At 45.1% G+C, this 72089-nt stretch overlaps 1 protein-coding gene across 1 annotated transcript; it reads left to right on the top strand.

Annotated features, from left to right (window-relative positions):
• The first annotated feature begins 15784 nt into the window (after positions 1–15784).
• On the top strand, positions 15785–61546 carry LOC145339477 (NACHT, LRR and PYD domains-containing protein 3-like). Its single transcript, XM_080183945.1, has 4 exons — positions 15785–15789; positions 21126–21234; positions 59359–59769; positions 60872–61546. Exons 1-4 carry the CDS (start codon positions 15785–15787, stop codon positions 61544–61546), a joined length of 1200 nt encoding a protein of 399 aa, XP_080040071.1.
• The last annotated feature ends 10543 nt before the right edge of the window (positions 61547–72089 follow it).

Raw genomic sequence — 72089 nt, 5'->3', positions numbered from 1 at the left:
CCGCCATTTCTTCTGGTTCCACACAAACCTTTCCCCCCTCACCTTTTATCGGTCCTATCCCTTCTCTTCTTATCCTTTTACCTATCACATATTTATAGAAGGCCTTGGGATTCTCCTTAATCTTACCCGCCAAGGTCTTCTCATGACCCCTTCTGGCTCTCCTAATTTCCCTTTTAAGTTCCCTCCTACAGTCCTTATACTCCTCAAGATCTTTAACCTCTCCTAATTCCCTGAACCTCTTGTACACCTTCCTTTTCCTCCTGACTAGGTTCAACACAGCCTTTGTGCACCACAGTTCCCACGACCTACCAAAACCCCCTTGTCTCATCGGAATGTTGTCATTCAGAGCTCCAGACACACATTCCTTGAATATCTGCCACCTTCCTTCGGTACTTTTCCCTAAGAACGCCTCCTTCCAGTTTATTTGTCCAAGTAACTTCCTGACTTCTTCCTATCTCCCCTTACTCCAGACAAACACCTTCCTAGCCTGCCTGATCCTATCTCGTTCCAACGCAATTGTGAAGGAGATAGAATTATGGTCACCATTTCCAAGATGCTCTCCTACCGAAAGATCCATCACCTGCCCTGGTTCATTCGCCAGTACCAGGTCAAGTACAGCCTCTCCCCTCGTAGGCTTATCCACATACTGTGTCAGGAAACCTTCCTGAACACACCTAACAAACTCCTCCCCATCTATACCCCTTACCCTAGGGATATTCCAGTCGATGTTTGGGAAATTGAAGTCTCCCATCACGACAACTCTGTTGTTAAAACATCTCCCCAGAATCTGTTTCCCTATTTGCACTTCAACTTCCCTGTCACTATTGGGCGGCCTATAGATTACACCCAGCAAAGTTTTCGACCCTTTGCTGTTTGTAACTTCCGCCCACAGAGACTCTGTAGACAATCCCTCCACAACATCCTCTTTCTCTGCAGCCATGACACTATCCCTGATCAACAGTGCCACTCCACCACCCCTTCTGCCACCCTCCCTGTCCTTCCTGAAGCATCTGAAACCTGGCACCTGAAGTACCCAGTCCTGTCCCTGAGACATCCAAGTCTCCGTAATGGCCACCACATCACAATCCCAAGCAGCAATCCACGCCCTAAGCTCATCTACCTTATTCACTACACTCCTTGCATTAAAATATATACACTTCAGCCCCTCAGTCTGGGCATTTCCCATCTCCACCCCCTGTCTAACCTCCCCCCATACTGCCTGTGGTCCTCCCCTACCTGGGAGCTAACCTCCTCCGTCCCAGTTTCCCCATCACAGTTCCCTCCCCCCATCCTTTCTAGTTTAAAGTCCCCCCGGTAGCCTTAGCCAGTCTTCCCACCAAGGTATTAGTCCCCCTGGTATTTAAGTGCCACCCGTCCTTACTATACAGGTCCCACCTACCCCTAAAGAGGTCCCAATGATCTAGGAACTGAAATCCCTGCCCTCTACACCAGTCCCTCAGCCACGCATTCACCCTCCACCTCATTCCATTTCTTCCCTCATTCTCCCGTGGCACAGGCAGCAATCCTGAGATTACTACCTTTGCTTTTCTCTTCCTCAGCTGCCTACCCAGTTCCCTATAGTCCTTTTTCACGAGTGCCTCCCTCTTCTTACCTACATCAGTAGTACCTATATGTACTACTACCTCCGGTTCCTCACCCTCCCCTTTCAGGATGTCTGGGACCCGCCCAGAGACATCCCGGATCCCAGCCCCAGGGAGACAAACCACCATCCGCGACTCCCGTCTACGTCCACAAAAATGCCTGTCCGCGCCCCTCACTGTGGAGTCCCCTATTAATACTACCTTTCTGCTTCCCTTTTTGATTTTTTGGCTCACTGGCTCAGCTCCAGAGACCTGGCCACCGCTTCCTCCCTCAGATGAGCTGTCCCCCCCCAGTAGTACTCAGGCCGGAGTACTTATTTTGAAGGGGGACATCCACCGGAGTGCTCCCCATCACCCGTGTTTTCCCCTTCCTAATGGTAACCCAAGTGCCCTCATCCCGTTGCCCTGGTGTGACTACCTGCTGGTAGCTCCTTTCTATAACCTCCTCACTCTCCCTAACTAGCCGAAGGTCCTCGAGCTGCATTTGCAGCTCCTTAACCTGGTTTCGTAGGGCCTGCAACTCCACACACCGAGCACAGGTGTGGATGTCTGGCAGGCCAGGAGCCTCCAAGACCTCCCACATGTTGCACTGGCAACAACATACAGGTCTCACACCCATACTTACCCCTTTTAGCAACCCAAAGGAAAAAGGAAAAAAAAACTTACAACTTACCTTATCTCTTGGCCCTGTGAGCCAAAGCCCTTACAGCACACAGATCCTCTCTCTCTCTCTTTTTTTTAGGTTAGAGGAGGGGGGAGGGCTGGGATACTCTACCTGTGTAGAGTATCGGGAATCCCCTCCGGTCTAATTTATAGTAGGGTGAAAAAAAAATGTGACCCGAGTGCCCTCGCAACTACTTCCGGGGTCAAACCGGGGTCAAACTTAAAACAATCAAAAAAAAACCCACTAAACTCACTAAACAAAGTTAGTTTTTAAAAGAAAGAAAAAGTCGCTGAACTCACCCACAAGCTCTCCACTCGCAAATCGCAGCCTCTCTTCAATGCTCCCACGGAACAGTGAGGCTGGACCCCCGAGGTGAGTAAACTTTTAAAGGTGAAAAAAAAACGTGACCCGAGTGCCCTCGCAACTACTTCTACTACTACAGTGGGAAGTTTTTTTTCCCCAGCTCAGAGGCGACGATCACGAGGGGTCACGGGCTGAAGGCGAGAGGGGCGAGGTATAACTCAGATGTCAGAGGGACGTTGTTTACACAGAGGGTGGTGGGGGCCTGGAATGCGCTGCCAAGTAGGGTGGTGGAGGCAGACATGCGAGGGTTGTTTAAGACTCACCTGGATAGGCACATGAGCAGACTGGAAATGGAGGGATACAAAATGTTCTAGTTGAAGATCAAGATCCTCAGGACGTTCCTGGGAATGAATAGATTCCTATCAGTCATCAAACAGATTTGAAGACTCACCTGTCTCTTATGTTGGAGCTATTGGGGAACTTCCATTACTGTCTGTGTAGCCTGTTGTATGTCCATTTATGTTTATTGATGTCTCTTTTTTTTACATCCCCGGGTGATTTGGTCCGCCTTGTTGTCCAACAAGGGGCATACACGCGGTGGGTTGTGCGAGGGCTGCTCTTGGATGTTGCTTCAAGAGTTGCCTAGTGCTTCATGTCCGTTAGTGTACGTTTAAACTGGACCAATTGACATGCAACACGACAGCTCAGTGACTATCACTGATTGCTGTACAGTTACAGGGACATGGGTCGGATCTCCGGCTTGGGCCGGTGTCTGTGAGAGTTTGCACATTCTCCCCATGCTTGCGTGGGTTTTCTCCGGGTGCTCCGGTTTCCTCCCACACCCGGAAAATGTGCTTTTTAAGCTGGTTTGTGTCAATAAATTGTCCCTGAATTGGGTCTCCCTTCATCTGGCGCACATATAATTCCCTAAATTTCCACCCCCCTTTATTGTGGAGTCCACTAGAGGGAGACAAAAACATTGACGAGCGACGACAGACTTGAACAAGGCGCTCACTGAGTGTTAAAATGGGTGGCGCGGGCTTGTAGGGCTGAAGGGCCTGTTTCCTGTGCTGTTCTTTGTTCTTTTGAACTAATCGTGGGCCAGCTCAGAGTAGCTGAATGATCAACTCCCCTCTGACCCTTGGCTAAGTTTAACACTGCTGCTCCAGTCGGGAGCCGCAGACTTGATGAAAATGAATTGAACCACTCTTTTCAGTTGTGGTTACTGGCTCCTGGCCTTCTCTTTGTCCACTCTAACAAACGGGGACAGCTGGGAATTAAACTCGTGTCATTGCCTGGAGAACAATTATGCTCATTATTATATTATCATCATTGCATTTAGGGACTCCCATGGTGTAGGTGCACCCACAGTGCTGTGAGAAAGAGAATCCCAGGACATGTGACCCAGTCACTGTGAAGGAACGATGATATATTTCCAAGTCAGGATGATGTGTATTTTGAAGGAAACTTCCAGGTGGAGATGTCTCCATTTATCTGCTGGCCTTGTCCTTCTAGGGATAGAAATCACAATATTGGGAGGTGCTGTGTAACGGGTCATTGGGAATTGTTACACTGCATCTTGTAGATGGTACACACTGCTAGCTCTGTATCTCTGTGGTGGATGGAATGAATGTTGATGGTGCTGGGTGATGTACCAGTCAACAAGCAGAGTTATCCTGGATGGTGGTGAGCTTCCTGAATCTTGAGCTGCTCTCATGCAGACAAGTGGACATAGAACATAGAACATTACAGCGCAGAACAGGCCCTTCAGCCCACGATGTTGCGCCGACCAGTTACAAAAACAATGACCCACTAGCCTATACCAATCCCTTTTCGTCCATAAACCTATCCAGAGATCTCTTAAACGCCCCCAAACTAGACGCATTTACAACTGCAGCAGGCAGGGCATTCCAATCCCTCACCACCCGCTGGGTAAAGAACCTACCCCTGACATCCGTCCTGTAGCTACCCCCCCTTAATTTAAAGCCATGCCCCCTCGTGCTAGCTTTCTCCATCCGAGGAAAAAGGCTATCACTATCCACCCTATCTAAACCTCTAATCATCTTATATGTTTCAATAAGATCCCCTCTTAGCCGCCTTCTTTCCAACGAAAACAACCCTAGATCCCTCAGTCTCTCCTCATAGGACCTCCCCACCATACCAGGCAACATCCTAGTAAACCTCCTCTGCACCCTCTCCAACGCCTCCACATCCTTCTTGTAATGCGGGGACCAGAACTGCACACAGTACTCCAAGTGCGGCCGCACTAGAGTAGTGTACAGTTGCAACATTACACTGCGACTCCTAAATTCAATCCCCCTACCAATAAACGCCAAGACACCGTACGCCTTCTTGACAACCTTATCTACTTGATTCCCAACTTTCAGGGATCTATGTACACACACACCTAGATCCCTCTGTTCATCCACACTATTCAAAGTCCTCCCGTTAGCCCTATACTCGACACATCTGTTGCTCCTACCAAAGTGAATTACCTCACACTTCTCCGCATTAAATTCCATCCGCCACCTCTCGGCCCAGCTCTGCAACCTATCTAAGTCTCCCTGCAGACTATGACACCCTTCCTCACAATCTACCACACCTCCAACTTTGGTGTCATCAGCAAATTTACTAATCCACCCAACTATACCCTCATCCAGATCATTAATAAAAATTACAAACAACAGTGGCCCCAAAACAGATCCCTGAGGCACACCACTCGTAACTGCACTCCATGATGAATATTTACCATCCACCACCACCCTCTGTCTCCTATCTGATAGCCAATTCCTGATCCAACTTCCTAGATTACCCACAATCCCATACATCTGCATTTTCTGCAGAAGCCTACCATGGTGAACCTTATCGAACGCCTTACTAAAATCCATGTATACCACGTCAACTGCCTTACCCCCATCCACCTCTTTGGTCACCTTCTCAAAAAACTCAATAAGGTTAGTAAGGCACGACCTACCTGCTACAAAACCATGCTGACTATTTCTAATCAATTCATTACACTCCAAATAACTATAAATCCTATCCCTAATAATTTTTTCTAAAACCTTGCCCACAACAGAAGTAAGACTCACCGGTCTATAATTCCCGGCAAAGTCTCTGTTCCCCTTCTTAAACAATGGGACAACATTCGCTATCCTCCAATCCTCCGGGACTACACCAGAGACCAATGACGACCTGAAGATCTGAGCCAGAGGCTCTGCAATCACCTCTCTAGCCTCCCAGAGAATCCTAGGGTAGATCCCATCCGGACCAGGGGACTTATCTATTTTCAGCCCCTCAAGAATTTCCAGCACATCTTCTTTATCAACCGTAATACTGTCTATTTTACACCCCTGCAACCCAATGTCCTCCTCAGCTATATTCATGTCCCCCTGCGTGAACACCGAAGAGAAATATTGGTTCAATACTTCTCCAATCTCCTCCGGTTCCACACACAACTTCCCCCTGCTGTCTGTAACTGGCCCTAATCTTGCCCTGACCAACCTTCTGTTCTTGACATACTTATAGAACGCCTTAGGATTCTCCTTAATCCTATCAGCCAAAGTCTTCTCATGTCCTCTTTTAGCCCTTCTCAACTCACTCTTCAACTCCCTCCTAGCCAATCTAAAGCTTTCTAGTGCACTATCTGAGCCCTCCAATCTCATCCGAACATAAGCCTCCTTTTTCTTTTTAACCATCGACTCAACTCTTTTAGTGCACCACGGTTCCCTAGATCTACCAAATCCACCATGCCTGACAGGGACATACCTATCAAGGACTCGCAGTAGCTGCTCCTTGAAAAAACTCCACATTTCAGACGTTCCCAGTCCCTGTAATCCCCTAATCCAATCCATGCGTCCTAATTCACTCCTGATAGCCTCATAATCGCCCTTACCCCAGCTAAAATTGCTGACCCGAGGTTCATGCCTATCTCTTCCCATCACTAAGGTGAACGTAACCGAATTGTGGTCACTATCACCAAAATGCACACCAACTTCCAAGTCTAGCACCTGGTCTGGCTCATTTCCCAGCACCAAATCCAATATAGCCTCACCTCTAGTTGGCCTGTCTACATACTGAGACAAAAAACCTTCCTGCACGCTTTGTACAAACACTGACCCCTCTAGCGAGCTAGAACTATAGCAACTCCAATCAATATTCGTAAAGTTAAAGTCCCCCATAACAATTACCCTATTACTTTCACTCCTAACCAGGATTGTCTCCGCAATCCTTTCCTCAACCTCTCTAGAACTTTTAGGAGGTCTATAAAAGACTCCCAACAGGGTGACCTCTCCTCTCCTATTTCTAATCTCCGCCCATACTACCTCAACTGACAAGTCCTCATCAAACTTTCTCTCCGACACTGTGATACAGTCCTTGACTAGCAATGCTACCCCACCCCCCCTTCTACCTTCTTCTCTACTCCGACTAAAGCATTTGTACCCCGGAACCTGCAACATCCATTCCTGACCCTGCTCTATCCATGTCTCAGAAATGGCCACAACATCAAAGTCCCAGGTACTGATCCACGCTGCAAGTTCATCCACTTTATTGCGAATACTCCTCGCATTAAAGTACACGCATTTCAAACCCTGCTCCGCCCCACCCCCACTATGCCGTGCCCTGCATTCCCCAACTATGCCCCCCTCACTTTCACCCCCTTTCCTCACTATCCCTCCCCCCCTCCGAATCAGTTTAAACCTTCCTGCATCGCTTTTGCAAATTTACCCCCCAGGATATTGATTCCCCTCTGGTTCAGGTGTAGACCATCCCTCTTATAGAGGTCCCACCTTCCCCAGAATGAGCCCCAATTGCTCAAGTACCTGAACCCCTCCTTCCTGCACCATCCCCTCAGCCACGAGTTCAAACTTTCCCTCTCCCTATTCCTCTCTAAACTATCCCGTGGCACAGGCAAGAGTCCAGATATAACTACTCTTTCTGACTTCGCCTTGAGTTTCCACCCCAACTCCATAAATCTTTGCTTAATATCCCCTTCCCTTAATCTCCCTATGTCATGTGTCCCCACATGAACTATAACTTGGGGTTGATCTCCCTCTCCCCTAAGAGTCCTGAATACTCTGTCCGATACATCCTGGACCCCAGCCCCTGGTAGGCAACACACCAGCCCAGAGTCCCTACCCTTACCTCCAACTCTCCTATCCGTCCCCATAACTGTGGAGTCCCCAATCACGAGGCCCAATCTCTTACCCCTAACCACCTGAGGCTTGCCAATAGGCTCACCCCCAGAGACCTGCTCCCTTTGGCTATCCCCAGTTGATTTCTCCTCAACTGTAGCCTCCAGGACCGAGAACCTATTTTGGAGGGGAACAGCCCCAGGGGATTGTCCCCCCAACTGCTTTTTGCCCCTCTTCCTGGCAGTGACCCAAGACTTATTCCTAGGAGTGACTATCTCCTTATAACTCCTTTCTATGTCCGCCTCCACTTCCCGAATTATACGGAGCTCCTCTAATTCCCCTTCCAGCTCCTTTACACGCTCCTCCAGAAACTGCAATCTAACACATGGATGGTTTTCAATCAAATTCCTCTCTTCACCCACTCCAGCAAACTGAGATAGCTGGGAATTAAACCCCTATCAACTCTTTGGAGAGCAACTATGCTCATTATTATATCACCGGCATTGCACTTAGGGACTCCTCTGGTGTAGGTGCACCCACTGTGCTGTGGAAAAGTGTGTCCCAGGATTTTGACCCAGTCACTGTGAAGGAACGGTGATATGTTTCCAAGTCAGGATGGTGTGTATCTTGGAAGGGAACTTCCAGGTGGTGATGTTTCCATTCACCTGCTGCCCTTGTCCTTCCAGGGATAGAAATCCCCAGTTTGGAAGGTGCTGTGTAACGGGCCATGGTGAGTTGTTACACTGCATCTTGTAGATGCTCCAACAACCACAACTATCTTCCTCTGTGCTGGTGTTACTCCAACCAGCAAAGCTTTTTTTTCTCTTATTTCCATTGATTTCAGTTTTTCTCTGGCTCCTTTTTGCTACATATGGTCATATTCTTTGGCCTTGTGGATCCAGAACTGGCTTGCCTGCAGAAGGCAGAGAGTGGTTGTGGATGGGGCTTTTTCTGAATGGAGGTCAGTCACCAGCGGAGTGCCTCAAGGATCTGTTCTGGGACCCTTGTTGTTTGTCATTTTCATAAATGACCTGGATGAGGAAGTGGAGGGATGGGTAAGTAAGTTCGCTGATGACACGAAGGTCGGTGGTGTTGTGGATGATCTGGAAGGATGGCAAAAGTTGCAGCAGGACATAGATAGGATGCAGGACTGGGCGGAGAAGTGGCAGATGGACTTCAACGCGGATAAATGTGTTGTCGTCCATTTTGGCAGAACCAACGGGATGAACGAGTACACTATTAAGGGCAGAAGTCTGAGTAGTGTTGAGGAGCAGAAGGATCTTGGGGTCCGGGTCCACAGGACTCTTAAATCAGCCTCGCAGGTGGAGGAGGTGGTCAAGAAGGCGTATGGTGTACTGGCCTTCATTAATCGAGGGATTGAGTTTAGGAGTCGGAAGGTAATGCTGGAACTTTATAAGACCCTTGTCAGGCCTCATTTGGAGTATTGTGCGCAGTTCTGGTCGCCTCACTATAGGAAAGATGTAGAAGCTATTGAAAGGGTGCAGAGGAGATTTACAAGGATGTTCCCTGGACTGGGAGGCATGCCTTATGAAGTTAGGTTGAGGGAGCTGGGACTCTTTTCCCTGGAGAGACGAAGGTTGAGAGGCGACCTGATAGAAGTTTACAAAATGTTGAGAGGAATAGATAGGGTGGACTCTCAGAGGCTATTTCCCCAGTTTGAAATGGTCGCTACGAGAGGACACAGATTTAAGGTGCGGGAAGGGAGGTTCAGAAGTGATGTTAGGGGTAAGTTTTTCACTCAGAGGGTGGTGAGTGAATGGAATCGGCTGCCGTCAGTGGTGGTGGAGGCGAACTCGCTGGGGTCTTTTAAAAGACTTCTGGATGAGTATATGGGGTTTAATGAGATTGAGGGTTATAGATAGGTCTGTAGGTTGGTAGGTGATGTGGTCGGCGCAACTTGTGGGCCGAAGGGCCTGTTTGTGCTGTAGTGTTCTATGTTCTATGTTCTATGTTCTATGTTCTATATTCTGCCTTGATGTCAAGAGCAGACACTCTCATCTCACATCCTGTATTCATCTGTTGTCCATGTTTGCATCAAGGCTGTAATGCGGTAGAGGACTGAGTGACCCTGAGTAAGCACAAGCTCAGAGTCAGCGAGCAGGTCATTGCTACAAAGAACAACACAGCACAGGAAACAGGCCCTTCGGCCCATGAGCCCACGCCGCCCATTTTAACACTCAGTGAGTGCCTCATTCCAATCCTTCTTCTACCCATGACGTCTGTCTACATCTCAGGGACTCCACAATAAAGGGGCACACATTTAGGGAATTATATGTGCGCCAGATTAAGGGAAATCCAATTCAGGGACAATTTATTAAAACCAATCAGCCTAAAAGCACGTTTTGGGAGGTGTGGGAGGAAACCGGAGCACCGGGAGAAAACCCACGCAAGCACGGGGAGAATTTGCAAACTCCCACAGACACTGACCCAAGCCGGAGATCCGACCTGGATCCCGGTAACTGCACAACAAACAGTGATAGTCACTGAGCTGTCATGTTGCCCATCAGTTGGTCCAGTTTAAGCTACACTAACGATGTGAAGCACTAGGCAACTCTCGAAGCAACATCCAAGAGCAGCCCTCGCACAACCCACCGCGTGTATGCCCCTTGTTGGACAACAAGGCGGACCGAATCACCTGTGGATATATAAAAAAAGACATCAATAAACATACAACAGCCTAAACAGACATCCAGGAAGATCCCCAGAAGCTCAAACGTAAGAAACAGGTGAGCCATAAAATTTGTTGGAAGGCAATTCCCAGGAACACCCTGAGGATCTCGATCTTCAACTGGAACATTCTTCTGTATCCCTCCATCTCCAGTCTGCGCATGTGCCTATCTAGGTAAGTCTTAAACAACCCTAGCATGTCTGCCTCCACCACCCTACTTGGCAGTGCATTCCAGGCCCCCACAACCCTCTGTGTGAAAAACCACCCTCTAACATCTGAGTTATACCTCGCCCCTCTCACTCTAAGCCCGTGACCCCTCGCGATTTTCGCCCCTATCCTGGGAAAAACCTTCCCACTCTTCACTCTATCTATACCCTTCATAATCTTATACACCTCTGTGAGGTCTCCCCTCATTCTCCATCTTTCCAGGGAGAACAACCCCAATTTGCCCAACCTCTGCTCATAGCTAAGACCCTCCATACCAGGCAGCATCCTGGTAAATCTCCTCTGCACTCTCTCCAAGGCCTCCATGTCCTTCCAGTAATACGGCAACCAGAACTGGACGCAGTACTCCAAATGCGGTCTAACCAACGTTCTGTACAACTGCAGCATTAGACGCCAGCTCTTATATTCTATACCCATTCCTATAAAGGTAAGCATGCCATATGCTGTCTTCACCACCTTCTCCACCTGTGCTGCCACCTTCAAGGACTTGTGGACTTGCACACCGAGGTCCCTCTTGTTTCTATACTCTTAATGGTCCTACCATTTATTGTATAACTCCCCCCTACATTATTTCTTCCAAAATGCATCACCTCACATTTATCTGGATTAAAATCCATCTGCCATTTCTCTGCCCAGTTTACCAGCGTATCTATATCCTGCTGTATTGCCTGACACTGCTCCTCACTGTCAGCAAGTCCAGCCATCTTTGTGTCATCTGCAAACTTGCTGATCACACCAGTTACTCCCTCTTCCAAATCATTTATATATATTACAAATAGCAGAGGTCCCAGTACTGAGCCCTGCGGAACCCCACGGACCTCCAGCTAGTAAAAAACCCTCCCACTGCTACCCTCTGTCTCCTGTGGCCAAGCCAGTTCTCAATCCATCTAGCCCCCTGTCCTCAACCTTTTTCACCAACCTACCATGAGGGACTTTGTCAAACGCTTTACTGAAATCCATATAGACAACATCCACGGCCCTTCCTTCATCAATCGTTTTTGTCACCCCCTCAAAAAATTCTACCGGTTTTGTAAGGCACGATCTCCCCTTTACAAAGCCATGTTGCCTGTCACTAATTAGAGTACTATGTTCTAAATGAGTATGTATCCAATCTCTAAGAATCCTCTCCATCAACTTCCCTACCCCTGACGTTAAGCTCACTAGCCTATAATTTCCTGGCTTTTCCCTACTACCCTTTTTAAACAACGGTACCACATTCGCTATCCTCCAATCCTCTGGGACCTCACCTGTGTCCAAAGAAGAGACAAAGATTTCCATCAGAGGCCCATCAATTTCATCTCTCACCTCCCCTGAGCAGTCTAGGATAAATGCCATCAGATCCCGGAGATTTATCAGTTTTAATGTTCCCGAAAAACCCTAACACTTAAGAACATAAGAACATAAGAACATAAGAAATAGGAGCAGGAGTAGGCCATCCAGTCCTTCGAGCCTGCCCCGCCATTCAATAAGATCATGGCTGATCTGTCGTGGCTCAGTTCCACTTTCCCGCCCTCTCCCCATAACCCTTAATCCCCTCTCTTATCAAGAACACATCAACCCGCTTCTTAAAAATATTTAGCAAGGCAGCCTCCACCACTTCAACGGGCAGAGAATTCCAGAGATTCACCACCCTTTGAGTGAAGAAGTTCCTCCTCAACTCCGTTCTAAACCGCCCCATTTATCTTGAGGCTGTGCCCCCTAGTCCTACTGTCTTTTTTGAGCGGGAAGAGTCTCTCCACCTCTATCCTATCCATCCCATTCATCATCTTATACGTCTCAATGAGATCTCCCCTCATTCTTCTAAACTCTAACGAGTACAAGCCTAGTTTATTCAGCCTCTCCTCATAGCTCAACCCCCTCAACTCCGGTATCAGCCTCGTAAACCTCCTCTGCACTCCCTCCAGGGCCAAAATATCCTTGCGCAGGTGCGGCGCCCAAAACTGCACACAGTACTCCCTTGTAATGGAGATTTCCTCCAACGGATCGACAACTCCCTTCAGGACACTTCCAGACAACAAGTCCCTTTCCTTTGTGAATACTGACGCAAAGTATTTATTCAGGATCTCCCCCATTCCCTCGGGGTCGAAATATAGTTCCCCTCCTCTGTCCCTGAGAGGACCGATTTTTTTCTCTAACAACTCTTTTGTTCCTAATGTACGAATAAAATGCCTTTGGATTGACCTTAATCCTGTCTGCCAAGACCATTTCATGCCCCCTTTTCGCTCTTCTAATCTCCTTCTCCCCCTTTATTCCTCCAAAGCTCTCTCTGTCCTCAGTTGCCTGGACCTAACATACTAATTAATTGTCACTTGTTAGTCTTGTTAGCCTTTCTGTGCTGATGATCGAGAGTAGACTGATGGGATGGTAAATGGACAGATTGGATTTGTTCTCTCCTTGTTGTTTACTGTCATATCTGGGCAATTTCCCACCATTTTGGGTAAATATCAGTTGTTGTAGCTCAACTGGAACAGCTTGGCTAGGAACAGAGCAACTTCTGGAGCAGTAATCTTCAGTACTGGAATATTGTCAGGATCTGTGGTCTTTACAGTATCCATTACCTTTAGATATTTCTAGACACCGTGTGGAGTGAATCGAATTAGCTGATGACATATCTGTGAAGCTGAGGACCTCTGGATGGTTCAGTCACTGAAGTTAGTTACTAATGTTTGGGCCATATCTTTTGCACTGATGTGTGAGTCTCCTCCGTCTATGAGGATGGGATATTTGTGGATCCTCCTCCTTCTGTTATTTCATCGTCCACGACCATTCACAGTTAAATGTGGCAGGACTGCAGAGCTTCGATCTGAGCCAAGGAAACCAGAATTTCCTGAATGAGGAAAATCTCCAGTCAAACTGTCAGTGATATGAAACAAGATTTTCGGATAATCCTTTTCCTATGTGAGGATCTCCTGGGAAGAGGGAACTCCCAGGAATTCCCAGAGATAGAACACTAGCCATTCCTGCAGTAAATATAGAGCCTGTTTACTGTGGAATGTAACGGGAGACACCCCTCCCCTATAAACTAATCAAACAGAAATATATCAACTTTCTAATGGGAGAATAATCTTTCCTTGTTGTATAAAATCTAGGGGATGGATCTTAAAGAAACAGTTAGCACAGTTTCACACTTTAACTCACCCTGAGATATTATACAGGTGATATAATGTCAATAGTTAAGAAGTACAGAGAATCCTGAGAGATCCACCCTCACAGCTTTACCATTTAACTCTCAGTAAAATCTACAATTCTTATAAAATCCTGGGTTTATGTAACAGCAGAAATGATTGGAATTTCTGGAAACGTAGCAGGGTCAGTGAGATTCAGAAAGGTAATTCTGATGATCAGGAAATGAGACCAGAATGTGGGACATGTTTAAAATTACTTTCTTGTTCACAGGATGTGGGCATCTCCTCCTCTAGGGGCCATTAGCAGTGGGAAATAAATGCTGGTCTAGCCAGCGACACCCATATCCCATGGACAATTCAACAAAATATTGTTCCTTTTGTGGTACTGCCTGCCAGATCGCGGTGTCAGGCTCCTGGCATAAACCACTTCTGCAATCTCCCCCCACAATCTCCCCCGTGGCAGATGCACCCCTTGTGCTGGGGCCCTGCCTGGGGAAGAGAGGATGACACCTCTCCCTCACGGTATCGGGCAGCTACACATGGTCGGCCTCAGAAAATCTAACAGCCGGTTTTGGTGCAGACATTGTTGTGGTGTGACTGACTGTGTGTCCATCCCTGCAGCTTGTATAGAGCTCTGGTTTATGAGGGGGGTGCAGGCGCAGTGAGTGGGGCCACTCAAGGGCAGGTTGGCATCAAATCCTTGTGGAAGATTTTGAAGGCTGTGTTCAGGTGAGTGTCATTCATCCATCGGGCAGCCATTCAATAGGCTGCTGTGTTCAGGGGGGATTTAATACTAAAGATTCAATTCGAGAGAGGGAATGATCACATGTCAGGACAACACTAGTTCACTGCAGGGCAGCAGTGTGGATAATATGTTTGCAAATGTACAGGGCACTGGTGAGGCCGCAGCTGGAGTACTGTGTGCAGTTTTGGTCACCGTACTTACGCAAGGATATTTTGGCCTTGGAGGGAGTGCAGAGGAGGTTTACTAGGCTGATGCCGGAGTTGAGGGGGTTGAGCTATGAGGAGAGGCTGATTAAACTAGGCTTAAAGAGGTGGATGGGGGTAAGGCAGTTGACGTGGTATACATGGATTTGGAGAGGGTGCAGAGGAGGTTTACTAGGATGTTGCCTGGTATGGTGGGGAGGTCCTATGAGGAGAGACTGAGGGATCTAGGGTTGTTTTCGTTGGAAAGAAGGCGGCTAAGAGGGGATCTTATTGAAACATATAAGATGATTAGAGGTTTAGATAGGGTGGATAGTGATAGCCTTTTTCCTCGGATGGAGAAAGCTAGCACGAGGGGGCATGGCTTTAAATTAAGGGGGGGTAGCTACAGGACGGATGTCAGGGGTAGGTTCTTTACCCAGAGGGTGGTGAGGGATTGGAATGTCCTGCCTGCTGCAGTTGTAAATGCGTCTAGTTTGGGGGCGTTTAAGAGATCTCTGGATAGGTTTATGGACGAAAAGGGATTGGTATAGGCTAGTGGGTCATTGTTTTTGTAACTGGTCGGCGCAACATCGTGGGCCGAAGGGCCTGTTCTGCGCTGTAATGTTCTATGTTCTATGTTCTATGTTCTATGTTCTATGTACTCGTTAGAGTTTAGAAGGATGAGGGGAGATCTCATTGAGACGTATAAGATGATGAATGGGATGGATAGGATAGAGGTGGAGAGACTCTTCCCGCTCAGAAAGGACAGTAGGACTAGGGGGCACAGCCTCAAGATAAAGGGGGGGGCGGTTTAGAACGGAGTTGAGGAGGAACTTCTTCACTCAAAGGGTGGTGAATCTCTGGAATTCTCTGCCCGTTGAAGTGGTGGAGGCTGCCTCGTTAAATATTTCTAAGACGCGGGTTGATGGGTTTTTGATAAGCGAGGGGATTAAGGGTTATGGGGAGAGGGCGGGAATGTGGAACTGAGCCACGACAGATCAGCCATGATCTTATTGAATGGCGGGACAGGCTCGAGGGGCTAAATGGCCTACTCCTGCTCCTATTTCTTATGTTCTTATGTTCAATGGATGGAGGACTTGCATGTCTGCATTGGGGGCATGAGGTAAGTGGGCAGCCATGTCTGTCCGTGTGTGTTGCGGGGGGATGTTAGGGGTTAGCGATGCGGTTAGTGACGTGGTGGGCGGCTGTTGTAGGGGCCAGCCATGAGGTCAGCGGTGTGGGTAGGGTTGCGAATTGTTGTAGTAGCTAGAGATGAGGCTAGAGATGTGGGGACAGGTTGTGGGTGCCATCAATGAGGCCAGCAATGATGTGTGTGTGTAGGGGGGTGGGGGGGAGTTCGGTGTTGTGGGAGCCAGCGATGTGACTGGGGTGTGTGTGGGGGGGTGGGAGGGTGGCTGGTCGTTGTGGGGGCCAGCGATGAACCCACGGATATGTGTGGGGGGTTTGACGGCAGTGATCTGGATCCTGGGAAGTGTTTTCCACAATCTCTGAGTGATTTGTACATTGACCAACAAAACGGCCCTGGCTCGATCTCATTGTACTAAATGAACGATGGAATCGGGGTTTCTGATCATTTCATTGGCTGGTTATCAAGGAACCTTTGGAGTTTGAACTCTGCTAACACAAGTGCTTGTTTCTAAAGGCAGTGTGAAAATCCCAGGAACCAAGCAGACATGGAGAAATCACACCTGGAAGAAATGACTAATTCCAGCTCACAACAAAACCCTGGCCAGGTTTTAATTTCTAACAAAAACCAACCTTAAGTAAAGTGACAAGCGTGGGTGGTGTGGGGGCAGAGGGGTTCACATTGGGTGGCGTGGGGGCAGAGGGGTTCACATTGGGTGGTGTGGGGGCAGAGGGGTTCACATTGGGTGGCGTGGGGGCAGAGGGGTTCACATTGGGTGGTGTGGGGGCAGAGGGGTTCACATTGGGTGGTGTGGGGGCAGAGGGGTTCACATTGGGTGGCGTGGGGGCAGAGGGGTTCACATTGGGTGGTGTGGGGGCAGAGGGGTTCGCATTGGGTGGTGTGGGGGCAGAGGGGTTCATAGAACATAGAACATAGAACATAGAACATTACAGCGCGGAACAGGCCCTTCGGCCCACAATGTTGCGCCGACCAGTCTTATTTTTAAAAAAAAACATTGACCCACTAATCTAAACCAATCCCTTTTCGTCCATAAACCTATCCACCAATCTCTTAAACGCCCCCAAACTAGGCGCATTTACAACTGCAGCAGGCAGGGCATTCCAGTCCCTCACCACCCTCTGGGTAAAGAACCTGCCCCTGACATCCGTCCTATAACTACCCCCCCTTAATTTAAAGCCATGCCCCCTCGTGCTAGATTTCTCCATCCGAGGAAACAGGCTATCACCATCCACCCTATCTAAACCTCTAATCATCTTATATGTTTCTATAAGATCCCCTCTTAGCCGCCTTCTTTCCAGTGAAAACAACCCCAAATCCCTCAGTCTCTCCTCATAGGACCTCCCCTGCATACCAGGCAACATCCTGGTAAACCTCCTCTGCACCCTCTCCAAAGCCTCCACATCCTTCCTGTAATGTGGGGACCAGAACTGCACACAGTACTCCAAGTGCGGCCGCACCAGAGTTGTGTACAGTTGCAACATGACGCTGCGACTCCTAAATTCAATCCCCCTACCAATAAACGCCAAGACACCATACGCCTTCTTAACAACCTTATCTACTTGATTCCCAACTTTCAGGGATCTATGTACACATACACCTAGATCCCTCTGCTCCTTCACTCTATTCAAAGTCCTCCCGTTAGCCCTATACTCAACACATCTGTTATTCCTACCGAAATGGATTACCTCACACTTCTCCGCATTAAACTCCATCCGCCACCTCGCGGCCCAGCTCTGCAACCTGTCCAAGTCACCCTGCAAACTTCAACACCCTTCCTCACAATCTACCACACCTCCGACTTTGGTGTCATCAGCAAACTTACTAATCCACCCAACTATACCCTCATCCAGATCATTAATAAAGATTACAAACAGCAGTGGCCCCAAAACAGATCCCTGAGGCACACCACTCGTAACCGAACTCCATGATGAATAATTACCATCAACCACCACCCTCTGTCTCCTATCTGCTAACCAATTCCTGATCCAAGTACCTAAATTACCATCAATCCCATACATCTGCATTTTCTGCAGAAGCATACCATGGTGAACCTTATCAAACGCCTTACTAAAATCCATATATACCACATCTACTGCCTTACCCCTATCCACCTCTTTGGTCACCTTCTCAAAGAACTCAATAAGGTTAGTAAGGCACGACCTTCCCGCTACAAAGCATGCTGACTATCTCTAATCAATTCATTACTCTCCAAATAACTATAAATCCTATCCCTAATAATTCTTTCTAAAACCTTGCCCACTACAGAAGTAAGACTCACTGGTCTGTAATTCCCAGGGAAGTCTCTGCTCCCCTTCTTAAACAATGGGACAACATTCGCTGTCCTCCAATCTTCCGGTACTATACCAGAGACCAACGACGACCTGAAGATCAGAGCCAGTGGCTCTGCAATCACCTCTCTTGCCTCCCATAGAATCCTAGGGTAAATCCCGTCTGGACCAGGGGACTTATCTATTTTCAACCCATCTAGAATATCCAACACATCCTCTGTATCAACTACAATACTTTCTATTTTACACCCCTTCACCCCAGTGACCTCCTCAGCTACATTCATATCGTCCTGCGTGAACACCGAAGAGAAATAATGGTTCAATGCCTCTCCAATCTCTTCCGGTTCCACACACAACTTCCCCCTACTGTCTGTAACTGGCCCTAATCTTGCCCTAACCAACCTTCTGTTCTTGACATACCTATAGCACGCCTTAGGATTCTCCTTAATCCTATCAGCCAAAGTCATCTCATGCCCTCTTCTAGCCCTTCTTAACTCCCTCTTCAACTCCCTCCTAACCAATCTAAAGCTTTCTACTGCACTACCCGAGCCCTCAAGCCTCATCCGAACATAAGCCTCCTTCTTCTTCCTAACCAACAAATCAACTTTTTTTGTGCACCACGGTTCCCTAGCCCTACCAATTCCTCCTTGCCTGACAGGGACATACCTATCACAGACCCGCAGTAGCTGCTCCTTGAAAAAACTCCACATTTCAGACGTTCCTAGTCCCTGTAATCTCCTAGTCCAATCAATGTTCACATTGGGTGGTGTGGGGGCAGAGGGGTTCACATTGGGTGGCGTGGGGGCAGAGGGGTTCACATTGTCGCCTCACAGTCCTTGAGACACAGGCTCGATTCCCGGTTGGGTCACTGCCTGTGTGGATTTTGCACCGTGTCTGTGTGGGTTTCCGCTGGGTTAGATGTGTGGGTTAGGTGCCCTGGCCATGTAAAATTAGCCTCTTGCGTCCCAGGATGCGCCGGTTAGAGGGATTATGGGGGTAAATGTGTGAGTTGCGGTAATAGGGTCTCAGTGGGAATATTGTCAGTGCAGATTCATTGTGCCAAATGGTCTCTTTCTGCATCGTGGGGATTCAATGATTCGATGATAGGGAGTGCTCGGTTTACACATTGCAAGTGTAATGCTTATGCAACTACAGAAAGTTAACATTGTGCCTTTATTCACTGCAGATGTTAAAACACAGTAAGAAGTCTCACAACGCAAGGTTAAAGTCCAACAAGTTTACTTGACATTAAACCCACAAGCTTTTGGGGTTTCCCCTTCATCAGGTGAGTGGAGAGTTCTGGTCTCAAACAGGGCATATAAAGCCACACACAATTTACAGAACACTGATTAGAATGTGAGTCTTTACAGATAATCAATTGTTAAAGGTGCAGACAATGTGAGTGGAGATAGCATTAAGCATAGGTATTTTGTCCAGACAGTACAGTAAGTGAGGTTTTGCAAACCCAGGCAAGTCACAGGGGTTACAGTTAGTGCGACATGAACCCAAGATCCCTGTTGAGACCGTCCTCATGTGTGTGGAACTTGGCTATCAGTTTCTGATCAGCGACTCTGCGCAGTTGTATGTTGTGAAGGCTGCCTTGGAGAACACTTACCCGAAGATCAGAGGCCGAATGCCCGTGACCACTGAAGTGTTCGCCAACAGGAAGGGAGCAGTATTGTCTGGAGATTGTCGCGTGGTGTTCATTCATCTGTTGTCATAGTGTCTGCATGGTCTCCCCAGTGTACCATACCTCGGAACATTCTTTCCACATCATGATGTTAAAACATGCAGGTATGCAAAACAGGGCTATGGGCAGAGAATGGGGCAGTGGGATTAGTTTGTTGATTTATACGTAGCAATAGGGATTGAGCAGGACAGGCTCATGTATTTGGGGATTCATACAGGGCTATGGAGAGAGAGTGGGATTCATTTTGGGATTGCTCAAATGGCTATGGGGAGGGTACAGGCAGTGACGTTACTTTTGGGATTGATCCAGGGCTATGACAGTGCCGGTTAGTGGTAATAATTTGGGATTGATATGGGGATTGTGGAGAAAATGGGACTTTGGAATTTCATTGCAGGTTGATACTGGGCTACTGAGAGACAGTGGGGAAGAGGGATTAGTGTGGGAACGAATACAGAGAGATCAGAATCAAGCAGGACAATGTGATTAGTTTGGGAATTGATGCAGAGCTATGGGAGAAAGTGGGGCAGTGCAGACTCAAGGCAGACAGTCATTCGAGGCTGGAATTGAATCCCTGTCCCAGATGCTGTGAGGCAGTAGGACTAACCATTGTAACACCCTCCCATTGCTTCACTGCCGACTTGAAGTTTGCAAGCAAAAATGAGATCAATTGTTTTTGTTATCTCAGGACTCTCGTCTGTTCATGGCTTTTTCATTGTTGTGATGATCAGTGTCACTGGGTATGTCACTGCTTTCTTGACCTGTTCTCTGAACTTGGACTGAGTTACACCATAAATGAATGTGTTTGTGCAGCAATTTAAGTACAGCAGCATAGATCCAACGGTTGTACACACGTATTCGGGAAATGTCATGTATATATACCCTTTAAATTTAGTATAAAATACATCAACAACATTGACAGTCCACAGGATTATGAAGGCACCAGATATGGTGAAGATAAGAATTATAGACTTCCTTCTGCTCTCCATTTCTGGGTCATTCTCCTTCTTGCTCTGTCCCCTCAGTCTCTTACATACTTGGCTGGCCACTAAAATGTATCTGATTGCCAGAGCATTGATTAACAGAATTAGAATGAATGGGGTAACTGGGATGACAATCTTTTCCAAGGAGAAATATGCCTTCCACCCAGGATGAGTAAAGAACCCTGGTGTTGGTTTAGTGAACCATGGTACATTATCAATGATCTCCCGAGGTACATACGTAAAGTACCAAGGCATGCATTTTAGACAAGACAGAATGCAGACTGTTGCAAGAACCACAAGCGAAGTCCTCTTCGTGCAATATTGTTCCTTTAGCTTTGGGAGACAGATGGCCACAAACCGATCAAATGAGAAGGCTGCAGTGAACCAGACAGAACAATCCGTGGCTATCTCCGACAGAACTTTCTTACCAGCCCTGACAGGGGTGATGTCAAGGAAAGACACTGGGAAATGAAATTGATTGACTTGGCCAAGTATGACGTCAATGATAACGTAAAGTAGATCTGCAACTGCCATTGCCACGAGGTAACGAATGGTGATGGCGGAAAGGCCTCACTTTCCCCCAGATAGGATCACAATTGTCACTAAATTAACTGCAAGAGACAAAGGAAAATGATACAGAAAATTAATGATTATTTATTCTCTGTGGCTTTATCAGGCAGTAAATATTTTATGAGCAAAGGCTGTGATGTTAGCCATTAAATTTACAGCAAAGTCACCCCAGTACCTAAGAAGGGATGGAGAAATAAATTAATCTAATGGATCCTGTGAGTAAGAAGTTTTCGGAAGGCCAGTATTTGAAACTGTTATAAAGCTTATTATACTCGATAACCATATAATTACAAAATGTAACATATATGGGCAAAGGCAACACGGATTATTGAAAGAGGAATTATGTATGACAAACACATTACTCTTTGAGGGCTTTCCTTCGGGAAAGGGGAAGTGGATAATCTGAGACCATCATTCAGATACCACATGAAATAAGTGCCGCTGATCTAACAGGTAATATTTTGGATTTCAATATATATTCTATCCCCCTCGCTATAAAGGCCAGCATCCCATTTGCCTTCCTGGTCACCTGCTGCACCTGCAGACTGGGTTTTTGTGACTCCGTTTAATTCCATTATTTTTCCAAAATTGTACATTCCAGCCCTTCTGTTTACATGACAGAAATGTGTTCCACTATCGTTTTTATTCACAAAAACTCTTCCAGAAGACAAAGAATTTCTCAAGATGTTTTATTCTATGCTTCTGTTGAAAAGAACATTTCCAAATGTATTGTGGTCGAACTTTGTGAGTAGGCACAGAGTTATTGCCCTCGATGCATTTTCCAGCTTTATCTGAGAACATCTTTGTGCTCTTGTTTTCACATTGATATCTCAGTCACTCCGAGTCGTACGCCTCCGTGTTATATTTGACTCCGTTTTTCACAATTAGAATCTGAACAGGAAGATTGCTGTCCTTCATTCCTCACTGTTATTCACAATAAATATCCAGATGTGCGGTGGACGAAAGTTCCGGAATATAAAAATAATCTGTTGTTCAGAAAAAAACTGCTCCAGCTGTATCGTGGAACTGTACTTTTCTTTCCAATACACTCTGCTTTTTATGATAAGAAATGGCATTGCTCTTTGTAAGATCATCCCTGTATTCTTTTCTACAAAATCGTCCAAGACGACTGCAGAATAAATCAGTGTCACTTCTGGTTCGCAAAAAAAAAAGCTACCCTCTGACTGAGACACGGTAGCAGTAGTGTGTGTCATCTACAAATTGTACTGCAGGAACTCACCACGTTTCCTTCGGAAGGAAAGGTTTACCAGGATGTTGCCTGGTATGGAGGGTCTTAGCTCTGAGGTGAGATTGAGTAAATTAGGTGTGTTCTTCCTGGAAAGATTGAGGGGCGACCTAATAGAAGCTTATAAAAGGACATCGATAGGGCGGAACAGTTGGAAGTTCTTTCCCAGGTCGGAAATAACAAACACAAAGGGCCAGAATTTCAAGGGAAGGGGGGCAAGCTTCATTACAGATATGTGGGGGACGTTTTCTACACAGAGGGTGGTGGGGGCCTGGAATGCACTACCAAGCAAGGTGGTTGAGGCGGACACGTCAGGATCATTTCAGCCTTATCCCAATAGCCACGTGAACAAACTGGGAATAGTGGGATACAGAAGGATCGTCTAGTTCGGAACATATGATCGGTGCAGCCTTGGAGGGTCGAAGGCTCTGTTCCTGTGCTGTATTGTTCTTTGAAGGAAGTTCCAAAGCCACCCCCCCACCACCACCTTCCCCACCCCACGCACCCCCATCGCACCACCACCTATAAGGACCGGAGAGGATAAATACCCGGGAATACTAGAACCTGGAACTTTTTCACTCAGAGGGTGGCGAGTGAATGGAATCGGCTGCCGTCGGTGGTGGTAGAGGTGAACTCGCTGGGGTTTTTTAAGAGACTTCTGGATGAGTACATGAGATTTAATGGGATTGAGAGTTACAGATAGGCCTGGAAGGTATGGATATGATAGGCACAACTTGTGGGCCGAAGGGTCTGTTTGTGCTGTAGTGTTCTATGTTCTGTTATGTTGCAGCCGTATGAGGTGCTGGTGAGGCCACACCTGAACTACTGTGTACAGTTTTGGTCTCCTGACTTGAGGAAGGATATACTGGCGCTGGAGGGACACAGATAACATTCAGTAAGTTGATTCCGGAGTTGAGAGGGTTGGCTTATGAGGAGAGACTGAGTAGACTGGGGCTATACTCACTGGAATTCAGAAGAATGAGGGGAGATTTTATAGAAACATATACGATTATGAAGGGAATCGATAAGATCGAAACAGGACAGTTGTTTCCACTGGAGGGTAAAACTAGAACCGTGGGGCATGACTATAAAATAAGAGAAGCTGATTTCGGACTGAGTTGAGGAGGAACTTCTTCACACAAAGGATTGTGAACCTGTGGAATTCCCAGCCCAGTGAAAAAGTTGAGACTAACGTATTGAATGATTTTAAGGCAATTTAGATTAATTTGTAAAGGAAATCACTGGTTATGGTGAGCAGGTGGGTAAGTGGAGCTGAGTCCACAGAAAGTTCAGGCATGATCTTATTGAATGGCGGAGCAGGTTCGAGGGGCCAGATCGCCTACTCCTGCTCCTAATTCTTATGTTCTTATATCCTTATATTTATGAAATGGATGTCAAGTCGCTTGTCATGCTTCTCTCAGCAAATACCCAGTCATTCAAATATATCGCCTGAGGCTCAGTCAGGTCGTTCAATATTGGTGATCCCGTTCATTCTACATGATCGACATTGCTAACCCCTTTCCAGAGTAATTTTTGATATTTGTCCGAGTTTCTGTGCTTTTCCCTGTTGTGGAGATTATTGAGTCATTAGATGAGGGATGACAGGAGGTGATGAGCTGCTGAGGTTACAGAGATTTTGGTTGCCCTGATGCAATGAGACATGATGGAGACTGGCTACTGGGATGTCCTCCGGCTAGAACTTTCTGACTGCATGAAGATGTACTACTACAGCTTATAAATCTGTTTTGAGAGTGGGACATGACCTACACAATGATATTAATGGACAATTATGGGACACTTGTGGAAAAGCCTGATACCGTGACTGATGCCACGTTGGACGAAATGGATGATTGGCATTTGTGGCCTTCCCTCCCACCCAGTCAATGTGATGACACAACACCTTCAAATAAGAAATAAGAGACAGACAAGAAGCAGTGATTAATGCAAATTTATTTCATGGCAGGACTGAGACAGCTGGTGTGAGGGAGTCTGCCTGATCAGAGAAATCATGAGTCACAATGTCCTGTAGCCTCGGACAGCCTCACAGCTCGGTGCATCTTGTAATTGGATGTCATTGATGTACGCAGCAATGGTGGCCCCAGGGGCAAAGGTCGGGTTTCTCAATCATTCCCGATCCGCAGTGACCTTTGAAGCAAAAACCACCAACGGAGGTGCATCCGAAGTCATCACCTGTAATCAAGCAAGGAGCATTGATTTGGTCAATAATTCTAGGGGTGGAGTGAAGGTGGCGATCTTTGAAACATCCCCACATTATACCTGTCAATATCACACTCAAGGTGAAGTACTGAGGAACACAGTGTGACATAAAATTACATTTCTGACTCACGTCCTTATCCAGATTCACCTTAAATGTATTCATAAAGTCATCTGAAAGCCTCCTCTTGGGTAGGAGATTGAATATTCTCACCACTCTCTGGTCAAAGACATTCCTCCTAATTCCTTCACGGCACTGTGATTCCGATAGCACCTAGATTTTAACTCTAGACCACAAGTGGAAAACTTTCACAACTTCCAGTCCACAAGAATTTTCCACATCTTAGTCACAAAACAAACAATTAGTGTTGAAACCGAATACAATTCACCACGGGGATTTTTGATGAGAATTGTCACATTAATTCACTCATTCCCGACCTTGGCAAATACCAGGGCAGGTGGCCAGAAGCCTCCTGCTTTATCACATAACTTCAGAACAAATCAAACGGGGACAGGCTGAAGAGGTTTTAGGGAAATAATTCATTGGTCTTTTTCACTGGGGTTTTAACGCCACGGCAAATGATGCTTTGGTTCGTATGAGCTGGACTCTAATGGCCCGAATTGGAGGAGTTGAGAGAACTTGGCGAACAGACTGAATAAGATTGCAGAGATAGTGAATTGGCGAGGCCATGGTTAATTTGAAAACAAGCATGAGACTTTGAATGCTAAATAATTAAATGGACTCGAACCAAGGTAGCTCGGTGGATAAGGAGTCCCTGCGTGAACAGGACTTGGTGAGAGTAAAGACATTTCCGCAGCTATTTGGAAGGTGTATCTTTACAGAGCCAGGTGTGCATTGGGATTGTGGTGTATACAGATAACCAAGGGCTGGGTTTGGATTGCAGCGGTTGATGAGATAAGACAATAATATTATCGAGTGATGCTGTACAGCTTGTAGTAGGCAGTACCAGAGGTATGCGATTATATTTGCATGTTGGAATGGAATAACACACCTATGCTACGGAGAGTTTGCTCCAGCACTTACCTCCAGTTTTAGCCCAATCGCCTCTCTTATCCAGGATGTTGCTGTGGGCCAGTGACATGACACCAAGCATCAAGAGCAGTGTTTTCATCATCTTCGGTTCAGTTTGTCACCTTACTTTGCAAGTGGACTGGAGTTATATCACTTCAGAAAGCATTATCTAGTTAATGATCATACACCCCCTCTGCGGATTGGCTAGAACTTGGGCGTATTATATTGTCAGCTCAGTAACTGACAGCGATAATAAGTCCAATCATTGACTCAATATTTCTCCAAGGAAAGCCTTTGATTAATAACCAAAGCAAAACCTGAGGGAATAGAACTGATTTATAGAAACAAAGTGCTTTGATTAAATTGACTCCTTTCAGCAGGACAAGAGGTCATTGGAGAACAGTATTTCCAAATTTTCATGAAAAACACAATCCAAATGTATCCAAACATCCTCCACCCACGGCGCACACTCCCCACGCAGCTCCCCAATGGCCTGACACAGTTTCATTGTCTATTTGTTGATGCTTTTCATATTTTGATTTTTTTTAATAATGAATGTGTTTCCACCACCCTTTAAGAGAACGCAGTGTAGATCATTGATGCATCAAAAATAAATTATCTACAACTTTGATATGGCCCTGATCTCCCAACAGCAACCTTTGAAATATTCCAGCTCCATCCATTGATGAAGAGTTTGGAACAATTCCTTTGCGCCCTGAGGCCAATGGCTCAGAAAACGGCACACAAAACTAACAAAGCTCATCAGGACTTGCTGTTGGCAAGATATTTCGGCACACACTTTGTCTGTCACATTACCTGTGCTATGATATTGACTCCAAATCAAGGGTATTTCATTGGATGTAGGGACCTTCCAATCATCGATTTGATGGTAACAGCACGATAGTAATACAAATCTTTACCATTTCTACATTGGATCTAAAGCCCATTGAACATCATGGAATCACAGAATGACTGATCAGATATCTGTTGCAGCGTTAATGGAGTCCATTCTGCCTTTTGCAACTATAGCCGTGAAAATTGGATTTTTGGCTCAGTGTTTTTGGCTTGTGTGTTTTTTTTTCTCTGTATTCCTGAATAGTGTTTTTATTCAAATAATTTCCTCTTGCAGTGCCCTCTTGCCCCGACACATTTTTCCCGCTCTAACTACGCAATGTGTGGGTGCTCCAAATAGATTACTGCCATATGGAAAGGCAGGGGATGAACAATTCTTCAAAGACATATAGCAACGGCTCATCAAAATTGGCCTTGTAAGGGGCTTTCACGTCCTAAGAACTTGTAATAATGAGATGTGGAAGGTGCCTGAATATTGGGTCACAGTTTTGGGGATCAGACTGCATTCCACGTGAATACAACAATTCCATTCTTGCCATCTGTGTTGCAACATGTTTTGCTGGTTTTGAGCTGTTGTATATTTACCTGCATCACGGAACTGGCCGGCCACCAGTTGCCATCCTGTCTGATGGCCGTGAACATGGTATGAGGATCTGAGAGTGATGGATCAGATCCAGCCTCATATTGACTGAATATGAAGACAATTCATAGGCCAACATTCAACAAGGTTGTGTAAAAAAATGACCTGAATACAATCAGCCAGATTGTTCCCCCTTAACCATATTTCACTTGGCTATGATAAATCTACCAAACGCTGCATTAAAAATACCAATTCCTCTAGAATTGATTCTTGTTTGCAGAACACCTATTATAAAGATTCAGAGATATTTGTTTGTTTATAGTACAGACATCTGTAATTATTCATCTATTTCCTTCCGTCGCTGGGATAGAAATCATCCTACACTGTGGAGATATCATTCCATAATCCCATTATTTCCTGCATTTGTGTATCATTACTTTTTCCAGATCTTCAATGGGTATTTTATGTTAATTTGATCTGTTTCACTGGTGAGACACACATCTGTAGCTTGTCGCTAGTTTTCTGTGAAAGGCTCACTGGGCTGTTTCCGAGAAGAATTAAATGTCAAAAAAAAAACTTTGTTTAGTGTCTGGAGTGATATAGAGGCCAGTTCAGGGAGACTATAACTGCACTGTATCCTCTGCTCCTGGTTTTATATTTCCCATGAATGGTTTTCCCATTCAACAGAATAGTATCATTGTAATGTCACTGTGCCGATAATCCAGAGACATCAGTAAATGGTCTGGAGATGTGGGTGTAAATCTAAACGCCACATTCGAACAATCTCAATATAATTCACTCATTCTTTCTGTAATGAAAAGATGGGTCCAGAAATGGTGACTCGAAACTGGGAGATTGTCATCAGAGCTCATTGTAATTGCAATGCCCGATAAAAAAAAGGACATTTGCTGTGCTTATCTTATGATTCAGTTATTCTGCAACAGAAGGTGGGTATTCGAGACGTGGGGGCAATGCCAGCTCTCTGTAGAATCATCCGCTCAGCCTCATTCCTCCTGCTGTGTGCCTGCCGCTCTGGGAGAATTTTAGCTTTGTCAAGTGAAGACCCCATGCCCTTTTTTAAAGTCTTTGATCATCTCACCTTCCAGCATCATTTACAGGGGCACTCATACTTGACAGAGGGTCACTTCTAAATGACAGGGGGCACTCCTGAATGACGGGGCACTCCTAGTTGACATTGGCATCCTAGTTGAGGTGTGGGCACTCGTAACAGTAATAGTCCCTGCTGCAAATCCAAATGGGGGGCACCCCAATCGAGATAGAAGGCTCCATTATTAGTGATAGGGAATTCTCCAAATCGACAATCCATATTGAGGAAAGGGACACTCCTAATTGAGACAGCCACCACACCTAATGGGGGCACTCCAAATCCAGAACTGGGGCACTCCAATTTGAGATGGGGGCACTCTAAATCGAGATGGAGGGGACTCCCAATCTGGATAGGGGTACACCAAGTCCAGATAAGGTACATTCCAAATCAAGATAGGGCACTTCACACGGGTACTCCAAACTGAGGTAGGGTACAGGAGACCCCCCTACTCAATTAGGAGTGCACCCTGTCATTTAGGAGTGTCCCTGTCCATCAGGAGTGCTTGTGGCAATTTTTAGTGCCCCCTGTCAATTAAGAGCGCCCCCTGTCTCGATTTGCAAATGCATTTTGATAATGTATTTCAGACAAGTAAATAAAGTTCTACTATCACCTAACCAGGTAGAGAAAGTCACCAGGAAAGATCCGGTTATGAGGCTTGTGGAGCTTGTCCTGAGAGGGAGGACGGGTAGACAGCACCCAGAGTTATGGTGATAAGTGTACAGAAGCTGGGTGTTGACAGTGTTGTTGGATGTTTATTCTGGGCTATGGGAGCCCCATTCCCCTATAATTAAGAGGAAAGGTGCTGGAACGGGAGCACCAAGAGCACCCGGAGATGCTGCCAATGGAAGAAATAACAAGAAACTGCTTGAGGTGCTACCCAAATGGAAGAGAAAGTGGGATGATGCGAATGTTGCCTTTGGGGGCAGAGGGCACTGCCCTTAGGGACAGAGGGTGCTACCCTTAGGAACAGAGGGCACTGCCCTTGGGGACAGAGGGTGCTGCCCTTGCCACCTCTTCCAGGCTGGGATTATCCAATCTACAGCGAGAAACTGCTTCATCACCATGTGCCCTAGTGAACCCAGACTGGCTGTCAATCATTCTGCTGGAGTGGGTTCCTCTTGGCTGTGGTTGTTGCATAAGGTTAAATCTCACGGGATCCAGGGTGATGTAGTTAAATGGATAAAAAACTGACTTGATGACAGAAGCCAGAGAGTGGTTGTGGAGGGTTGTTTTTCAAACTGGAGGTCTGTGACCAGTGGTGTGCCTCAGGGATTCATGCTGGGCCCACTGTGATTTGCCATTTACATTAATGATTTGGATGAGAACATAGGATGCATGGTTAGTAAGTTTGCAGATAACACAAAGATTGGTGGCATAGTGGACAGTGAAGGAAGTTATCTCGGATTGGAACGGGATCTAGATCAACAGGGCCAGTGGGATGACAAATGACAGATGGAGTCTAATTTAGACAGATGCCAGTAGATACATTTTGGTAGACTGAACCAGGGCAGGACTTATTCAGTTAATGGTAGGGCACTGGGGAGAGTTACAGAACAAAGAGATCCCGGGGTACAGGTTCATAACTCCTTGAAAGTGGAGTCACAGGTGGACAGAGTGGTGAAGAAGGCATTCAGCATGTTTGGTTTCATTGATCAGAACATTGAATACTGGGGTTGGGACGTCTTGTTGAAGTTATACAATATTTTGGTAAGGCCACACTTGGTCACCCTATTATAGAGAGGATATTATTAAACTAGAACGCGTGTCCTTTGTTTGAACAGAGGGGAGTACGGTAGGATGAGAGAAGAATTGGCGAATGTGGACTGGGGGAGCGTGTTGGAAGGTAGGTCTGCTGAGGAGCAGTGGAGGATCTTTAAGGAGATCTTTCTTGGTGCTCAGCAGAAATTTATTCCGATGGTTAAAAAGGACCGTAGGAGGAGAGGTAATAAGCCGTGGATAACGAAGGAGGTGAAGGAAAGTGTTAAATTAAAAGTGGAGGCGTTTAGAAGAGCTAAGAGTAGTGGGCGAGAAGAGGATTGGGAGAGGTTTAAATGTCAACAAAGATTGACAAAGAAGTTGATAAGGAAGGGTAGGATAAACTATGAAGCTGGGCTTGCGCTTAATATAAAAAAGGATAGCAAGAGTTTTTATAAATATATAAAAAGGAAGAGGCTGGCTAGGGTGAACGTTGGTCCCTTAGAGGATAAGAAGGGGGACTTAGTGGTAGGGGATGGGGATATGGCTGAGGTCCTGAATAACTTTTTTGTTTCTGTCTTCACGGAGGAGGACGTGAATAATTTGCCGGGTGTTAGAGATGGAAAGGTGGTAGGACTGGAGGGTCTTAATGACATTACTGTTACTAGAGAGGCGGTGCTCGACAGACTGGAGGGGCTGATTGTGGACAAGTCCCCAGGACTGGATGGAATGCATCCGAGGGTTCTGAAAGAAATGGCGGAGGTGATAGTGGATGCCTTGGTGGTTATTTTCCAGACGTCGCTGGATTCCGGGGAAGTGCCGGAAGATTGGAAAACGGCTAATGTTACGCCGTTGTTTAAGAAGGGTGCCAGGCAAAAGGCAGGGAATTATAGGCCGGTTAGTTTAACGTCTGTTGTAGGTAAAATGTTAGAATCCATCATCAAGGAGGAAATAGCGAGGCATCTTGAGAGGAATTGCTTGATAGAGCAGACGCAGCACAGTTTCGTTAAAGGGAAGTCGTGTCTGACAAATTTATTGGAGTTCTATGAGGATGTGTCTAGGGCGGTGGATAGAGGAGAGCCGGTGGATGTGGTCTTTCTAGATTTTCAGAAGGCGTTTGACAAGGTACCTCACAGGAGGTTATTGCAGAAGGTCAGGGGACATGGAGTTGGGGGTAGGGTGTTAGCGTGGATAGAGGATTGGTTGTCAAATAGGAGGCAGAGACTGGGGGTCAATGGGTGCTGTTCGGATTGGCGGATGGTGACTAGTGGAGTGCCTCAGGGGTCGGTGCTGGGGCCTCAGCTATTTACCATTTATATAGATGATCTGGAGGAGGGAACCGAGTGTAGGGTGTCGAAATTTGCTGATGACACCAAGATTGGTGGAAAGGCAAATTGTGCGGAGGGTGTGGAAAGTCTGCAGAAGGATCTAGATAGGCTGGGCGAATGGGCCAGGAAATGGCAAATGGAATTTAATGTTGGCAAGTGTGAGGTGGTCCACTTTGGTAGGAATAATGGTAGGAAGGATTATTACTTACGTGGCGAAAAACTGCAGCAGGCGATGGTGCAGAGGGACCTCGGGGTCATTGTGCATGAGTCGCAAAAACCCAGCTTGCAGGTGCAGCAGGTGGTCAGGAAGGTGAATGGGATGCGGGTCTTCATAGCGAGGGGGATTGAATATAAAAGTAGGGAGGTCTTGCTGCAGCTGTATAGGGCATTGGTGAGGCCACAGCTGGAGTACTGTGTGCAGTTTTGGGCACCGTACTTATGCAAGGATGTTTTGGCCTTGGAGGGAGTGCAGAGGAGGTTTACTAGGCTGATGCCGGAGTTGAGGGGGTTGAGCTATGAGGAGAGGCTGAATAAACTAGGCTTGTACTCGTTAGAGTTTAGAAGAATGAGGGGGGATCTCATTGAGACGTATAAGATGATGAATGGGATGGATAGGATAGAGATGGAGAGACTCTTCCCGCTCAGAAAGGACAGTAGGACTAGAGGGCACAGCCTCAAGATAAAAGAGGGGCAGTTTAGAACAGAGTTGAGAAGGAACTTCTTCACTCAAAGGGTGGTGAATCTCTGGAATTCTCTGCCCGTTGAGGCGGTGGAGGCTGCCTCGCTAAATATTTTTAAGACACGGGTTGCTGGGTTTTTGATAAGAGAGGGGATTAAGGGTTATGGGGAGAGGGCGGGAATGTGGAACTGAGCCACGACAGATCAGCCATGATCTTATTGAATGGCGGGGCAGGCTCGAAGGGCTAGATGGCCCACTCCTGCTCCTATTTCTTATGTTCTTATGTTCTACCTATGCTACAATATTGACTACAAGTCAAGGGTATTTCATTGGATGTAGGGACCTTCCAATCATCGATTTGATGGCAACAGCATGATAGTAATACAAATCTTTACCATTTCTACATTGGATCTAAAGCCCATTGAACATCATGGAATCACAGAATGACTGATCAGATATCTGTTGCAGCGTTAATGGAGTCCATTCTGCCTTTTGCAACTATAGCCGTGAAAATTGGATTTTTGGCTCAGTGTTTTTGGCTTGTGTGTTTTTTTTCTCTGTATTCCTGAACAGTGTTTTTATTCAAATAATTTCCTCTTGCAGTGCCCTCTTGCCCCGACACATTTTTCCCGCTGTAACTACGCAATGTGTGGGTGCTCCAAATAGATTACTGCCATATGGAAAGGCAGGGGATTAACAATTCTTCAAAGACATATAGCAACGGCTCATCAAAGTTGGCCTTGTAAGTGGCTTTCACGTCCTAAGAACTTGTAATAATGAGATGTGGAAGGTGCCTGAATATTGGGTCGCAGTTTTGGGGGTCAGACTGCATTCCACGTGAATACAACAATTCCATTCTTGCCATTTGTGTTGCAACATGTTTTGCTGGTTTTGAGCTGTTATATATTTACCTGCATCACGGAACTGGCCAGCCACCAGTTGCCATCCTGTCTGATGGCCGTGAACATGGTATGAGGATCTGAGAGTGATGGATCAGATCCAGCCTCATATTGACTGAATGTGAAGACAACAGGCCAACATTCAACAAGGTTGTGTAAAAAAATGACCTGAATACAATCAGCCAGATTGTTCCCCCTTAACCATATTTCACTTGGCTATGATAAATCTACCAAACACTGCATTAAAAATACCAATTCCTCTAGAATTGATTCTTGTTTGCAGAACACCTATTATAAAGATTCAGAGATATTTGTTTGTTTATAGTACAGACATCTGTAATTATTCATCTATTTCCTTCCGTCGCTGGGATAGAGATCATCCTACACTGTGGAGATATCACTCCATAATCCCATTATTTCCTGCATTTGTGTATCATTACTTTTTCCAGATCTTCAATGGGTATTTTATATTTATTTGATCTGTTTCACTGGTGAGACACACATCTGTAGCTTGTCGCTAGTTTTCTGTGAACTGAAAGGCTCACTGGGCTGTTTCCGAAAAGAATTAAATGTCAAAAAAAAACTTTGTTTAGTGTCTGGAGTGATATAGAGGCCAATTCAGGGAGACTATAACTGCACTGTATCCTGTGCTCCTGGTTTTATATTTCCCATGAATGGTTTTCCCATTCAACAGCAATAGTATCATTGTAATGTTTGGTTTAGATTAGTGGGTCAATGTTTTTTTTCAAAAATAAGACTGGTCGGCGCAACATCGTGGGCCGAAGGGCCTGTTCCGCGCTGTAATGTTCTATGTTCTATGTCACTGTGCCGATAATCCAGAGACATCAGTAAATGGTCTGGAGATGTGGGTGTAAATCTAAATGCCACATTAGAACAATCTCAATATAATTCACTCATTCTTTCTGTAATGAAAAGATGGTTCCAGAAATGGTGACTTGAAACTGGGAGATTGTCATCAGAGCTCATTGTTATTGCAATGCCTGATAAAAAAAAGGACATTTGCTGTGCTTATCTTATGATTCAGTTATTTTGCAACAGAAGGTGGATATTCGATACGTGGGGGCAATGCCAGCTCTCTGTAGAATCATCCGCTCAGCCTCATTCCTCCTGCTGTGTGCCTGCCGCTCTGGGAGAATTTTAGCTTTGTCAAGTGAAGACCCCATGCCCTTTTTTAAAGTCTTTGATCATCTCACCTTCCAGCATCATTATAGGCAGCGAATTCCAGGTTAATATAACTCACTGCATCATAGACTCACACAGTGCAGTAAAGGCCCTCCGTCCCATCAAATCCACACTGACTGCAATGGGCAACATTAATTTGTACTGATTAATCAGCTGGGGAGAATGTGAGGTGTGAATCATCAGGAAATATCACAGGCCATCCCTGACCGGGTGCCATGTGCCCATGTTGTATATTACCTGTGAGAGCAACTCCTGAATGTCCATCACTGTTCCCTGGCTGCCAGTGGGTCAGTCCTGCCAGTGCGAGAAAAGGTGTGGATCGTAGTGTCCGTGACTGGGAAAATGTCCCATTGTACATTGTGTGAGAATAAGTAAATTGGCGAGACCGGATATTAAAGTTGTCATGTTAAATTCCCCTCCCTCTCAGTCAATATGCTGAGACACTGACCCCAGAGAACAATCAGATAGAGTCAGGGGGGACAGTCATGAACGCAGCTACTTCTGTTCACATGATTCAGAAAACAGTGGGTCAGAGGCCATTTAATCACCCACTGCAATAGATCCTGAAACATGGAACTGTGACTGTCTTCAGTTGGTTTAATGGATCGATCTCACAGTGGGGAACATATTCTCTGGAGATAATGGTTTGAAGTCTGCGGCACTGCCGGAAGAAGCAGCAATATTCCCGGATCCATTCATTTCCTGAGCAGGATTCAGTTCTCCAGGTGCTCCATTCCTTGAGGCATTCTGGGAAACAGAAAAATGATAACTTTCAGGAATCTGTGGGGTCCACATTTGATCCCAGGTGAAATGGGAAATCTGGCTGTGCAAAGTTCTTTCCCATCAATGAGAACCATGGAGAGCACTGCTGGGCACAGTGTTCAAACTGGAGGCTAAATGAGTGATTTAGGACCAAAACTCGACAGTGTCTCCAGTTCTGTGCTAATGATGGATATTGATGTTACAGATGTGTCCATAGTAAAGTCCCCAGTGCTGCGGTATTAAAGACTATGGATTAAAAACAAAACTGTGCAGATCTCCATATGTGGTCTCAGTTAATAATATGGAGATCAGGGCTGTGCACAGTGATTGCAGTGTGGCCAAATAGAGGATTAAATCTGTCTGGATTGTGCACCATTATCACACAGTTCCCCAAATGACAGATATGAATACAAAAGTTGGGCTGTGCTCCAATCGTGGTCCAAATGAGGCAAATGGAACAAACATCTCCAAGCATTGTCTAAATGAGAGTTAGGGATACCGATACGATGTACACAGCAAACAATATTGTCGGTGATATTTAGTATCAGCGCCCTACCAGTGATATCCGATATTGAGGGGACAGCTGTGCAGAATGCTGATGTATAACAGTGAGATATGGAACCAAAGGAGAGTGCTTCAGGATATGTGCAACTGAGGGTGATGGAAGGCGGGTTTGTGCACAATGAACCCATCAGTGTCTACATGAGGGATTTGGATTTCAGAAGTGTGCACAGTGCTCCAACTGTTTTCAAGAACAGGGAAATGGGGAAATGAGCAGTACTTAATATTCCAGGTGTGGTCTCAAAGATGGTTATAGATACAGGATCTGCACAAAGTGCTCTCATGGTTTGCCTGAAAGGGGGGTTACTGATACAATAACGGGGTATACAGCACCGACTGATCCTGGAGTGATGGAGTTGCAGACCACAACTGTACAGTGATGACACTGCTGTCCATATGACAAGTCTGGGGATCCACAATTAGCTCAGTGATCCATGTGTGGTCTACCCGAACCACGTGGAGACGATAACTCTACACAATGTGCTTCCTGCTGTCTAAATGAACGGCCTTGATATCAGAGTGGGACAGAGTAATTTCAGCCTTTCCTAAAAGCTGCACCCTGTGTTTTTTTCCATTAGACTAAATAAGGGAGAAGGATCGGGAAATGTGCACATTGATGTCGTTCTGATTGAATCAATACGTATGGAGAACTAAACTGTGCTCACTGATCTCAGGATATTAGCAGAATCATCCCATTCTGACCCTTTGTGTTATACAACAACGTGTTAATTTCGAGCTGTTTCCCTGTCTGTTAATTATTTTCCTCTATCCCGGAAATGACCCGCTATCAGTTGCCACAATGTCTGACAAACATTCCCGTGCTTTAAGGACCTGACATTACTGATAGACCAGGATAGGATCCTACAGCTCAGTGGCGCCCCTGCAGGACACACACAGGCTGCCACTCAACAATGTTCTGAAAGATTTGTGGTCAGAATCCTGATGTCCAGTTTTGCACCTTAACCTGAAGAACTTTGATCACCATAAATCCATTAAACCTGCAGTTAAAGTATAAGTTGCTCTGGAATCCATTCCTGTGCCCAGAACAATTAAATATTTTACCAAACATTTTGTGAAAGAGTGTTTCATAAATTTGCTAATGCAATGCCTGGCTAGACTTTGTCAAATATTAAACAGAGTCAGACTCCTTAAACAGTGCTGTAATTTTCTCTGTTTGTTGTTCTATGTTCTATGTTCTATGTTTCAAATAAATTTGAAATATCAGCGTAAATGTTTTAAATCACAATTACTTGTTTAAATTTCTCGCTGTATTTCCGTGCGTGTAAACTGCTCTCTTGTTCGATTGTATTCTTTCTCTTTTTGAGAACCATTTCACACTTTGCTGGTTATTCTATCAGTGCCTTAATATCGAATGTTTAAAACTCGTGTTAACCTGTGAGGAGCCCCACATCCATCCCCGATCTGACCATTGGCCAATACTAGGCCAGTAAATAAAATGACCCAAAACTGAAGAAGCGATTGGTCCTTAAACTTAATAGTCATTGCCAATGTTATACAAGCTGTATATCACTATTTAAAATATTATCCCCATTAATACTAAAATACCAAGAAAAAACACGATTATTTCATGTTGTGTAGATAGATGTCTGTCAATACATATTCCTATATTCTGGAGGAACGCTTGGTAATAAGGACAGTTCCTTGCTCACCTGGATCGATGCTTCTGCTGCTGCACCTGCTGTGGATTTTGCTGCTAAATAACAGCAGCATTGAAAAGTTGTACAATCACAATGAACATTAAGATAGTAATGAAGAAAAAACCCCAGCCCTTGAACAAGGTTTGGCCCAGATAACCCATCCAGCCAGTTGGCCAGTTCCACAGGGAAAGTTATGTTTGCCATTGCAGTTTTTCAACTGGTGGGTGACCAATCCGTTCTCTTTTCTGAAGTGTTGGTTATGTGTGAGCAACACTTCATTCCACTGAAAGCAGAAGGTCAAATATTAGCTGCAAAAATGGAGACTAGTGTCGTTTAATTCTGTAGCTCAACAGTTCGCATTGTAACCATCTCATGACTCCACTCAATGAGAGCTGCCGCAGTGTCATTGAGAACCTGTTTCAAAACAGACTTAACAGCTTCAACATCAGTTAATATTCTTTCAAACACAAACGGGGGGATCATAATACCAACAAATTGGTGTCTTCTCACAAGGACACTTCGATCTCTCCCAAAATAAGCCGATAAGAATGATACATATATGGGAGTACATTTCGAAGGAAACACAATCCTTTCCACCCAATCGGTAGCTATGGATATTCCTTGTTCCCAAAAATATCCAGTAAGTGCCATTGAGGGTGGGATAAATGGCAGTACAGCAATATAGAAAGTTGTTGAACCAATCATTACTGAATGGATTCAGAAGAAAAACATAGAACATAGAACATAGAACATTACAGCGCAGAACAGGCCCTTCGGCCCACGATGTTGCGCCGACCAGTTAAAAAAAAACAACAACAATGACCCACTAACCTAAACCAATCCCTTTTCGTCCATAAACCTGTCCACAGACCTCTTAAACGCCCCTTAAACGGCTGGTTATATCTACTGAATGTTAACATTTGCTTGTGGCCATGTTCACACCAAACTCTTTATTCATTCTTCTCGGGCAATATTCCTTTTGGTTTTGCTTCTGCTTATTTAAAAATAAAGTTGGGTGTTGGACTGAATGTTGGACTAAAGATGAAGAAGGGGAATGGAATAACTGGAAATGTGAAAATGGCTGAGTCATTGAACAAGTATTTTGTTTCTGTCTCCACAGTGGAATACACAAATAGCATGTGAAAAAAATGATGCCAGGAAGACAGGTGAGGACTGGGAAACAATCATTGACACGAAAGGGGTAATGTCGGGCAAGTTAATCAGGCTAAAGTTAGACAAGTCTCCTGGTGCTGATGGAATACATCACAGGATACTGAAAGAGATGGCGGGAGAAATAGCAAATATACTAGTGGCAATTTACCAAAATTCACTGGACTCTGGGGTGGCTCCCACAGATTAGAAAACAGCAGGTTTGATGCCATTGTTTACAAAAAAAAGATAGACTTGAGGGGGGAGGAGGAGGGGCAGAAGGGATTCACTCGGTTGATTCTAGAGTGAAGAGGGTAGGCTCATGAGGAGAGGCTGAGTAGACTGGGGCTATACTTGCTGCATTTCTGAGGAATGAGAGGAGAACTTACAGAAACATGGAAGTTTATGAAAGGAATGGATAAGATAGAAGTGTTGCAGTTGGTTCCACTGGTGGGTGAAATTATAACTCGGGGGATGGCCTCAAAATAAGGGGAAGCCAATTTAGGACTGAGATGCGGAGGAATTTTTCACACAAAGAGTGGAGAATCTGTGGAATTCTCTGCCCAGTGAAGCAGTTAATGCTGCCTCATTCAATGTTATTAAGGCAAGGATAGATACATTTCTGAACAGTAAAGGGAATAAGGGTTATGGTGAGTGGGCGGGTCAGTCCACCAAAAAGATCAGCCACAATCTGACGGAACAGACTGGAGGGACAAACTGGCCCACTCCTGCTCCAAGGTCTTATCTTCTTGTATTCTTATCTAACCGAGGAAGTGAGTGAGCCCGAGTCATCAACTGACCAGCGAGGGAGGCTGACTGACCAAGATGGCCTGACTGAGTGGCACACTCAGTAATTGAGGGTAAGGGACATACTGAGTGAGGGATGCCGACTGACCGGCCAGCAAATGAGGCGATTGGCTGATGGAGTGGGCCAAGCCGACTGACTGATTGAGTGTGTGAGGCCCACTGACCAACTGAGAGAGTGAGGCTGACTAATTAACACAACAAACAATACTGAGAAACCAACCAAATAACGGAGATGGAATGGCCACCAACCTGAGCGAAGTGAACTGACTAACCCAGCAAGCAAGGCCAACTTACTGACTGAATGAGCAATATCGGCTGACTGAGCGAGTCACGGTGACTCACTGCATGAGCAAGGACGGCTGGATTCACAAGGGAGTCCGACTGACTGATGGAACAAGACTGACTGACTGTGTGACTGAGACTGACTGACCGTCCGACAGATCGAGGCCGACCGACTGACTGATTAAACCAGAATGACCGACCGAGACCGATTGACCACGTGGGAGAGGACAACGAGGGGCCATGGCTTTAAATTAAGGGGGGGTAGTTATAGGACGGATGTCAGGGGTAGGTTCTTTACCCAGAGGGTGGTGAGGGATTGGAATGCCCTGCCTGCTGCAGTTGTAAATGCGCCTAGTTTGGGGGCGTTTAAGAGATCCGTGGATAGGTTTATGGACGAAAAGGGATTGGTTTAGGTTAGAGGGTCATTGTTTTTTAACTGGTCGGCGCAACATTGTGGGCCGAAGGGCCTGTTCTGCGCTGTAATGTTCTATGTTCTAAATGACCAATGGAGCAAACAAGATGGACTGACTGACTGAGTGATTAAGGTGAACTGAGTGGGGAAAGGCTCCGACTGACTGAGTGAGTGTGTGAGTCTGAGTGAATATCGGAGTCAGTAATGCAGAGTGACCATTCGGCCGAGTGAAGCTTACTCGGTGGGACAGCGGCAAAGTGGTTAGTACTGCTGTATTACAGAGCCACGGAGCCGGGTTCGAATCCCAGCTTGTGCCATTGTGTGTGTGAAGTTTACACGTACTCCCCATGTCTGTCTGGGTTTCCTCTGAATACTCCGCTCCCTCCCACATTCTGAGAGACCTGCTGGTTAGATACATTGACCCAAACAGGCACTGGATCTGGCGGCTAGGGGAATTTCATAGTGACTTCATTGCAGTGTTAATGTGGCTTGTGACTGATAAACAGATGAACAAATGACCAAGCAAGTTTGTGAGGCTGAATGACTGACAGACTGAGTGAGGCTGAATGACTGACAGACTGAGTGAGACTGAATGACGGACAGACTGAGTGAGACTGAATGACTGACAGACTGAGTGAGACTGAATGACTGACAGACTGAGTGAGACTGAATGACTGACAGACTGAGTGAGGGTGAATGACGGACAGACTGAGTGAGGGTGAATGACTGACAGACTGAGTGAGACTGAATGACGGACAGACTGAGTGAGACTGAATGACTGACAGACTGAGTGAGACTGAATGACGGACAGACTGAGTGAGGCTGAATGACGGACAGACTGAGTGAGACTGAATGACGGACAGACTGAGTGAGGGTGAATGACTGACAGACTGAGTGAGACTGAATGACGGACAGACTGAGTGAGGGTGAATGACTGACAGACTGAGTGAGACTGAATGACGGACAGACTGAGTGAGACTGAATGACTGACAGACTGAGTGAGACTGAATGACGGACAGACTGAGTGAGGCTGAATGACGGACAGACTGAGTGAGACTGAATGACTGACAGACTGAGTGAGACTGAATGACGGACAGACTGAGTGAGACTGAATGACGGACAGACTGAGTGAGACTGAATGACGGACAGACTGAGTGAGACTGAATGACGGACAGACTGAGTGAGACTGAATGACTGACAGACTGAGTGAGACTGAATGACTGACAGACTGAGTGAGACTGAATGACGGACAGACTGAGTGAGACTGAATGACGGACAGACTGAGTGAGACTGAATGACTGACAGACTGAGTGAGACTGAATGACTGACAGACTGAGTGAGACTGAATGACGGACAGACTGAGTGAGACTGAATGACGGACAGACTGAGTGAGACTGAATGACGGACAGACTGAGTGACACTGAATGACTGACAGACTGAGTGAGACTGAATGACGGACAGACTGAGTGAGACTGAATGACGGACAGACTGAGTGAGACTGAATGACTGACAGACTGAGTGAGACTGAATGACTGACAGACTGAGTGAGACTGAATGACTGACAGACTGAGTGAGACTGAATGACTGACAGACTGAGTGAGACTGAATGACTGACAGACTGAGTGAGACTGAATGACGGACAGACTGAGTGAGACTGAATGACGGACAGACTGAGTGAGGCTGAATGACGGACAGACTGAGTGAGACTGAATGACGGACAGACTGAGTGAGACTGAATGACGGACAGACTGAGTGAGACTGAATGACTGACAGACTGAGTGAGACTGAATGACGGACAGACTGAGTGAGACTGAATGACTGACAGACTGAGTGAGACTGAATGACGGACAGACTGAGTGAGACTGAATGACGGACAGACTGAGTGAGACTGAATGACTGACAGACTGAGTGAGACTGAATGACTGACAGACTGAGTGAGACTGAATGACTGACAGACTGAGTGAGACTGAATGACGGACAGACTGAGTGAGACTGAATGACTGACAGACTGAGTGAGACTGAATGACTGACAGACTGAGTGAGACTGAATGACTGACAGACTGAGTGAGACTGAATGACTGACAGACTGAGTGAGGGTGAATGAGGGACAGACTGAGTGAGACTGAATGACGGACAGACTGAGTGAGACTGAATGACTGACAGACTGAGTGAGACTGAATGACTGACAGACTGAGTGAGACTGAATGACGGACAGACTGAGTGAGACTGAATGACTGACAGACTGAGTGAGACTGAATGACTGACAGACTGAGTGAGACTGAATGACGGACAGACTGAGTGAGACTGAATGACGGACAGACTGAGTGAGACTGAATGACGGACAGACTGAGTGAGACTGAATGACTGACAGACTGAGTGAGACTGAATGACTGACAGACTGAGTGAGACTGAATGACGGACAGACTGAGTGAGACTGAATGACGGACAGACTGAGTGAGACTGAATGACGGACAGACTGAGTGAGACTGAATGACTGACAGACTGAGTGAGACTGAATGACGGACAGACTGAGTGAGACTGAATGACTGACAGACTGAGTGAGGCTGAATGACGGACAGACTGAGTGAGGGTGAATGACGGACAGACTGAGTGAGGCTGAATGACGGACAGACTGAGTGAGACTGAATGACTGACAGACTGAGTGAGACTGAATGACGGACAGACTGAGTGAGACTGAATGACTGACAGACTGAGTGAGACTGAATGACGGACAGACTGAGTGAGGGTGAATGACGGACAGACTGAGTGAGACTGAATGACGGACAGACTGAGTGAGACTGAATGACGGACAGACTGAGTGAGACTGAATGACTGACAGACTGAGTGAGACTGAATGACTGACAGACTGAGTGAGACTGAATGACGGACAGACTGAGTGAGACTGAATGACGGACAGACTGAGTGAGACTGAATGACTGACAGACTGAGTGAGACTGAATGACGGACAGACTGAGTGAGACTGAATGACTGACAGACTGAGTGAGACTGAATGACGGACAGACTGAGTGAGACTGAATGACTGACAGACTGAGTGAGACTGAATGACGGACAGACTGAGTGAGACTGAATGACTGACAGACTGAGTGAGGGTGAATGACGGACAGACTGAGTGAGACTGAATGACGGACAGACTGAGTGAGACTGAATGACTGACAGACTGAGTGAGACTGAATGACGGACAGACTGAGTGAGACTGAATGACGGACAGACTGATTGAGACTGAATGACGGACAGACTGAGTGAGACTGAATGACTGACAGACTGAGTGAGACTGAATGACTGACAGACTGAGTGAGACTGAATGACGGACAGACTGAGTGAGACTGAATGACGGACAGACTGAGTGAGACTGAATGACTGACAGACTGAGTGAGACTGAATGACGGACAGACTGAGTGAGACTGAATGACTGACAGACTGAGTGAGACTGAATGACTGACAGACTGAGTGAGACTGAATGACGGACAGACTGAGTGAGGGTGAATGAGGGACAGACTGAGTGAGACTGAATGACTGACAGACTGAGTGAGACTGAATGACGGACAGACTGAGTGAGACTGAATGACGGACAGACTGAGTGAGACTGAATGACTGACAGACTGAGTGAGACTGAATGACGGACAGACTGAGTGAGACTGAATGACGGACAGACTGAGTGAGACTGAATGACGGACAGACTGAGTGAGACTGAATGACTGACAGACTGAGTGAGACTGAATGACGGACAGACTGAGTGAGACTGAATGACGGACAGACTGAGTGAGGCTGATAAATGTATCAAGTGTGCGGGGCTGACTGACTGACTGAGGAAGCCAGGTCGACTGACCGACTGATTGAGTCAGACAGGCAGGCAGAAAGAGAAATGCAGACTGACCGAGTGAGTGAGACTGACTGACTGAGGATGCCAGGCCCACTGTCCGACTGAGTGAGTCAGACAGAATCACCAAGCGAATGAGGCCGCTTCTCCCCGGCAGGAATATGAGAACAACTGAAATAAAAATGCAACGTGCACCATTATCTAGCACAATATCAAAATAAACACTCACATGGACCGCAGGCATTAATATCAAACCCAATAAAGCAATTCATTGCTCGAAAATGCTCATGGATCTTATTAACTATGCAGAGTGTAACAATGAACTGAAAGTTTATTCAACTGTGTGTGCTTAGGAAGTTCTGTGTATCCTGGTAACTAACACTTCGTTTTGCCACTTAGAATTGCGTATTTTCACCTGTATATTGACTATCAGGCTGGTTTTAAATTCACTGCAACGAAAGAAAAATATCGCGGTGTTACCGGGTGGAATGTAAAATGATAATCTAAGGCAACAGCTGATACACTGTCCAATGTTACAATTAATTGTGAATTGATCATAGAATTCGCTGTCACAGGAATACACCGACTAACAGAATCTTATACCCGGAAGGGTGACATCACTCTCCATCAATTCCAGCCTCCTGAGTTATGGAGACATGCACCAGTGGATTTCTGATTCTGGACCCTAGGCTCACAGGAAATCTATAACCATTATGTTGTTGTTATTGTCGTCTTGCTGTGTACCACTTCATTACACTTATTCATCACTGTTAGTATCAATGTAAAATAAAAGCAGCAGGGAGTCCTCATAACTCTTGCTGCGTTAACTGAATATGAATAAAAACAAAGCCTCTTATGTTTCCTGGTCTCAATTTTACTGCGAGAATTTCCATGGAGAATTCAGTCACTGCAAACTGACGGGTTGTGGAAAACACACGAGCACATATGGAGGGATAACTAAGAAATCAAAATCCCCTTTCTTTAATGGTCTCTTTTTGGTGGGACTTTGGGGGGGTGGGGAGTCGGTGGGGTAGATTGAGAATCAAAACTGTTTACATTAAACCCACTCTCTGTCCCTCACACTTGGCACACAGCTCACCGGTTATCAATTGTAATCTGCAATCTGATTAACACTTGAATTTGTTGTCACAATAAAACAAACAATTGCATCCTTTATAGTTTGCAGCTGTTAAATGTGAGGCTGCCATATCCCTCAGGGGAAACTGGTCACAGCAGGTTTACAACCGATATAAAATAATGAATCATCTAAAATCACAATAAATACATTTCAGAGCAATTATCATGTTATATATTAAAGGTCAGAGGTTAAGAAAAAAGTAAAACATATAGCAATTAAAACACTTTAAAGCAATGTTGGAATTTGAGGAGGTAAAGGTTACAATGGTGAAGAGGAAAACATTGGAATCAATTTTGGTGTCACTCAACATGCTTACCTCATCCAGATATGCACTTTGCTGCGCTGTCAGCTTTTCAGCCATCATGAGTCAGTGGATTTGATGTTATATTTACCGCCAAACCTGGATTTACTCAAAATGCTGATCTCTGCGAGACATGCACGTTGCCGCATTATCAGAGTTTTGGCTGTAAACTGTCAATAGCATTGAGAGAATCTTTGGAAACAAATGAGGAGGGTGTAAAATGATGAACTTGGTGAAAGATTTTCTTTTGGAAAGTGAAAACTTTTCACTCATTACTGAAATGCCAAATTTTTGGTGATATCTTTGTGAAAATCGTCAGAAACAGTTCTGGATTTGCGCAAAATGCTTTTCTCATCAGGTTATGAAACTTGGCGTAAGATCTGACTTTTGGCAACAGAGACTGACTGGCATTCAGCAACTCTTTGGATATCTATGTTGTTCTATCGACAATTCTTCGCGCAGTCAGAGAATGAGTGCAATATCAGATTGTGAGCATGAACAGCTCATTTGGTTTGAGGAAAAGTGCATATCCTGAAGAGATCAGCATTTTGAGTAAATCCAGGTTTGGCGGTAAATATAACATCAAATCCACTGACTCATGAAGGCTGAAAAGCTGACAGCACAGCAAAGCCCATATCTGGATGAGGTAAGCATGTTGAGTGACACCAAAATTGATTCCAATGTTTTCCTCGTTGCCATTGCATCCTTAAACTCCTCAAATTCTAACATAGCGGCAAAGTGCATATCTCAGTGAGATAAGCATTTTAGTAATTTCACATATGATTCCAATTATTTCCTCAACCCAAATGAGCTGTTCCCTCTCACAATCTGATATTGCACTCATTCTCTGACTGCGCGAAGAATTGTGGGTAGAAGAACATAGATTTCCAAAGAGTTGCTGAATGCCAGTGTGTCTCTGCTGCCAAAAGCCAGATCTTTCGCCAAGTTCCATAAATAGATGAGTAAAGCATTTTGATCAAATCCAGGACTGTTTCTGACGATTTCCTCCAAGATATCTCCAAAAATTTGATATTTCAGTAAAGAGTGAAAAGTTTTCAGTTTCCAAAAGAAAATCTTTCACCAAGTTCATCATTTCACTCCCTCCTCATTTGTCTCCAAAGATTCTCTCAATGCTATTGACACTTTACAGCCAAAACTTTGATAATGCGGCAAAGTGCATATCCCTAAGAGATCAGTATTTTGAGTAAATCCAGGTTTGGCGGTAAATATAACATCAAATCCAGTGACTCATGATGGCTGAAAAGCTGACAGCGCAGCAAAGTGCATGTCTGGATGAGGTAAGCATGTTGACTGACAACAAAATTGATTCCAATGTTTTCCTCTATGCCGTTGTAACCTTAACCTCCACAAATTCCAACATTGCGGCAAGATGCATACCTCAGTGAGATAAGCATGTTATTAATTTCACATGTGATTCCAATTGTTTCCTCAAACCAAATGAGCTGTACCCGCTCACAGCCTGATATTGCACTCATTCTCTGACTGCGCGAAGAATTGTCGATAGAACAACATAGATATCCAAAGAGTTGCTGAATGCCAGTCAGTCTCTGTTGCCAAAAGTCAGATCTTACGCCAAGTTTCCTAACCTGATGAGAAAAGCATTTTGAGCAAATCCAGAACTCTATCTGACGATTTCCACAAAGATATCTCCAAAAATTTGATATTTCAATAAAGAGTAAAAAGTTTTCACTTTCCAAAAGAAAATCTTTCACCAAGTTCAACATTTTACTCCCTCCTCATTTGTTTCCAAAGAATCTCTCAATGCTATTGACACTTTACAGCAAAACTCTGAGAATTGTGGGTAGAACAACATAGACTTCCAAAGTGTTGCTGAATGCCAGTGAGTCTCTGCTGCCAAAAGCCAGATCTTTCACCAAGTTTCATAAATAGATGAGTAAAGCATTTTGATCAAATCCAGGACTGTTTCTGACGATTTCCTCCAAGATATCTCCAAAAATTTGATATTTCAGTAAAGAGTGAAAAGTTTTCAGTTTCCAAAAGAAAATCTTTCACCAAGTTCATCATTTCACTCCCTCCTCATTTGTCGCCAAAGATTCTCTCAATGGAATTGACAATTTACAGCCAAAACTTTGATAATGCGGCAAAGTGCATATCCCGAAGAGATCAGCATTTTGAGTAAATCCAGGTTTGGCGGTAAATATAACATCAAATCCACTGACTCATGTAGTCTGAAAAGCTGACAGCGCAGCAAAGTCCATATCTGGATGAGGTAAGCATGTTGAGTGACACCAAAATTGATTCCAATGTTTTCCTCGTTGCCATTGTAACCTTAACCTCCACAAATTCTAACTTAACGGCAAAGTGCATATCTCAGTGAGATAAGCATTTTAGTAATTTCACATATGATTCCAATTATTTCCTCAACCCAAATGAGCTGTTCCCTCTCTCAATCTGATATTGCACTCATTCTCTGACTGCGCGAAGAATTGTGGATAGAACATCATTGATATCCAAAGAGTTGCTGAATGCCAGTCAGTCTCTGTTGCCAAAAGTCAGATCATACGCCAAGTTTCATAACCTGATGAGAAAAGCATTTTGAGCAAATCCAGGATTGTTTCTGACGATTTCCACAAAGATATCTCCAAAAATTTGATATTTCAGTAAAGAGTGAAAAGTTTTCACTTTCCACAAGACAATCTTTCACCAAGTTCATCATTTAACTCCCTCCTCATTTGTCTCCAAAGATTCTCACAATGCTATTGACAATTTACAGCCAAAACTCTGATAATGCGGCAAAGTGCATATCTCGAAGAGATCAGTATTTTGAGTAAATCCAGGTTTGGCGGTAAATATAACATCAAATCCACTGACTCATGTAGGCTGAAAAGCTGACAGCGCAGCAAAGTGCATATCTGGATGAGGTAAGCATGTTGAGTGACACCAAAATTGATTCCAATGTTTTCCTCTTCACCATTGTATCCTTAAACTCCTCAAATTCTAATATAGCGGCAAAGTGCATATCTCAGTGAGATAAGCATTTTAGTAACTTCACATATGATTCCAATTATTTCCTCAACCCAAATGAGCTGTTCCCGCTCACAATCTGATATAGCACTCATTCTCTGACTGCGCGAAGAATTGTGGGTAGAAGAACATAGATTTCCAAAGAGTTCCTGAATGCCAGTCAGTCTCTGTTGCCAAAAGTTGGATCTTACGCCAAGTTTCATAACCTGATAAGAAAAGCATTTTGAGCAAATCCAGAACTGTTTCTGACGATTTTCACAAAGATATCTCCAAAAATTTGGCATTTCAGTAATGAGTGAAAAGTTTTCACTTTCCAAAAAAAACTTTCACCAAGTTCATCATTTTACACCCTCCTCATTTGTTTCCAAAGATTCTCTCAAGTCTATTGACACTTTATAGCCAAAACTCTGATAATGCGGCAACGTGCAAATCTCAAAGAGATCAGCATTTTGAGTAAATCCAGGTTTGGCGGTAAATATAACATCAAATCCACTGACTCATGTAGGCTGAAAAGCTGACAGCGCAGCAAAGTGCATATCTGGATGAGGTAAGCATGTTGAGTGACACCAAAATTGATTCCAATGTTTTCCTCGTTGCCATTGCATCCTTAAACTCCCCAAATTCTGACATAGCGGCAAAGGGAGGTGATGTGGTCGGCGCAACTTGTGGGCCGAAGGGCCTGTTTGTGCTGTAGTGTTCTATGTTCTATGTTCTATGTTCTAAAGTGCATATCTCAGTGAGATAAGCATTTTAGTAAATTCACATATGATTCCAATTGTTTTCTCAACCCAAATGAGCTGTTCCCGCTCACAATCTGTTTTTGCACTCATTCTCTGACTGCGCGAAGAATTGTCGATAGAACAACATAGATTTCCAAAGAGTTGCTGAATGCCAGTCAGTCTCTGTTGCCAAAAGTCAGATCTTTCGCCAAGTTTCATAACCTGATGAGAAAAGCATTTTGAGCAAATCCAGAACTGTTTCTGACGATTTCCACAATGACATCTCCAAAAATTTGATATTTCAGTAAAGAGTGAAAAGTTTTCACTTTCCAAAAGAAAATCTTTCACCAAGTTCATAATTTTACTCCCTCCTCATTTGTTTCCAAAGATTCTCTCAAGACTTTACAGCCAAAACTCTGATAATGCGGCAAAGTGCATATCTCGAAGACATCAGCATTTTCAGTAAATCCAGGTTTGGCGGTAAATATAACATCAAATCCACTGACTCATGTAGGCTGAAAAGCTGGCAGAACAGCAAAGTGCCTATCTGGATGAGGTAAACATGTTGAGTGACATCAAAATTGATTCCAATGTTTTCCTCTACACCATTGTAAACTTAACCTCCACAAATTCTAACATAGTGGCAAAGTGCATATCTCAGTGAGATAAGCATTTTAGTAATTTCTGATATGATTCCAATTATTTCCTCAAACCAAATGAGCTGTTCCCGCTCACAATCTGACATTGCACTCATTCTCTGACTGCGCGAAGAATTATGGGTAGAACAACATAGATTTCCAAAGAGTTCCTGAATGCCAGTCAGTTTCTGTTGCCAAAAGTCAGATCTTACGCCAAGTTTCATAACCTGATGAGAAAAGCATTTTGAGCAAATCCAGAACTGTTTCTGACGATTTTCACAAAGATATCTCCAAAAATTTGATATTTCAGTAATGAGTGAAAAGTTTTCACTTTCCAAAAGAAAATCTTTCACCAAGTTCATCATTTCACTCCCTCCTCATTTGTGTCCAAAGATTCTCTCAATGCTATTGACACTTTACAGCCAAAACTCTGATAATGCGGCAAAATGCATATCTCGAAGAGATCAGCATTTTGAGTAAATCCAGGTTTGGCGGTAAATATAACATCAAATCCATTGACTCATGAAGGCTGAAAAGCTGACAGAGCAGCTTAGTGCATATCTGGATGAGGTAAGCATGTTGAGTAACACCAGAATTGTTTCCAATGTTTTCCTCTCCCATTGTAACGTGAATCTCCACAAATTCTAACTTTGCGGCAAAGTGCATATCTCGGTGAGATAAGCATTTTAGTCATCCCACATTTGATTCCAATTATTTCCTCAAACCAAATGAGCTGTTCCCGCTCACAATCTGATATTGCACTCATCCTCTAACTGCGCGAAGAATTGTCGATAGAACAACATAGATATCCAAAGAGTTGCTGAAAGCCAGTCAGTCTCTGTTGCCAAAAGTCAGATCTTTCACCAAGTTTCATAAATAGATGAGTAAAGCATTTTGAGCAAATCCAGAACTGTTCCTGACGATTTCCACAAAGATATCTCCAAAAATTTGATATTTCAGTAAAGAGTGAAAAGTTTACACTTTCCAAAAGAAAATCTTTCACCAAGTCCATCATTTCACTCCCTCCTCATTTTTTTCCAAAGATTCTCTCAATGCTATTGACACTTTACAGCCAAAACTCTGATAAAGCGGCAAAGTGCATATCCCGAAGAGATCAGCATTTTGAGTAAATCCAGGTTTGGCGGTAAACAAAACATTAAATCCACTGACTGATGTATGCTGAAAAGCTGACAGCACAGCAAAGTGCATATCTGGATGAGGAAAACATGTTGAGTGACACCAAAATTGATTGCAATGTTTTCCTCTTCACCATTGTATCCTTAACCTCCACAAATACTGACTAACGGCAAAGTGCATATCTCAGTGAGATAAGCATTTTAGTAATTTCACATATGATTCCAATTATTTCCTCAACCCAAATGAGCTGTTCCCTCTCACAATCTGATATTGCACTCATTCTCTGACTGCGCGAAGAATTGTGGGTAGAACAACATAGATTTCCAAAGAGTTGCTGAATGCCAGTGAGTCTCTGCTGCCAAAAGCCAGATCTTTCACCAAGTGAAAATGCAGATGTATGGGATTGGTGGTAATTTAGGTACTTGGATCAGGAATTGGTTAGCAGATAGGAGACAGAGGGTGGTGGTTGATGGTAATTATTCATCATGGAGTTCGGTTACGAGTGGTGTGCCTCAGGGATCTGTTTTGGGGCCACTGCTGTTCGTAATCTTTATTAATGATCTGGATGAGGGTATAGTTGGGTGGATTAGTAAGTTTGCTGATGACACCAAAGTCGGAGGTGTGGTAGATTGTGAGGAAGGGTGTCGAAGTTTGCAGGGTGACTTGGACAGGTTGCAGAGCTGGGCCGCGAGGTGGCGGATGGAGTTTAATGCGGAGAAGTGTGAGGTAATCCATTTCGGTAGGAATAACAGATGTGTTGAGTATAGGGCTAACGGGAGGACTTTGAATAGAGTGGAGGAGCAGAGGGATCTAGGTGTATGTGTACATAGATCCCTGAAAGTTGGGAATCAAGTAGATAAGGTTGTTAAGAAGGCGTACGGTGTCTTGGCGTTTATTGGTAGGGGGATTGAATTTAGGAGTCGCAGCGTCATGTTGCAACTGTACACAACTCTGGTGCGGCCGCACTTGGAGTACTGTGTGCAGTTCTGGTCCCCACATTACAGGAAGGATGTGGAGGCTTTGGAGAGGGTGCAGAGGAGGTTTACCAGGATGTTGCCTGGTATGCAGGGGAGGTCCTATGAGGAGAGACTGAGGGATTTGGGGTTGTTTTCACTGGAAAGAAGGCGGCTAAGAGGGGATCTTATAGAAACATATAAGATGATTAGAGGTTTAGATAGGGTGGATGGTGATAGCCTGTTTCCTCGGATGGAGAAATCTAGCACGAGGGGGCATGGCTTTAAATTAAGGGGGGGTAGTTATAGGACGGATGTCAGGGGCAGGTTCTTTACCCAGAGGGTGGTGAGGGACTGGAATGCCCTGCCTGCTGCAGTTGTAAATGCGCCTAGTTTGGGGGCGTTTAAGAGATTGGTGGATAGGTTTATGGACGAAAAAGGAGTGGTTTAGATTAGTGGGTCAATGTTTTTTTTTTAAAAATAAGACTGGTCGGCGCAACATTGTGGGCCGAAGGGCCTGTTCCGCGCTGTAATGTTCTATGTTCTATGTTCTATGTTCTAAGTTTCATAAATAGATGAGTAAAGCATTTTGATCAAATCCAGGACTGTTTCTGACGATTTCCTCCAAGATATCTCCAAGAATTTGATATTTCAGTAAAGAGTGAAAAGTTTTCAGTTTCCAAAAGAAAATCTTTCACCAAGTTCATCATTTAACTCCCTCCTCATTTGTCTCCAAAGATTCTCACAATGCTATTGACAATTTACAGCCAAAACTCTGATAATGCGGCAAAGTGCATATCTCGAAGAGATCAGTATTTTGAGTAAATCCAGGTTTGGCGGTAAATATAACATCAAATCCACTGACTCATGTAGGCTGAAAAGCTGACAGCGCAGCAAAGTGCATATCTGGATGAGGTAAGCATGTTGAGTGACACCAAAATTGATTCCAATGTTTTCCTCTTCACCATTGTATCCTTAAACTCCTCAAATTCTAATATAGCGGCAAAGTGCATATCTCAGTGAGATAAGCATTTTAGTAACTTCACATATGATTCCAATTATTTCCTCAACCCAAATGAGCTGTTCCCGCTCACAATCTGATATAGCACTCATTCTCTGACTGCGCGAAGAATTGTGGGTAGAAGAACATAGATTTCCAAAGAGTTCCTGAATGCCAGTCAGTCTCTGTTGCCAAAAGTTGGATCTTACGCCAAGTTTCATAACCTGATAAGAAAAGCATTTTGAGCAAATCCAGAACTGTTTCTGACGATTTTCACAAAGATATCTCCAAAAATTTGGCATTTCAGTAATGAGTGAAAAGTTTTCACTTTCCAAAAAAAACTTTCACCAAGTTCATCATTTTACACCCTCCTCATTTGTTTCCAAAGATTCTCTCAAGTCTATTGACACTTTATAGCCAAAACTCTGATAATGCGGCAACGTGCAAATCTCAAAGAGATCAGCATTTTGAGTAAATCCAGGTTTGGCGGTAAATATAACATCAAATCCACTGACTCATGTAGGCTGAAAAGCTGACAGCGCAGCAAAGTGCATATCTGGATGAGGTAAGCATGTTGAGTGACACCAAAATTGATTCCAATGTTTTCCTCGTTGCCATTGCATCCTTAAACTCCCCAAATTCTGACATAGCGGCAAAGGGAGGTGATGTGGTCGGCGCAACTTGTGGGCCGAAGGGCCTGTTTGTGCTGTAGTGTTCTATGTTCTATGTTCTATGTTCTAAAGTGCATATCTCAGTGAGATAAGCATTTTAGTAAATTCACATATGATTCCAATTGTTTTCTCAACCCAAATGAGCTGTTCCCGCTCACAATCTGTTTTTGCACTCATTCTCTGACTGCGCGAAGAATTGTCGATAGAACAACATAGATTTCCAAAGAGTTGCTGAATGCCAGTCAGTCTCTGTTGCCAAAAGTCAGATCTTTCGCCAAGTTTCATAACCTGATGAGAAAAGCATTTTGAGCAAATCCAGAACTGTTTCTGACGATTTCCACAATGACATCTCCAAAAATTTGATATTTCAGTAAAGAGTGAAAAGTTTTCACTTTCCAAAAGAAAATCTTTCACCAAGTTCATAATTTTACTCCCTCCTCATTTGTTTCCAAAGATTCTCTCAAGACTTTACAGCCAAAACTCTGATAATGCGGCAAAGTGCATATCTCGAAGACATCAGCATTTTCAGTAAATCCAGGTTTGGCGGTAAATATAACATCAAATCCACTGACTCATGTAGGCTGAAAAGCTGGCAGAACAGCAAAGTGCCTATCTGGATGAGGTAAACATGTTGAGTGACATCAAAATTGATTCCAATGTTTTCCTCTACACCATTGTAAACTTAACCTCCACAAATTCTAACATAGTGGCAAAGTGCATATCTCAGTGAGATAAGCATTTTAGTAATTTCTGATATGATTCCAATTATTTCCTCAAACCAAATGAGCTGTTCCCGCTCACAATCTGACATTGCACTCATTCTCTGACTGCGCGAAGAATTATGGGTAGAACAACATAGATTTCCAAAGAGTTCCTGAATGCCAGTCAGTTTCTGTTGCCAAAAGTCAGATCTTACGCCAAGTTTCATAACCTGATGAGAAAAGCATTTTGAGCAAATCCAGAACTGTTTCTGACGATTTTCACAAAGATATCTCCAAAAATTTGATATTTCAGTAATGAGTGAAAAGTTTTCACTTTCCAAAAGAAAATCTTTCACCAAGTTCATCATTTCACTCACTCCTCATTTGTGTCCAAAGATTCTCTCAATGCTATTGACACTTTACAGCCAAAACTCTGATAATGCGGCAAAATGCATATCTCGAAGAGATCAGCATTTTGAGTAAATCCAGGTTTGGCGGTAAATATAACATCAAATCCATTGACTCATGAAGGCTGAAAAGCTGACAGAGCAGCTTAGTGCATATCTGGATGAGGTAAGCATGTTGAGTAACACCAGAATTGTTTCCAATGTTTTCCTCTCCCATTGTAACGTGAATCTCCACAAATTCTAACTTTGCGGCAAAGTGCATATCTCGGTGAGATAAGCATTTTAGTCATCCCACATTTGATTCCAATTATTTCCTCAAACCAAATGAGCTGTTCCCGCTCACAATCTGATATTGCACTCATCCTCTAACTGCGCGAAGAATTGTCGATAGAACAACATAGATATCCAAAGAGTTGCTGAAAGCCAGTCAGTCTCTGTTGCCAAAAGTCAGATCTTTCACCAAGTTTCATAAATAGATGAGTAAAGCATTTTGAGCAAATCCAGAACTGTTCCTGACGATTTCCACAAAGATATCTCCAAAAATTTGATATTTCAGTACAGAGTGAAAAGTTTACACTTTCCAAAAGAAAATCTTTCACCAAGTCCATCATTTCACTCCCTCCTCATTTGTTTCCAAAGATTCTCTCAAGTCTATTGACACTTTACAGCAAAACTCTGATAATGCGGCAAAGTGCATATCCCGAAGAGATCAGTATTTTGAGTAAATCCAGGTTTGGCGGTAAATATAACATCAAATCCTCTGACTCATGAAGGCTGAAACGCTGACAGCGCAGCAAAGTGCATATCTGGATGAGGTAAGCATGTTGAGTGAGACCAAAATTGAATCCAATGTTTTCCTCTTCACCATTGTATCCTTAACCTCCACAAATTCTGACATAGCGGCAAAGTGCATATCACAGTGAGATAAGCATTTCAGTAATTTCACATCTGATTCCAATTATTTCCTCAAACCAAATGAGCTGTTCCCGCTCACAATCTGATATTGCACTCATTCTCTGACTGCGCGAAGAATTGTGGGTAGAACAACATAGATTTCCAAAGAGTTGCTGAATGCCAGAGAGTCTCTGTTGCCAAAAGTCAGATCTTACGCCAAGTTTCATAACCTGATGAGAAAAGCATTTTGAGCAAATCCAGAATTGTTTCTGACGATTTCCACCAAGATATCTCCAAAAATTTGATTTTTCAGTATAGAGTGAAAAGTTTTCACTTTCCAAAAGAAAATCTTTCAACAAGTTCATCATTTCAGTCCTTCCTCATTTGTTTCCAAACTTTCTCTCAATGCTTTTGACACTTTAAAGCCAAAACTCTGATATTACGGCAAAATGCATATCTCGAAGAGATCAGCATTTTGAGTAAATCAAGAGATCCGTCATTTTGGCAGAACCAACGGGATGAACGAGTACACTATCAAGGGCAGAAGTCTGAGTAGTGTTGAAGAGCAGAAGGATCTAGGGGTCCGGGTCCTCAGGACTCTTAAATCGGCCTCGCAGGTGGAGGAGGTGGTCAAGAAGGCGTATGGTGTACTGGCCTTCATTAATCGAGGGATTGAGTTTAGGAGTCGGGAGGTAATGCTGCAACTTTATAAGACCCTTGTCAGGCCTCATTCGGAGTACTGTGCGCAGTTCTGGTTGCCTCACTATAGGAAAGATGTAGAAGCTATTGAGAGGGTACAGAGGAGATTTACAAGGATGTTGCCTGGACTGGGAGGCATGCCTTATGAAGTTAGGTTGAGGGAGCTGGGACTCTTTTCCCTGGAGAGACGAAGGTTGAGAGGCGACCTGATAGAAGTTTACAAAATGTCGAGAGGAATAGATAGGGTGGACTCTCAGAGGCTATTTCCCCAGGTTGAAATGGTTGCTACGAGAGGACACAGATTTAAGGTGCAAGGAGGGAAGTTCAGAAGTGATGTTAGGGGTAAGTTTTTCACTCAGGGTGGTGAGTGGATGGAATCGGCTGCAGTCAGTGGTGGTGGAGGCGAACTCGCTGGGGTCTTTTAAAAGACTTCTGGATGAGTATATGGGGTTTAATGAGATTGAGGGTTATAGATAGGTCTGTCGGTTGGTAGGTGTTGATGTGATCGGTGCAACTCGTGGGCCGAAGGGCCTGTTTGTGCTGTAGTGTTCTATGTTCTAAATCCAGGTTTGGCGGTAAATATAACATCAAATCCACTGACTCATGTAGGCTGAAAAGCTGACAGAGCAGCAAAGTGCATATCTGGATGAGGTAAGCATGTTGAGTAACACCAGAATTGTTTCCAATGTTATCCTCTCCCATTATAACGTGAAACTCCACAAATTCTAACTTTGCGCAAAGTGCATATCTCAGTGAGATAAGCATTTCAGTCATCCCACATTTGATTCCAATTATTTCCTCAAACCAAATGAGCTGTTCCCGCTCACAATCTGATATTGCACTCATTCACTGACTGTGTGAAGAATTGTGGGTAGAACAACATAGATTTCCAAAGAGTTGCTGAATGCCAGTGAGTCTCTGTTGCCAAAAGTCAGATCTTTCGCCAAGTTTCATAACTAGATGAGAAAAGCATTTTGAGCGAATGCAGAACTGTTTCTGACGATTTCCACAAGCATATCTCCGAAATTTCATGTTTCAGTGTAAAGTGAATACATTTCAGTTTCACTTCATCATATCACTCCTTCCTCATCTGTTTCCAAAGATTCTCTCAACGCCATTGACACTTGACTGCGTAAACTCTGTGATTGCGGCTAATTGCATATCTCGAAGAGATCAGCATTTTGAGTAAATCCAGGTTTGGCGGTAAGTATAACATCAAATCCACTGACTCATGTTGGCTGAAAAGCTGACGTTGCAGCAACGTGCATATCTGGATGAGGTAAGCATGTTGAGTAACACCAAAATTGATTCCAATGTTTTCCTCAATACCATTTCAACCTTAAACGCCACAAATTTTAACATAGCGGCAAAGTGCATATCTCGGTGAGATAAGCATTTTAGCAAACCCACATTTGATTCCAATAATTTCCTCAATGCCAATGAAGTATTCCTGCCGAAAATCTGATATTACACTCAGTGTATGACTGCGCGAAGAATTCTGGGTAGATCAACATAGATTTCCAAAGGGTCGCTGAATGCCAGTCAGTCTCTGTTGCCAAAAGTCAGATCCCTCGCGAAGTTCCATAACTGAATGAGAAAACATTTTGAGCTGATCAGAATTGTTTCCGACGATTTCCACAATGTTATCTCCAAAAATTTGATATTTCAGTAAAGAGTGAAAAGTTTTCAGTTTCTAAAAGAAAATCTTTCACCAAGTTCATCATTTCACTCCCTCCTCATTTGTTTCCAAAGATTCTCTCAATGCTATTGACACTTTACAGCCAAAACTCTGATATTGCGGCAAAGTGCATATCTCGAGGAGAAACCCTGTACACACCTGGCAGGATCCTGATACGCTGCGAAACCCTGTACACACCTGGCAGGATCCTGATACACTGTGAAACCCTGTACACACCCGGCAGGATCCTGATACACTGTGAAACCCTGTACACACCTGGCAGGATCCTGATACACTGTGAAACCCTGTACACACCTGGCAGGATCCTGATACACTGAAACCCTGTACACACCCGGCAGGATCCTGATACACTGTGAAACCCTGTGCACACCTGGCAGGATCCCGATACACTGTGAAACCCTGTACACACCTGGCAGGATCCTGATACACTGTGAAACCCTGTACACACCTGGCAGGATCCTGATACACTGTGAAACCCTGTACACACCTGGCAGGATCCTGATACACTGTGAAACCCTGTACACACCTGGCAGGATCCTGATACACTGTGAACCCCTGTACACAGCCGGCAGAATGCTGATACACAGCCTGGCTGGATCCTGGAGTGCTGTGCGCACTCTCAGGTTGCTGAGATGGAGGTGCATTTTCATACGGACGCATGTGGCATACAATTTTCTCCCTCCGACTGTGCACAACATCACAAATAAAAATAGTAAAATTCTGCTTTGATAGCATTCAGCCGCTGAGCAATCTGTGCCCCAACTCCTAACAATATCCAGAACTCAGCTGGGGAAACATCACTGAAGAATTCAAACATTGAACGACTGGAATCTCCATTGTTGTGCAATCAGGATCACGTGGGGATTTGTACTGTCTACAATACACGGCAGCTTGGGTAGTATTCACAATTAGAGAGAAAATATGTGTGCAGTTCTGGTCCCCGCATTACAAGAAGGATGTGGAGGCGTTGGAGAGGGTGCAGAGGAGGTTTACTAGGATGTTGCCTGGTATGGTGGGGAGGTCCTATGAGGAGAGACTGAGGGATCTAGGGTTGTTTTCGTTGGGAAGAAGGCGGCTAAGAGGGGATCTTATTGAAACATATAAGATGATTAGAGGTTTAGATAGGGTGGATAGTGATAGCCTTTTTCCTCGGATGGAGAAAGCTAGCACGAGGGGGCATGACTTTAAATTAAGGGGGGGTAGCTACAGGACGGATGTCAGGGGTAGGTTCTTTACCCAGCGGGTGGTGAGGGATTGGAATGCCCTGCCTGCTGCAGTTGTAGATGCGTCTAGTTTGGGGGCGTTTAAGAGATCTCTGGATAGGTTTATGGACGAAAAGGGATTGGTATAGGCTAGTGGGTCATTGTTTTTGTAACTGGTCGGCGCAACATCGTGGGCCGAAGGGCCTGTTCTGCGCTGTAATGTTCTATGTTCTATGTTCTATGTTCTAATATTACCGGAATAGAGATCTGTATTCAAATACAGATAGAATCAAGTAAGGATATGAACATTTTCTTAGCTTTTGTTCACTTTCAAATAAGATTCCCATTAACTTTTTAATGAATTAAATCTGTTTTCAGTATAGTGGTTTTGAGAAGTTACTTATTAACGCTAATAACAAAAAAACACATTTTCTCTCTGTTCTGATTGAAGATCTCCAACAGAAACACAAGGAGACACTCCGGGTACAAACTGAAACTCTGAGAGTGAACACTATCCTCATAAAGGAGAAGGTTAAGATTTTCCAGCTGGCTGATCGGTACGCTGAGCTAACGGTTATTTCCAATGTTCGAGATCGGACACTTGTTGAACATGAACTGCTGGCAAGAGGCCGAGACCATGAAGAATGGAGAGTGAAACATCTCCGGAGAGAACTGGAAAAAATCCGAACTGATCAATTGTTCCAGAGCAGCTTTTCCCAGAGAAAATCCAAATCTGGGAATTCAGCAGCAGTGAGCGGAGTCCCGGGAATTGGAAAAACAACAATGGTACAAAAGATTGTTTATGACTGGGCCACTGGGAAAATATACCCACACTTTCAATTTGTCTTCAGTTTTAAATTCCGGGATTTGAACACTATTAACGGGAGAATAACCCTGAGGAATCTGATACTGTTTTTCTACTGTTTTTGTGAGAGGGCATGGGATCCAAGGGCCTTTGGCCTTGTGGATCAAGAACTGGCTTGCCTGCAGAAGGCAGAGAGTGGTTGTGGATGGGTCTTTTTCTGAATGGAGGTCAGTCACCAGTGGAGTGCCCCAGGGATCTGTTCTAGGACCCTTGCTGTTTGTCATTTTCATAAATGACCTGGATGAGGAAGTGGAGGGATGGGTAAGTAAGTTTGCTGATGACACGAAGGTCGGTGGTGTTGTGGATGGTCTGGAAGGATGGCAAAAGTTGCAGCAGGACATAAATAGGATGCAGGACTGGGCGGAGAAGTGGCAGATGGACTTCAACGCGGATAAAAGCGTGGTCGTCCATTTTGGCAGAACCAACGGGATGAACGAGTACACTATCAAGGGCAGGAGTCTTGGTAGTGTTGAAGAACAGAACGATCTTGGGGTCCGGGTCCACAGGACTCTTAAATCGGCCTCGCAGGTGGAGGAGGTGGTCAAGAAGGCGTATGGTGTACTGGCCTTCATTAATCGAGGGATTGAGTTTAGGAGTCGGGAGGTAATGCTGCAACTTTATAAGACCCTTGTCAGGCCTCATTTGGAGTACTGTGCGCAGTTCTGGTCGCCTCACTATAGGAAAGACGTAGAAGCTATTGAAAGGGTACAGAGGAGATTTACAAGGATGTTGCCTGGACTGGGAGGCATGCCTTATGAAGTTAGGTTGAGGGAACTGGGTCTCTTTTCCCTGGAGAGACGAAGGTTGAGAGGCGACCTGATAGAGGTTTATAAAATGTTGAGAGGAATAGATAGGGTGGATTCTCAGAGGCTATTTCCCCAGGTTGAAATGGTCGCTACGAGAGGACACAGATTTAAGGTGCGGGGAGGGAGGTTCAGAAGTGATGTTAGGGGTAAGTTTTTCACTCAGAGGGTGGTGAGTGAATGGAATCGGCTGCCGTCAGTGGTGGTGGAGGCGAACTCGCTGGGGTCTTTTAAAAGACTTCTGGATGAGTATATGGGGTTTTATGGGATTGGGGGTTATAGATAGGTGTTGATGTGATCGGCGCAACTTGTGGGCCGAAGGGCCTGTTTGTGCTCTAGTGTTCTATGTTCTATGTTCTACTTTGGGAATATTCTGGGAGAGCTCTGGAAGAACCCAGAGGGATTGCTGTTTATATTCGATGGTTTGGATGAATTCAAGGACACGATTGATTTTGCCGACAATCGGAGAAATACAGAACCTCAGTCCATGTGCACAGATCCTGAATTCTGGTGTAAAGTGTCTGACATTGTGCACAGTTTAATACAGCACAAGCTGCTCCCAGGATGTTCAGTGCTAGTGACCAGCCGCCCCACTGCATTACATTTATTAGAAAAGGCTAAGATCGCTGTCTGGGCTGAAATCCTGGGATTTGTTGGTGATGAACGGAAGGAATATTTCAGCAAGTTTTTTGAAGATCAGACGGTGGCAGCAGCTGTTTTCAAACACGTGGAGGAGAACGAGATCCTGTACACCATGTGTTACAACCCTTCCTACTGCTGGATCCTCGCTCTGTCACTGGGTCCCTTCTTTACACAAAGAGACAGGAAACAGCAGCAAGTTCCCAAGACCATCACCCAACTATATTCCTACTATATTTACAACTTTCTGAAAAACCATGGGCGAGAGATTGAAAACCCCCGTGATGTGTTACTGAAGCTTGGTGAGATGGCCTACACAGGAGTCTTCAAGAAGAAGATTGTGTTTAGAAATGAAGATTTGATTGAATACAATCTACAACCAGACAGTTCCTGTCTGGGTTCCTGATGGAACTTTTAGAGAGAGATGATTCTGCCCAGAGTGTGGTTTACACATTCCCACATCTCACCATCCAAGAGTTTGTATCTGCACTCACACAATTCCTGACTCCAGATCCCAGGGAGATCGGGAAACTCCTCAGTGAAGCTCACAGTGAGGAAGATGGGTGATTTGAGATATTTCTCCGTTTTGTTGCTGGTCTCTCCTCCCCTCAGTCAGCTCGACCCCTGGAGGAGTTTCTAGGTCAATTTCTTCATCAAACAACCTGCCGAGTGATTGACTGGGTGAAGGAGAAGGTTGAAGGGCAGATTGGAGACACAAAGACTGAAACTGGGAAAAGGAAGCTCCTGAACACATTCCACTACCTGTTTGAGTCTCAGAATAGAGCACTGGCTGAGAACACAGTGGGATCTGTGAAAATACTTTCATTTAGGGGATTGCGACTGACCCCGATTGACTGTACAGTCCTGTCTCATGTCATTGGACTCTGTGATACAATAAAACACCTCGATCTGCAGCGATGCTACATTCAGTGTGAAGGGCTCCAGCGGCTGGGACCCGTTCTGCACAAGTGTCAGGAGTTGAGGTAATAGAACATAGAACATAGAACATAGAACATTACAGCGCAGAACAGGCCCTTCGGCCCACGATGTTGCGCCGACCAGTTACAAAAACACTGACCCACTAGCCTATACCAATCCCTTTTCGTCCATAAACCTATCCAGAGATCTCTTAAACGCCCCCAAACTAGACGCATTTACAACTGCAGCAGGCAGGGCATTCCAATCCCTCACCACCCGCTGGGTAAAGAACCTACCCCTGACATCCGTCCTGTAGCTACCCCCCCTTAATTTAAAGCCATGCCCCCTCGTGCTAGCTTTCTCCATCCGAGGAAAAAGGCTATCACTATCCACCCTATCTAAACCTCTAATCATCTTATATGTTTCAATAAGATCCCCTCTTAGCCGCCTTCTTTCCAACAAAAACAACCCTAAATCCCTCAGTCTCTCCTCATAGGACCTCCCCACCATACCAGGCAACATCCTAGTAAACCTCCTCTGCACCCTCTCCAACGCCTCCACATCCTTCTTGTAATGCGGGGACCAGAACTGCACACAGTACTCCAAGTGCGGCCGCACTAGAGTAGTGTACAGTTGCAACATTACACTGCGACTCCTAAATTCAATCCCCCTACCAATAAACGCCAAGACACCGTACGCCTTCTTGACAACCTTATCTACTTGATTCCCAACTTTCAGGGATCTATGTACACACACACCTAGATCCCTCTGTTCATCCACACTATTCAAAGTCCTCCCGTTAGCCCTATACTCGACACATCTGTTGCTCCTACCAAAGTGAATTACCTCACACTTCTCCGCATTAAATTCCATCCGCCACCTCTCGGCCCAGCTCTGCAACCTATCTAAGTCTCCCTGCAGACTATGACACCCTTCCTCACAATCTACCACACCTCCAATTTTGGTGTCATCAGCAAATTTACTAATCCACCCAACTATACCCTCATCCAGATCATTAATAAAAATTACAAACAACAGTGGCCCCAAAACAGATCCCTGAGGCACACCACTCGTAACTGTACTCCATGATGAATATTTACCATCCACCACCACCCTCTGTCTCCTATCTGATAGCCAATTCCTGATCCAACTTCCTAGATTACCCACAATCCCATACATCTGCATTTTCTGCAGAAGCCTACCATGGTGAACCTTATCGAACGTTTGTTTGTTTGGTCTCATAGCGAATATTTTCATTATTGAGAAGCCATTTCCTTTGATCTAATAAAACAGAAGCATGTTCATTCGAGGAAGTCGAGAGGGAAACAATGTCCAATGGTCACAGAGAAAGTGTGGGAGAATGGTGTAAAGTAATAATGCTCATTTCAGAGCAGCTGCAGATATGATGGGCCGATTGGCCTCATTCTGAACCTGTAATAAATCTGTGATTCTCTGATAAAACTACATCATTTCAAGAAGGCAGATTCTCGTGGGCAAATAGGCATGGGCAGTAAATGTTGGCAAAACCAGTGATGATCACATTCCTTGAGTGAATGAAAACATTATTGGGATGAATTTTAAATAATTAGAGCTGTAAAGACCTCCCTCCAAAATCTGAAAAAGGATCTTTCCCTCTCCCAACAGAAACCATCTGATTATGTACGATGCTGTACAGAAATTAATTTCTCTTGTTCGGTACAGCTTACAGTTTGTGTTTAATTATTATCAGGATTATTTTACTGAGCTCTCCCTCTGTTATATATTACAGTAGGTGTGTGTTATATTGGGACAATGTCCCTTTATAAGTCACGTGATCACTGGTGACATCCTCAGTTAGGGTTGGTTTCTGAATCTCTGCATTGCCCTGCCTATACTGGCAGCCTCTGTGAACACCGCCTGAAACTCAGTGTTTCTATCATTCATTGTGAGTCTCTGAATATAAGAAACCATTTTTTTAACCTCTATAAGCCTTATAACGTCAAAAACATTGAATTAAAATGCAGGGACAGTTTAAAGTGAAACCAGGCAGGCAGCTTTATTTAACATGAAGTGAAATTAAAGTGTCAGCCCTTTCTTAGCTCACAAGCACAGAAACACAAATTAAACTTCAACTTGTGAATTATTGTCTAATGCCCACAAACACAAACAAAGTCCAAGATGCTGTATTCTTTATTATCTGTTATCTACACTTACTTTCCTAACAGCAATGATCCATGTACATGTATGTCCAGTGTCTCTGATCCTGCAATCCGTTAACAATTCTACTGATTATTTTATATTGCTTTCACATATGACTCAGATTGCATCAGATGATTTTTGAATATCCGTGTACACCACATCAACAGCAGAACCGTCATTGATCCTTTCTGTTGCAGCTTCCAATTCACAGCAATATAAAGCCAGTTGCAAACGGCATTTTTTTTAACCAACCAATGAATTTAGTTTCCTCTGTGTCAGTATTAGATTTACCATTTCTCTTGATGTCCGTGGTAGGGAAGTTGTTGGAGAGGATTCTTAGAGATAGGATGTATGCGCATTTAGAACAGAACAGGCTCATTAGTGACAGGCAACATGGTTTTGTAAGAGGGAGGTTGTGCCTTACAAATCTGGTGGAATTTTTTGAAGAGGTGACAAAAACGGTTGATGAAGGAAGAGCCGTGGATGTCGTCTACATGGATTTCAGTAAAGCGTTTAACAAAGACCCTCATGGCAGGTTGGTGAAAAAGGTTAAGGCTCATGGGATACAAGGACAGGTGGCGAGATGGACTGAGAACTGGCTTGGTCACAGAAGACAGAGGGTAGCAGTGGGAGGGTCTTTTTCTAGCTGGAGGTCTGTGACCAGTGGTGTTCCGCAGGGCTCTGTACTGGGACCTCTGCTATTTGTGATATATATAAATGATTTGGAAGAGGGAGTAACTGGTGTGATCAGCAAGTTTGCAGATAACACAAAGATGGCTGGACTTGCTGATAGTGATGAACATTTTCAGACAATACAGTATGATATAGATAGGCTGGTAAATTGGGTGAAGAAATGGCAGATGGAATTTAATCCAGATAAATGTGAGGTGATGCATTTTGTAAGAACGAATGTAGGGGGGAGTTATACAATAAATGGCAGAACCATCAAGAGTATAGAAACACAGAAGGACCTAGGTGTGCAAGTCCACAAGTCCTTGAAGGTGGCAGCACTGGTGGAGAAGGTGGTGAAGAAGGCATATGGTATGCTCGCCTTTATAGGAAGGGGTATAGAGTGTAAAAGCTGGAATTTGATGTTGCAGTTGTACAGAACGTTGGTTCATCTACATTTGGAGTACTGCATCCAGTTTTGGTCGCCACACTACCGGAAGGACGTGGAGGCTTTAGAGAGAGTGCAGAGGAGGTTTACCAGGATGCTGCCTGGTATGGAGGGTCTTAGCTACGACGAGAGATTGGGTAAACTGGGGTTGTTCTCCCTGGAAAGACGGAGAATGAGGGGAGACCTATTAGAGGTGTATAAAATTATGAAAGGTATAGATAGGGTGAACATAGAACATAGAACATAGAACATAGAACATAGAACATAGAACACTACAGCACAAACAGGCCCTTCGGCCCACGAGTTGTGCCGATCACATCAACACCTACCAACCTACAGACCTATCTATAACCCTCAATCTCATTAAACCCCATATACTCATCCAGAAGTCTTTTAAAAGACCCCAGCGAGTTCGCCTCCACCACCACTGACGGCAGCCGATTCCATTCACTCACCACCCTCTGAGTGAAAAACTTACCCCTAACATCACTCCTGAACCTCCCTCCCCGCACCTTAAATCTGTGTCCTCTCGTAGCAACCATTTCAACCTGGGGAAATAGCCTCTGAGAATCCACCCTATCTATTCCTCTCAACATTTTGTAAACTTCTATCAGGTCACCTCTCAACCTTCGTCTCTCCAGGGAAAAGAGTCCCAGCTCCCTCAACCTAACTTCATAAGGCATGCCTCCCAGTCCAGGCAACATCCTTGTAAATCTCCTCTGTACCCTCTCAATAGCTTCTACATCTTTCCTATAGTGAGGCAACCAGAACTGCGCACAATACTCCAAATGAGGCCTGACAAGGGTCTTATAAAGTTGCAGCATTACCTCCCGACTCCTAAACTCAATCCCTCGATTAATGAAGGCCAGTACACCATACGCCTTCTTGACCACCTCCTCCACCTGCGAGGCCGATTTAAGAGTCCTGTGGACCCGGACCCCAAGATCCTTCTGCTCTTCAACACTACTCAGACTTCTGCCCTTGATAGTGTACTCGTTCATCCCGTTGGTTCTGCCAAAATGGACGACTACACATTTATCTGCGTTGAAGTCCATCTGCCACTTCTCTGCCCAGTCCTGCATCCTATTTATGTCCTGCTGCAACTTTTGCCATCCTTCCAGACCATCCACAACACGACCAACCTTCGTGTCATCAGCGAACTTACTTACCCATCCCTCCACTTCCTCATCCAGGTCATTTATGAAAATGACAAACAACAAGGGTCCCAGAACAGATCCTTGAGGCACTCCGCTGGTGACTGACATCCATTCAGAAAAAGACCCATCCACAACCACTCTCTGCCTTCTGCAGGCAAGCCAGTTCTGGATCCACAAGGCCAAAGGCCCTTGGATCCCATGGCCTCTCACCTTCTCAAGAAGTCTTGCATGGGGGACCTTATCAAACGCCTTGCTGAAGTCCATGTACACTATGTCCACGGCACTTCCTTCGTCAATGTGTTCAGTCACATTATCGAAGAACTCAACTAGGCTTGTAAGGCACGACCTGCCCTTGACAAATCCATGCTGACTATTCCTGATCATGTCAAACCTCTCCAAATGTTCGTAAATCTTGTCCCTCAGAAGCCTCTCCATCAGCTTACCAACCACTGAGGTCAGACTCACCGGTCGGTAATTTCCCGGGCTATCTCTGTTCCCTTTCTTGAAAATAGGAACTACATCCGCAATCCTCCAATCCTCCGGAACCTCTCCCGTCTCCATTGACGATGCAAAGATCATCGCCAGGGGCTCTGCAATCACTTCCCTCGCCTCCCACAGTATCCTGGGGTACATCCCATCTGGTCCCGGCGACTTATCTACCTTGATAGAATTCAAAAGTTCCAACACATCCTCCTCCTTAATATTCACGTACTCAATCCTTTCCATCTGCTGCAAATCCATAACAAAATCTCCCAGATCGGCTTCCACCGTGAATACTGAGGCGAAGTACTCGTTAAGCACCTCTGCCATTTCTTCTGGTTCCACACAGACCTTTCCCCCTCCCCTTTTATAGGTCCTATCCCTTCTCTTCTTATCCTTTTACCTATCACATATGTATAGAAGGCCTTGGGATTCTCCTTAATCTTACCCGCCAAGGTCTTCTCATGACCCCTTCTGGCTCTCCTAATTTCCCTTTTAAGTTCCCTCCTACAGTCCTTATACTCCTCAAGATCTTTAACATCTCCTAATTCCCTGAACCTCTTGTACACCTTCCTTTTCCTCCTGACTAGGTTCAACACAGCCTTTGTGCACCACGGTTCCCACGACCTACCAAAACCCCCTTGTCTCATCGGAACGTTGTCATTCAGAGCTCCAGACACACATTCCTTGAATATCTGCCACCTTCCTTCAGTACTTTTCCCTAAGAACGCCTCCTTCCAGTTTATTTGTCCAAGTAACTTCCTGACTTCTTCCTATCTCCCCTTACTCCAGACAAACACCTTCCTAGCCTGCCTGATCCTATCTCGTTCCAACGCAATTGTGAAGGAGATAGAATTATGGTCACCATTTCCAAGATGCTCTCCTACCGAAAGATCCATCACCTGCCCTGGTTCATTTGCCAGTACCAGGTCAAGTACAGCCTCACCCCTCGTAGGCTTATCCACATACTGTGTCAGGAAACCTTCCTGAACACACCTAACAAACTCCTCCCCATCTATACCCCTTACCCTAGGGATATTCCAGTCGATGTTTGGGAAATTGAAGTCTCCCATCACGACAACTCTGTTGTTAAAACATCTCCCCAGAATCTGTTTCCCTATTTGCACTTCAACTTCCCTGTCACTATTGGGCGGCCTATAGATTACACCCAGCAAAGTTTTCGAACCTTTGCTGTTTGTAACTTCCGCCCACAGAGATTCTGTAGACAGCCCCTCCACAACATCCTCTTTCTCTGCAGCCATGACACTATCCCTGATCAACAGTGCCACTCCACCACCCCTTCTGCCATCCTCCCTGTCCTTCCTGAAGCACCTGAAGCCTGGCACCTGAAGTACCCAGTCCTGTCCCTGAGACATCCAAGTCTCCGTAATGGCCACCACATCACAATCCCAAACAGCAATCCACGCCCTAAGCTCATCTACCTTATTCACTACACTCCTTGCATTAAAATATATACACTTCAGCCCCTCAGTCTGGGCATTTCCCTTCTCCACCCCCTGTCTAACCTCCCTCCCATACTGCCTGCGGTCCTCCCCTACCTGGGAGCTAACCTCCTCCGTCCCAGTTTCCCCATCACAGTTCCCTCCCCCCATCCTTTCTAGTTTAAAGTCCCCCCGGTAGCCTTAGCCAGTCTTCCCACCAAGGTATTAGTCCCCCTGGTATTTAAGTGCCACCCGTCCTTACTATACAGGTCCCACCTACCCCTAAAGAGGTCCCAATGATCTAGGAACTGAAATCCCTGCCCTCTACACCAGTCCCTCAGCCACGCATTCACCCTCCACCTCATTCCATTTCTTCCCTCATTCTCCCGTGGCACAGGCAGCAATCCTGAGATTACTACCTTTGCTTTTCTCTTCCTCAGCTGCCTACCCAGTTCCCTATAGTCCTTTTTCACGAGTGCCTCCCTCTTCTTGCCTACGTCAGTAGTACCTATATGTACTACTACCTCCGGTTCCTCACCCTCCCCTTTCAGGATGTCTGGGACCCGCCCAGAGACATCCCGGATCCCAGCCCCAGGGAGACAAACCACCATCCGCGACTCCCTTCTACTATGGCTATCAGATAGGAGACAGAGGGTGGTGGTGGATGGTAATTATTCATCATGGAGTGCAGTTACGAGTGGTGTGACTCAGGGATCTGTTTTGGGGCCACTGTTGTTTGTAATTTTTATTAATGATCTGGATGAGGGTATAGTTGGGTGGATTAGTAAATTTGCTGATGACACCAAAATTGGAGGTGTGGTAGATTGTGAGGAAGGGTGTCATAGTCTGCAGGGAGACTTAGAAAGGTTGCAGAGCTGGGCCGAGAGGTGGCGGATGGAATTTAATGCGGAGAAGTGTGAGGTAATTCACTTTGGTAGGAGCAACAGATGTGTCGAGTATAGGGCTAACGGGAGGACTTTGAATAGTGTGGATGAACAGAGGGATCTAGGTGTATGTGTACATAGATCCCTGAAAGTTGGGAATCAAGTAGATAAGGTTGTTAAGAAGGCGTACGGTGTCTTGGCGTTTATTGGTAGGGGGATTGAATTTAGGAGTCGCAGTGTAATGTTGCAACTGTACACTACTCTAGTGCGGCCGCACTTGGAGTACTGTGTGCAGTTCTGGTCCCCGCATTACAAGAAGGATGTGGAGGCGTTGGAGAGGGTGCAGAGGAGGTTTACTAGGATGTTGCCTGGTATGGTGGGGAGGTCCTATGAGGAGAGACTGAGGGATTTAGGGTTGTTTTTGTTGGAAAGAAGGCGGCTAAGAGGGGATCTTATTGAAACATATAAGATGATTAGAGGTTTAGATAGGGTGGATAGTGATAGCCTTTTTCCTCGGATGGAGAAAGCTAGCACGAGGGGGCATGGCTTTAAATTAAGGGGGGGTAGCTACAGGACGGATGTCAGGGGTAGGTTCTTTACCCAGCGGGTGGTGAGGGATTGGAATGCCCTGCCTGCTGCAGTTGTAAATGCGTCTAGTTTGGGGGCGTTTAAGAGATCTCTGGATAGGTTTATGGACGAAAAGGGATTGGTATAGGCTAGTGGGTCATTGTTTTTGTAACTGGTCGGCGCAACATCGTGGGCCGAAGGGCCTGTTCTGCGCTGTAATGTTCTATGTTCTATGTTCTATGTTCTACGTCCACAAAAACGCCTGTCCGCCCCCCTCACTGTGGAGTCCCCTATCAGCACTACCTTTCTGCTTCCCTTTTTGATTTTTTGGCTCACTGGCTCAGCTCCAGAGAGCTGGCCATCGCTTCCTCCCTCAGATGAGCTGTCCCCCCCAGTAGTACTCAGGCCAGAGTACTTATTTTGAAGGGGGACATCCACCGGAGTGCTCCCCATCACCCGTGTTTTCCCCTTCCTAATGGTAACCCAAGTCCCCTCTTCCCGTTGCCCTGGTGTGACTACCTGCTGGTAGCTCCTTTCTATAACCTCCTCACTCTCCCTAACTAGCCGAAGGTCCTCGAGCTGCATTTGCAGCTCCTTAACCTGGTTTCGTAGGGCCTGCAACTCCACACACCGAGCACAGGTGTGGATGTCTGGCAGGCCAGGAGCCTCCAAGACCTCCCACATGTTGCACTGGCAACAACATACAGGTCTCACACCCATACTTACCCCTTTTAGCAACCCAAAGGAAAAAGGAAAAAAAAACTTACAACTTACCTTATCTCTTGGCCCTGTGAGCCAAAGCCCTTACAGCACACAGATCCTCTCTCTCTCTCTTTTTTTTAGGTTAGAGGAGGGGGGAGGGCTGGGATACTCTACCTGTGTAGAGTATCGGGAATCCCCTCCGGTCTAATTTATAGTAGGGTGAAAAAAAAATGTGACCCGAGTGCCCTCGCAACTACTTCCGGGGTCAAACCGGGGTCAAACTTAAAACAATCAAAAAAAAACCCACTAAACTCACTAAACAAAGTTAGTTTTTAAAAGAAAGAAAAAGTCGCTGAACTCACCCACAAGCTCTCCACTCGCAAATCGCAGCCTCTCTTCAATGCTCCCACGGAACAGTGAGGCTGGACCCCCGAGGTGAGTAAACTTTTAAAGGTGAAAAAAAAACGTGACCCGAGTGCCCTCGCAACTACTTCTACTACTACAGTGGGAAGTTTTTTTTCCCCAGCTCAGAGGCGACGATCACGAGGGGTCACGGGCTGAAGGCGAGAGGGGCGAGGTATAACTCAGATGTCAGAGGGACGTTGTTTACACAGAGGGTGGTGGGGGCCTGGAATGCGCTGCCAAGTAGGGTGGTGGAGGCAGACATGCGAGGGTTGTTTAAGACTCACCTGGATAGGCACATGAGCAGACTGGAAATGGAGGGATACAAAATGTTCTAGTTGAAGATCAAGATCCTCAGGACGTTCCTGGGAATGAATAGATTCCTATCAGTCATCAAACAGATTTGAAGACTCACCTGTCTCTTATGTTGGAGCTATTGGGGAACTTCCATTACTGTCTGTGTAGCCTGTTGTATGTCCATTTATGTTTATTGATGTCTCTTTTTTTTACATCCCCGGGTGATTTGGTCCGCCTTGTTGTCCAACAAGGGGCATACACGCGGTGGGTTGTGCGAGGGCTGCTCTTGGATGTTGCTTCAAGAGTTGCCTAGTGCTTCATGTCCGTTAGTGTACGTTTAAACTGGACCAATTGACATGCAACACGACAGCTCAGTGACTATCACTGATTGCTGTACAGTTACAGGGACATGGGTCGGATCTCCGGCTTGGGCCGGTGTCTGTGAGAGTTTGCACATTCTCCCCATGCTTGCGTGGGTTTTCTCCGGGTGCTCCGGTTTCCTCCCACACCCGGAAAATGTGCTTTTTAAGCTGGTTTGTGTCAATAAATTGTCCCTGAATTGGGTCTCCCTTCATCTGGCGCACATATAATTCCCTAAATTTCCACCCCCCTTTATTGTGGAGTCCACTAGAGGGAGACAAAAACGTTGACGAGTGACGACAGACTTGAACAAGGCGCTCACTGAGTGTTAAAATGGGTGGCGCGGGCTTGTAGGGCTGAAGGGCCTGTTTCCTGTGCTGTTCTTTGTTCTTTTGAACTAATCGTGGGCCAGCTCAGAGTAGCTGAATGATCAACTCCCCTCTGA

The sequence above is a fragment of the Carcharhinus amblyrhynchos genome, unplaced genomic scaffold (genome assembly GCF_965287045.1).
Source record: "Carcharhinus amblyrhynchos unplaced genomic scaffold, sCarAmb.v2.hapA scaffold_491, whole genome shotgun sequence".
Classification (NCBI taxonomy): domain Eukaryota; kingdom Metazoa; phylum Chordata; class Chondrichthyes; order Carcharhiniformes; family Carcharhinidae; genus Carcharhinus; species Carcharhinus amblyrhynchos.
Note: the sequence above shows the minus strand (reverse complement) of the source record. Positions and strands in the feature narration are given on the sequence as shown.

Excerpts from the sequence above, each read along its gene's own strand:
- LOC145339477 (XM_080183945.1), top strand. Across the intron at positions 21,235-59,358 it reads TCTTACCAGCCCTGACAGGG|GAGAAGGTTAAGATTTTCCA; the intron begins GTGATGTCAAGG and ends ATCCTCATAAAG. Across the intron at positions 59,770-60,871 it reads TCTACTGTTTTTGTGAGAGG|ATTCTGGGAGAGCTCTGGAA; the intron begins GCATGGGATCCA and ends TACTTTGGGAAT.